This window comes from Pelecanus crispus, chromosome 19 (genome assembly GCF_030463565.1).
Source record: "Pelecanus crispus isolate bPelCri1 chromosome 19, bPelCri1.pri, whole genome shotgun sequence".
Classification (NCBI taxonomy): domain Eukaryota; kingdom Metazoa; phylum Chordata; class Aves; order Pelecaniformes; family Pelecanidae; genus Pelecanus; species Pelecanus crispus.
The window spans coordinates 2,496,563-2,567,337 of record NC_134661.1 but is presented as its reverse complement, the minus strand read 5'-3'; positions in this window follow the sequence as shown (position 1 = coordinate 2,567,337).

Sequence of the window (70,775 nt, the reverse complement as noted above, 5' to 3'; positions counted from 1 at the left end):
TCCCTGGTATCTGCTCATGCCTCTGCATTGCAAGACGGGGGGCAAGTAGGTTCCCTCTATTTACCCCAACCTTGTATCTAGTCATGGTTCTTCCCTTGGTAAGCATCGGTGAACTTCAGCGCCGTTGGTACCATCTGCTTTATACCCGCAGTGGCTAAAGAAGCAAAAGGGTGCTGCGGGGTTTCATTCAGGGTGTCTGCAAATGGCCGTGACTAATCAGTGAGCAGAGAGGATGCCCTCATTGGTGCGGGTACAAAAACGTATTGCAACAAACAGGCCACAGGGCAATGGCGAGCAAACTTTTCTGCAAAAAAATAAAGCAATGCCCGGGAAAAGGTTAGGCTTCTGAGAAAGTGATTGGAGAAGGGTGGGTCTAGGTCTTGGTGATGGTACAAGGGTGCTATCTAGCATAGTTCAGCAACCACAGCCCCTCTCAGGTTACCATTTATTGGCCCAGATGATATCTCTGAGGGAAGAGGTGTATTCTCTTGCAATATCTCTTCAGCTCTAACCACTGAGCCTTGCATTTGCGCTCTCTCATCCAGCTGTAAGGCTTCACGGGCTCTTGAAAATCCCTAAGGCTCTTTCCTCCTTCTGCTGTGTCTTATCAGAGTGCGAGGTAGTCTCCCTGTCCCACGGAGCCAAAGTCTGGATCCTGTATTTCTGTCTGCCGGCACTTCCGCGGCGCTGGTGGGATGGTTCTTCGCTGGTGAGATCAGATGCCCAGTGGGGCTAGTGTTACTGGAGAGAGGTTTAATGTTACGCTGTAGATTGTAAGTGGAGACAATCTTAAGATGAAAAAAAAAGGACTTTCCTGGTTCCAAGGCGATTTAGTTTTCTTGTAATAATAAGTGATAGGTGGTGGGGGAGGGATTAGCCATGACATGATCCCTTAGCAATGCTTTGTGAAGACAAGAGCTACAGACTTCTTTAATCTTCCTGCCAATTCTGAGCATGGGATATGGTACCAAATGCTGAAAACCCAGACAGTTCAAGAGTGGAGGAAGGAAGTTAATGGTTGCTGGAAGAAGTTGGGGATAAAAATGCCCCATGTTCCTTGTTGCATGTAGTGTGTGCTGATCTAGTCCCTAGATATTGACTGTCTGAGGTCGACTGCTCTAGCAAACATGCCTCGGGTTTTACTGGAGTGCAGTGCTATGGGGTTGTCATTTCAACTAGTGCGGGAAAGCAAGGTTTTGACTTTAACAAACCCTAATTTCTTTTTGTGGCCAGCTTTGCTTTTTCCGCTTATTTTTGTTAGCTTTTTCCAGTGAATAAATGCGGGGAGGAACCTCTAAACAAGTGTCTTAATTAAATTCCTAGCACGGTGATGTGGCTTTCCTTAAAATATAGGAAATGGGGATCTCTTGTCAAGCCCTGTTCTGTTAGCGTGCTGCTCGTTTTCAGTGGGAGCAATGGAAAGAACTGTCCTCTAGTATCTGAGCTGCGAGTGCTTCATCCCTTAACTGCCTCAGATACTTAAAATGGGACCTGCTGCCTTGTTAAGAATGAGTCGGTGGAGGAGCAGGTCCCAGGAACCGCAACTGCTGATGTACAATAACCAGCAGAAGCTGCCTCTCGCACGTCTCCTTCCAAGGGGTCAGCAGCAGACCTCTCCCAGCCCAACGTGGAGTTGGTGGGACCTCACGCCAAGCTGAAACGGGATAAAGAAATGATTTAAGGAGAGCGGTTGCTGCCAGCAGCCAGAACAGTGAGCAGCTCCCACCGCTTTCCGTAAGAGGGGACTTCCATGTCAGGGTTAGTTTTTTGGACATCTGGCTGCTGAGGGGTTTGGGGTAGGTGTTTATAGCTGAGCAAAGGGAGCAGTGCAGAGGAATAGGTGGCTGAAGAAGCAAAGTGATCAAGCACCCTGGCCAAAGTTTGGTAGGCCGTGCTTTAAGTGGACATTGAACAGTAGAGACAGACACCTACAAAAGCTTTCTCATCTCTCCGAGAATAATTAATAATTTGTCTCTGAGAAATAGGGCAATGGAAATAGCTTGGAGAAGGGAACAGGAGCTAAACTGTACTCCAAAGCTCCTACTGACATTTTTAATCTGTGCTGCTGTATCTCCCATTGACAGTTTTCTAAAAACTACTAATCGCTGTTCATGCTGGTCCTAAAATCAGCTCTGTTAGGAGTTCAAAATACCAGCGCTCTTCCAAAGAAGCTTATTTTTATTATATTCCCAGCCTAATACTGGAAACCTAAGAGCTTTAGAATAGAGCTGGCTGTAACTCCAGCATTTCCCCTGAAAGAAAGTAAGTTATGGGAAAAATCCCTTTTTTGACAGCCTTCCACAAAAAAAAAAAAAATTTCTAATTTTCCCACAGGAAACTTGCAAGTTCTGGGTAAGTGGGTTTTTCCTCGCTTTCTTGCTGTCTCTAACTTTTTCCAGCTCGAGCTTGACATTTCAAAGTGTTACTCTTGTTCTGAGCTGGCAGAAGTTGGACGAGGGCAGTTAGCGGGTGAGGTTTTTCCTCTCTGCTGGAGAGTGCCATTTGGAAGTAGGCAGCAGTCCACCATCTGAAAGTGCATTTTTGAACTGTAATAAACTTTCTGCAAGGTATTATTTTTCTGAGGTTTTCTAGATGGTAAGTGGCCCCTCAAAGGGTAAGGTGGCCCACGGTGGCTGTGTTGTGGTACCTGCAGGAACCTTTGAGGCTTGCTTGGTTAGATCTGCTCTGTGCCGCTCTTACCGCAGTGAATGCGTACCCTGAGGCTCAGGTTACTGGGGATGGGCTGATGTATGGTCCTCATCTACGATGGGAACTTGCAGGTGCTCTACCAGTGATGCAAAACTAATAGGACTGGTGGTCAGCTTGGCTTTTGATACGTAGCTGCGTCATCTTAGCTTTGAACAACCTTTTGCTCCATCTACATACTGGCATTATGGCAGAAACAACACTTCAAGGAAGAGCAAGTCCTGATTTAACCATCAGTGCTGATCCTGCGCTCATCCTGCTCTGCAGGCCGTCTTATTTAGGTGAGAAGATTTAAGCAAAGAAAGCTGTTTTCCCATATACAAGGCTCCAATATCGGACGTGCAACGAGGGGGATGATAAAGAACAAAGGTCCCAACAGCAAGACCATCTCATTGCTCATTCTGGCAAACAAACAGATTGAGGATCCCTTGCATATATGATGTTAACAATGTTTTAATTTATGTGGGGTTTTTACTATTATTATTTTAACTGCCAAGATTTCCTTGCCAGCTTTCTCTATTTTGGTTATTTTTAATCCTTGCTTATTTGTGCTCTCTGTCCCAGCCTTTTCAGACGTTTATGACTGTAACACTAACCCCTCATGCCCTGCAAACACATGCTCAATAACTTTACTCACGTGAGTCGTCTTTGATGTTGAAATCAAGTTAAGTATGTGCTTTAGTGTTTATAAGATTGGGTCCTTAGTTTCTTAACCCTTGCCCAATAAGTTTAGTTTACCGTAGTTTTTGCAATAAATCCCTGTCTGTTTCATTTCGGAGAACAGCTCGATGTTTTCCCCCACCTCTGTCGAGGGACACTACAGATGTGTGATACTTGGCACTGCTGGTTGTCTTTTCCTTTTTTTTTCCCCTTTGTTTTTGCTTATGACTTTGTCTCTGTGTCTCTAGTATCATGTTTTCCCTCCTATATGGCTCTGAATAATCAATTTAGAAAGCCAGGAAATAAATCAAAGCCTCAGATAGTAATGTAGAAAGAACGAAGGGGAAAAGCAGACATATGGATTTCATCACCAATGGAGGATAACATGTATAATAATAACAACAGAGTGTAAATGAGTATATGTACTCACAGGAGGCTCTTCCAAAATGATTGTTTTCGTACATGACTGGGGAAGTTATTTTGTGGTTTTGAGTTCTTTGGAACGATTGCATCCTGGCACCGCCTAAACTCTTTCCCAGCCCTATTCTTTGCAGCATGGCTTTTGTCAGGCGATGCTAAAGCTTTGGTACAACCGGCTGCGCCCTGGGGAGGGTTCAGCAGGCCAGGGACTTCTCTGAAGAAGGCTTCCTAGGAGCACTTGCATGCTCAGCAATGATGGTTTCCATCCACGAGTCACATCAGAGCACTGTGGCTTGGAATTCACTGCCGCTCCCCTAAACAAAATTAATCGAGAGTGCAAGTTCTTTGCTGGCCAAGATAAATGATGGAGAGAACAAGGTCCGATGGTACAAAGCAACACCAGCTTTGTGTGTTTGCTTTGAAACCATAGACCCCTGCGCTTGGTCTGCGCTCACGTGTTGGCTAACGCGGTGGGTGTGGGAGAAGGGACTGCGGAGACCCTGCAATGGGATGCTTCCCTGACTTGCAGAATTTGTGTTGAAAGCCCAGCAGAACGCTTTTGGTTTCTTTCCCATAGAACAGGATTTCCTTACATGCTCTTTTCCCTCTGTAATGGAAGAGCAAGTTAAAATGCATGCGTATACCATGATTTGTTGGGGCTGTCAGCTGAAGCTGCTGTTGCAGGCGCTCAGGTTGAAGTCAGTGATGCTTTAGCTAAAGGGGAGTTGGGTTCAGAGGTTGCCTTTACCCCACCTCCCTCTCGGCCATCACCCTCACCACCGCTATCGGTGCAGAAGTTGGCTTCCTTCTTCCCGTTTCCCCAGAATGATTTATTAGCTGATGCCCCTTTTACTTGTAGGGTGGTGGGTGTTTAAAACCCAGATGGCTTGTTTAACAGTTTATGGGATAAGACCACAAGCTGCTACCCCATCAGAGGTGGGAAGACGACAGAAGCCAAGGGTGAGGTCTTCATCAACAGTATTCCTCTGCAGATGTAAAATTAGGATCCAACCCCAACTGAGGCTTGCTTACCATGCTGCTTACTAGCTGCTTCTTGAGGCATTTTGGTTAAGTGTTTCTCAGGCCCTGAAAATTCCTGTAGGAAATGTGTTTTTTCTACTGAAAAATCTCAGGGGAGAAATATGAACACTTTTATTTTTACAATTCTTAGGTTGGATGATTTGGTTTACAGTCAGAGGCTGATAACTTTGTTATCAAAGCTAATGTAAAATCCCTAAAAAAAAAAAAAAAAAAGGGTAATTCTGAGTTCTTGCTCCTGTGATGTGGATGTGAAGAAATGCAGGATACTGCAAAACTTCATCAGATAGGGAAATCAGTTCGCCCCAGCTCATTTCACAATCCTGTGCTTCTTCTGTGAGTGCAAATCCAGCACCTTTCACCAGCAATAAAAATCACACATTTTTCTGGTTTAGTTTTGTTTTGAAAAAACCCAAAACAAACTCTTCCTGGCAGAATCCACCAGTTGTCCTGTAATTGCATTTCATTGTGAAACAGCTTTTCCTAATCAGAGCTTGTGCCCTGCATGCCATTTTTGGCTGAAATAGACTGTACGTAGATGCCAAAGCATGATCTTGGATGGGCTCTGGATACCATCAAAGCTCAGAGGTTGTGTGACCACCCTCCATGGCAACCGGAGGGGGGTACAAAACTAGGAAGGGTCAAAATGAGAAACACATGATGAAGTGCAGGTCTGAAGAACCTCCGAGTTTCAGCTCTAGTCCTTTTCAGCCTGAAAATCTGCCTCGTCCGGGCTCTAACCTGCCCTGCGGTGATGCTGTGTCTGATTGCAACTGGGAGGCAGGAACCGCGCTGGAGCCCTCGCACCACGTTTGAGGGGGAGCCGGGGGTGTTTTGCTCTTCTGACAGATAACGAGTAGCTGACCTGATGTGTTAAGCTGTGACAAAATGCTGCAGTGCTCTAGGAAGTGACTTCAAGGCTTGTTTTCAGCAGAGCGTTTGAGGATGTGCTTACTGCTGAACGGGGCTTGTTTTGTCAGGCTTTGCAGGTCCCGAGTAGTCTGCAGAAACAAAACTTATTTCTCAAAGCTTTTTCCAGGATGTTGTAGTTCCCAGTACCATAAGACAAAGTCATCTTAGGAGCGAAGCAGACACTTTGGATGCATTTTAGTGCTGGATAATCTCCCATTACTCAGTTAAACTCGAGCAGTGGGTATCTTATCTGCTTGACTTTAACCCTGCAGCGTGAATGCGATCAGCAAGCAACTGCTGAGGCATCGTTGCGAGGTGGGCCCAATCTGTAATAAAAAACATTGCTGCAGGTCTGGGTCCAGCCCTCGGTTTTGTATTGCGCAGAGGTTTAGAAACAGCCTGCATGAACCTAACCAGAATTTGAGTGTCCGTTTCCCTTGCAGATCTCCCAGCTTCACCAAAGGCAATGCATGCTGCCAAGTCTGCTGTCCTTGGTCTCTCCGTGGTGTAGATTAGCCGAGTCTGCTCAACTTGGTCCCTTCATGGTGTCGATTAAGGTTGGAGAAGGTATTTTTTTTTTACCAAAACTCTGGGTCATGCTGCTACGTTTTATCCAGAGTCCTTTAGAAGTTGCTGGGGTGCAGATGAGGAGCTCAGTCTGCTTTCTGATACCATTAATCATTCATTCCCCAATTTGGGAAAGTGTCAGAGCTTGTTCAATTGCATGGCGGTGCAGGAAAGCATGGGTTTGTCAGGCAGTTTGAATTAGAGACTCCTTGCATTTCTATTTCACCTAAATTGAAAAGGTCGCGTCTTCTGCTCAAGCAGAAGGACCTTTGTATAGGTTTCATTCTGTATTTTAACATTACTCAGTATTTCTATATTTTGAGCTCTGAACTTGTCTTAAATCGGTGGGCCTCTGCTCATTGTGGCTTTGTGCCTCAGTTTCCCCGCTCAAGAGATGGCAAATAATAATAGCTGCTCCCCAGGGTCATCAGCAGGCCTCTTTGCATATTGTTCGTGCTAATGCAATAACACACTATTAAGCCTAGAGCATTGATACCTTGAGGCTGTGAATTTATGAAGGGCATGGTCACGTCAAGAGGACCTGGAGTTTTGCAACCCCTGTTGCTGCAGACGCGGGTGTTTGAATGCTACGAAAAGCTCTTTCATCGGTCTGTTCTTGATCTTAAGAAAAATCCTTTTGGACCCCTGTGCCTTTGTTTCCCTACCTGTAAAAGAAATAACGGCGTTTGTTAGAGCAAAGGGTGTTGTGCGGGGAAGGAGGCTGTTGTTTTGTTACCATGCGGACTGCGGAGCCGGCCGTTTTGTGATGACAACGCGAGGCAGCGGAGACCCTCACGGGCTTTTCCCGCGTTGCACTGGCACCGTGTTGGTCAGAGGAGTAAAAACATGTGTTTGTGTTTCTGCTCTGCAAATGGAGCGAATATGACTCACCAGAAACACGCGGGGCAGATGTTTGTGGTAATGAGGTGTCATTTTTATACAGTTACTTTTCTGATTACAGCCACATTTTAGGGCTACTTTGCATGCCTGAGGAGCAGTTGTGCTGAAATTGGGGAAAAACTCTGAGGCTGGAGAGGTCTAAAGCAAAGCTTTCAAAAGCGCCCGGTGAGTTGGGAGCCCATGCTTTCATTTCAGCACGCCTTTAGGGACTCGGGAGCTTACGCTGTGCTGGCAGTCGGTGGGGACAGATGACATACTCTGGTATTTTGAAAATGATACCTCTGCTCCAGTGTGATCTATTTATATAGGCAAAGTACTTACAGATAGAAGCTCTTTAATCTCCCAGAGCTTATGTGTGTTTCTCACAATAATGCAGAGGTATTGGATAAGTTAAAAAAAAAGAAAAAGAAAACCAAAAACCCCAAACCCCACCAAAAAATAAAAATCAAATCAAGTAAAACCTCTTTAAGGAGCTCAGAGCACAAGTCCCAGGCGTGCTTTTGACTATCTTGCCAATGCAATATATGTTTTATGGCCCTCTTAAAACGTGGGTAGCGTAATTGAGGTCTGTACATGTTTGTATTAGGAGCCAGGCTAGTGAATTAACCCTTGCAGCAAGCTCCGGGCCACCTTTCCTCTTGGCTGTAACGTGTCTAAATGTCAGATTTCCTGTGGCCTTTCAAGGTTTCCAAGAGCAGTCTGTAAATAAACACCCCTTCTCCGGGGCCTCTATTGGACCTTTTTAAAGCCCCTGTGCCGTGATATGGCCGTGGTTCTCGGAGATGGCTTGGGAGAGTGGCCGTGACCCCTTCCTCTCCTGTTGGCAGCTCCTGGTTTCTCTGTTGTCTTGACTAAGCCTTGTTTGCAAGGGAAGAGGAAGGAGATGATCTTCTAGAGCGTTGTAAGTGGGTTGATTCCAAATTTTTTTGCATCCGTTGTGGCTTGGTATCTTCCACTTCAGTAGTTAACTTCTGGGGGAAGAGCAATGATATCTATTAACCTAAACATTAATAAAGCTGGGGTGAACTGTGCTCCACAGTGCATCTGGCTGTTCCCTAAAGCCTGAAGTCTGAAGAACCATGTTATTTTTCTCCCAGCTAGCGCAGTAATAATGCATTTATACTCAAGCTTTGGTAATTGCAACTCTTGGACTCTAGTCCCGATTTTAAAGTTTCTTATATGTTCTCATTTGCAAAAGTGGCTGCTGCTCTTTGGTGCATGAGCCCCTTAGTTGCCTTTCTCAAAACGTTTCAGAGCTGGTTCGCGAGGATACCGATTGTCACAGCCCAAGCTGTCACCTCTGTGAAATGCAGGCACTGAATCCAGTGGGGAAGTCAGGCCCCTTGTGATTTCACTTTTAGCATCCAAACACGGAGGCCTCCAAGCATGCAGGCTGCCTTCTGAAAATATGGGCTGGAAAAACACCTCTCTGTGCCTTGGCCTCTCCTGTAGAGAAAGGAGGAATCATACCTACCTCGTAGAAGAGTTGTGGTTGATAATGTTTGCAAAGTGCTTTTTAATCCCCTGCTGAAAGGTTCTGTGCAAGTGTGAGTTATAATTATTACGTAAATGTGTCTCATATTTTCCTGCACAAGCCTTCAGCTTGCCGCAGAGATGTTTTCCCAGCCTTTATGTGGATGCCATTGGGTTTGTAGCTTCCTGGCCCGTTGTAGGCAGCCGTAGTAAGGCACGGATTTCCAAAAGAGAGAATTAGAGTCTTTTCATCAGTTCTGAAAGCCAAACCAAACCCAAAACCACTTTCAATAAATCTTTCCAAGAGGAAAATTGATTATACGTCAACAGGGAAGAGATGCAACTTCATTAAGGATGGGTGAACGGCTCCAGTTGCAACATGCAGGGGTCCACCTCTGGACCAGAGGTTTAGCCCACGGGTCAGTCCGGTCTCCTGGAGGGGCCACGGACAGCTGAGAAAACATGTGCTCTTCATCGCATCAGATCATCTGGCTAAAGTAAACCATGAGGTCATGCCGACATCACTGTGTCACCCTGCAATAATTAAGACCGCTGCTTGGTTACTTTGCAGCCCCCAGACCCAGCTTGCATACAGGTGTGTTGTTATTAAGCAGCTGGTATAACAAGTCCGTGCCAGTGCAAAGTATGAAACAGCTCAGGACCTGTCCAAAACTAACACAGCCGGGCCTTGAAATGGAGTCCAGGGGGTGCAGTTCTCCCTCCTGGAGATGAAAACAAATCGTAAAGGTTAAAAGGCAGGAATCGTGGCTGTTGCTTTCTGCAAACTTAGAGGAATCTCTGCACCTCGTCCCAGGAGAAAAGGAGTTAATAGGTAGCCAAGGCGAAGGTTTAAAAATAGAGCTCTTTGCATAGCTATTTGGTGATGTCTCTGTCACATTGGCTGGTGTTTGCTGCTACAAATCCCAGTGTGTTCCCAGCAGGTTTTTAATGTTGGGTGTTCGCGGGTTTTTTTTTATGGCAGGGTGGTGAATGGGGAAAATGGGCTTTGGAAAAAGTGACTTTGGAGGCATTGGAGTCCAGGTTGTGGGCTGAGTTGGGTCCTCGGTCACATTGGCACGGTCCCACTGGAATTAACAAGGTGGATTTGAAACTGGGAAGACAGTTCATCGAGCCCAAGGTATGCTTTAAGTGGTGTGCGTCCCAAGAAGCCCTCCTTCCCTCCTTGTGTAGGTTATTCCTCGTATTCTGTCTTACTGAGAGACGTGGCGCTCACAGTGAAAGGTGCAGGTGACTTTTCCTATCAGTCGGCATGTGCTGACTGATGGCTTGCAAGATCTGGCCACAGAGAGTCACTGCTGGGAGCTGAGGTCTGAACAAGAGCCCGCTGCTCGGAATATTGGAGTTTTTACTGAAATGAGCCATTCCTGCAAGTACGTTACTGAGCCGACAGCAATTACTGCGTGTTGAGCAGAGGGTATGGTCACCAGTAAATGGGAAAGCCGATGCTGAAACTCATTTCTTAGCTTCATAGGTGCTGTGACTTTCATTAAAACACACATCCCTATTCCAGAAACAGATTTCACAGTGCCTGCTGTAGCAGAATTGCCTGCCTTTGCCAATTTGACAATGCACTGGGTAACTGCCTTACAACAGCATGTTTTCTGATACGTAAAAAGCTCCAGCAAAGCCCCAAATATCTCACTTTCAGGGAAGCTTTCCTTGATAATTTTTGAGACACGTGGGCTAAAGGATTGCTGTCAATTTTTTTCATGTTTTTCCATTTACTTAGAGCACATCTCCGAGAGCCTGTTAGAAGATGCACTGGGGAGATGCGGTATCAGATAGGAAACTGGATTAGCCCCTTAGGATTTCAACAATGTGGCTTTGGTTTAATATAGAAGATTTTATTGAATATGCTTGTAGAAAAATGCAGTGTTGCATAGCTGAGATCTGATTTTCCCATCCTGTTTTCTCCACAATCCCATTGCCTTGACTTTTTCCCACTAGAGCGAGCTATAAATACAGAGCAGGTGCAGCGAGCGCTCCAGCATCATGGTCTGATCCGCGGAGAAGAGCTGGGTTTTTCAGCTCCTCATTTTCAGTGTCTCTTTCCCTCCGTCCCAGTACAGACAGGGCAGGAGGAAAACACAGCCCCTAGTCTTCCTCTCCCTGCACAACTGAGGCCTCTGGAGCAGCACTGTCTTTCTGCTGTCTTCCCTGTTAGGTAGGTAGGTGTCCAATTTTAAATCGGGACTTCTTGGCTCTCTGGCGTTGCTGCAGCTTGGTCCTGCTCCCATCAGAGAGAAGAGCTGGCTGGGGAGGGAGGCTGACCTAGCACAAGGTCTAGAGCTCAATTAACGCCATCCTTGCACGTCCTGCTGTCTCCGACACTGTGCAAAGGAAGCAAAGATCTTGGCTTGCTTGTGCCAAAACTTTCAGAAAGGTTTTTCCGAGTTAACTGAAGGTGTTAATCCAAGTGAGAGAGTTAGAGCACGCAGGAGGACTGCGTAGACCCCAGGCTTCCCAAAGCGGATGAAGATTTGAACATAACCCTACACAGGAGTTTGATACCATTAAGCTAATACAATCCAGGAGGATTCGGATGACTATTCCTTAGCGTCCTGTGTCAACAAGCCCTTATTAGATGTTGGGCAGGATCCTAGGAGCAGTTGAGACAAACATCTTCCACGTGGAGCAAGAAAGAGGCATCCAACAAGACAAGTCACTGGCCCCTCCAACATTAACAAGACGCTGCTTTGCTGCAGCTTCCTTGAGTCCACACCGCAGCTGACAGCAAAGATGAGAAACAAGAATGAGTTTTCTACGATACTGTACCAGGTGGCACACTCGGAGGCTGGATGTATGCATCAGTTGAGTGAGGATGCTCTGCTGTAGCTGGTGGGATTTATAGTGGTACCAGCAGTGCCATGTGGTGTAGCTGTCACTTATTTCTATCCACGTAATTTGTGTTTCTTTGCTGTCACACCCCGCCTGGCCAGCTGGGAAGAGTATTTTGTAATCCCCGACTAGGATGTCACCTGGCTGCAGTGACATTACAAGGCACAGAGCAGCAGGAGTGAAACCAGTGAGCGTCCCGAAACAGCAGGAAGGGACCAGGCTGCGCTAGGAGTTTTGTCAGCCCATTTCTCCTGCCGCAGTGAAGGTTTGGCTGCCAAAAAAGTGTCACAACAGATGAGGAGAGGGAGATGTATGTGTACCCCCCAGAGACCAGGAACGGGAGTTCTGTGGAGAAGCATGGGGAATGGGAAACATCCTGCAGAATGGCTTTTGTTACACCCATGGATTGGATGCGGTTTCGTACTTGGCAGGCTTTGGAGTGTGTACCTAGGATTAGAAGCCCTAAATTCCTTTAAAACCCAGATTTGGGTTTGGAAGGGTCAGGACAGACACTAAATATCTCCCAAGTTTTAGGCAGTTCAAATTATAGAATTTGGGTCAGGATTCCCAACTAAAAGTTAATTTCTTCATTACAGAAGGAATACTGGGCACATGGATAGGAGTCAGGACATACTGAAGCCACATATTTGAGAATCACCTTGTTATAAATTAATAGGGTGGGACAAAGTAGCCATGCAGGCCAGAACTGCAGTATCATTTAAGGCAAGTAGTGGTGAAAACCTTCCTCTGGTGAAAGTTAGCGGTGAAGATTTAGGCAGCCAGAGCATGAAAGAAAGGGCAAGAAGGTTAATTGACATTATCCAGGGTTTCTGAATAACTGAGTGAACAAGGATGGGGATTGTACATCAAGAGCATGATGTAGGCAAGCCTGGAGATGGTGGGATAAAGGTTTCCTGATGTCTCCAAGATCCAAGGTGGACAATAATTTGAATCAATCCAAAAGCTTAAGTAAGAGAGCAAAGGAAGATGTAGCTTTTCAGGGGAAATGTGAGGGTCTCTAAGCAGTGATGCGCTTTCTCAAAATGCTGGTTCAGCCTCCATCGCTTGGTAAATGAGGAGCAGGCAGAGCAGGAGTTGTGCAAGAGCAGGGTAACCAGGAGGCTCACTTCTTATGGGCGCAGAGAAGCGCTGGGCTGCTTGGGAGCCCCTCCAGCTTTAAACCACTTGGACCTGACTCCCTGACAGTTTCCCAAACAGGAGTGCCCCTGAAACCACTACTGGAAGGTCTAGCACCGTTTCCCGTCTGTGGGGCCCTTGCCTCACCTTGGAGGAATGCATTCGTTTCATAACTGAGATAAACGGCCTGCTGTTTAAATGGAGTTTGTGTTGCAAACACCAAACTCTTGCTCCGGGACAAGAGTTTGGCATGCCTCCTGCTTTCCTCCTGCCTGCCGGGTGGGACGGTGCCTCGCTCCGCCGATTCAGGGTCTGCTCTGCCGAGGTTGGATTTATTATTGGTGACTGGCCTCTGCTGTTGACTCGATGATTTCTGCTCTGATCTCAGAGGATAACTCTCTCCTAGGCTGGTCTCGGAGGGAACTTGCATTCCTTTCTTATCTCCCACCAGCATGAGTTATGCTCTCAAAAATTAGTCCTTATTTATTAGCACAGCTCAGCCAAAAGCCATCTCCAGGATTTTCAGTTGCATGTGCAAAAAATCTGCCTCCCTTTTCTTGTTACCCTGGAGAGAGTCATTAGGAATAACCTCACCTTTCAGGGAATCGGATGCTCCTTCAAGGATGTTGACTTCCAAGAGGTTTGGAGACAGTGTCCCCGAGAGGTTAGTGTATTCGGCTCATCTGTTTTCGCTTAATGTAGCACTGGAAGAGCCCCTGGAGAGCTGTGAAATAAACCCATGGGCCCTTATTTCACCTTTAAACCATAAACTGAGGCAGCAAAGCTAGGATCCCAGGTACTCTGCACTTTTTCCCCCACCAGATTCAAAACAATCTGGAGAAATTTCTAACCTGGTCCAGCTTACGGTGCTTCCTAAGCTAAGGAGAGGAACGGGGAGCCTGGCTGCAGCCTCATCCCCATCCACTGGAGCGAGACGGACGTGAAACTAAAATAAAACTAATGGCAGACCCAGCTGGACAAGGACAATTTTGGCTTTGGTTGAAAGTCAGAGGAAGCCTCTGTGCTGCTGATTGCACAGAGGTAAAAAATTACAAAGGCGATGGGAGGGACCGCAATCAGCAGGAAAAGCACAGAAAGGCGCTGAGGAGAATCAGATATATCATGATATCAAATAGCCTCAGAGGAGAGACCCGATATCAGCAGCTCCCAGAGACCAAGAAATCACTAGAAAGAGAAATGTCAATGCGGAGGTAGTTACAGTGCAATTAATAAAACCTGACAAAGCCCCATTTGTTGCTGCGAGCCAGCAAAGCTCTGCTGTTGCAGAGCTGCCAGCTAGGATCTGAAGGTATCACAAAGCTGAAGCGGTCAGAAAAATAATCCCGGAGCAGGGATGCAGCAGGGCATCTCTTCCCCTTCTCATTTGGTCCTACACTAGTGTAACCCCATCAGTTTGGGGGAAATTACTCTTGATTTGTGTATCCAAGAGGAAGGAAGTGGTCTCTTGAGGCAGGGTCAGACCCTGGATTCAGCCTGACGCAAGGTGTTTGCAATCCACTTGGAACCTGCGAAGTCCCTGGTTATATTCCTTGCCGACAGTCCCCCAAAATAACCTGCAAGCGCTTAGGGCTGGGTGGGTTTCCATGCCCATGGCTCCTGCTGCAATCAACGGAGACTTGTCCCGCATGCGTGGTGCGTAATATCAGGGGTTTCGCTGGGGGGATTCGCTTTACTGGGAAGAAGAGATAACCAAGGGCAGAGATGTTGCCTGGTTTAAGAAAGCAAGCACTTGTTTAAAAAAAAAAATAAACAAACCAAACCCCAAAAAAACTCTGTGCCGCCAACAACTGTAAAACCCAGATTATTTGACCCGCGCCTCACAGACAAGACATTTTGATTCCAGTGCAAAGAAATATGGGCAAGACATCAAGTTACAAGCCAGAAATATCATGTAACCGGTAATGGCCCTTTATTGACATAGGAAGTGGGATGGTTTTGATAAAATAAGAGCCCACACAAATGATTTTCTGTGCGTATAATTCACAAGGCAACTCTTTGAGGAGTTTTTTGAAGGAATGTGGTTATTATTTTTCCCTGTGTTCTTTTTTTCTTGTTCCATTATTAAACAGAAAAGGAGTCGATGGCAGGAGGAGCTTCGGCATCCCCTTTGCTCAGGGAGGCTGTGCATTGCCTGCACCCCATAGGCTGCCAATAAAAACCATCTGGTAGGAGCTTGGGTGAGGTGTAAATGGGTGGAAATCGCTTCTCACTGGTGAGAAGCACTTGAAATAGGTCTGCACGTATCCTACATTTTGGGCCAGTTGTCAGATTTTGTCCTCTGCGGTGTTTGTCAGGACAAAAAAAAAAAAAAAAGTTCCCTATTTCGCTGCTGACAGGTAAAATTATAACTGGATACAATTCCTGGGATGCTTTTGGTAATGTCTGCATTTCAGAGGAGGCTGGGCTGACAAATTTGGAGACACTGATGTGCACCTCCAGACTGTCTTTTCCAAGTTTGCATTTCCTGGTGCAAAGTTAGACGGACGTACTTTGCCTTCTCTCATCTCTATTTGGTGATTGCTTGGGATTTCTTCTGTCTCCAGACCACATCCCGTCAGGCTGCCGGCGTGTTTTGCACCATGTGAGGAAACAGGGATCTAATGCTCGACGACCGTGGGCTCACGCTGAACCCAGCAGTCCCATTTGTGGTGTATCTTGCTGCCAGTTTTCTTCACCCATTTTGAAATCCAATGGTTTGTGAAGACCTAAATTAATTCGAGGGGGGAAAAGTAAAGTATCATTAAACGTGATTAATCTCTTACTGCTGCCAATCCCACAATCATTTCTGGAGTCGTACGGCTGGATTTGTGGATTGAATCCTTGAACTTTTTGCAGACTGGCATCATGCTAACAAGATTGTGTTCAATTTCCTTCGTTTGCTTTGTCGGTGGTGGTTTTGGGCAGGAGGATATTGAAGTAAGAAATATGGGGAAAAGGTAAACAGGTCCGTATGGGATTTGTGCTGCCTGGTTATTTGGAAGCGTGATGTTAAAAAGAAGTAAAGGCTCCGAGTACCTTTGTCTCAAAGCTTACAAATACAAATAAAGTCCAACACAGAAACTTAGTACACGATGAAAGATTCACATATATGCAAGGAGAGTGTTTATTTGAACATGCTCTCTGTTCGTATTCGGCAGTGGCTGTTTCATTGTAGGAGGTCCAAAAAGTTAATTCACCAAAAGAAGTGCAGTTTTGGAAACAGCAGGGAAGGGACTGAGGCTATTCGTGGATCTGGTTTTCAGTTTCTTTATTCATTTTTAGAAAAAGTTTGTTTTGGCTTGAGCCAAACCAACCTTTTCCTGAGATCTTCATTTACCCAGCTCTGATGCACAACCATGTACCAAGCCAAGCTCAGTAAATTTCTCAGACTTTATTTTTTCCAGGGCTGTTTTCCTCCTCACAGACCTCCCGAAATGCCACAGACAGGTTTCCCTGGGATTCTGCTGGGTTTGGAAATGGCGTGTTGAACTCTCCCAAATCTGCTGGAAACACATTCTCTTTGCTTAAACCTCTGCTGCGTGTAAATGCACAGGCCTTACAGATTATGCTGAGCTTTCACAGATGGACTAGGAAGAGCCAGTGCTGGAAGTTAAAGCCAGCGCTTTAACTGGAGTTAGGGAATAGCTGTCTCGGCAAGGAGGGGGTTATAAACTGCAGGAAAGCAGGCGGCGTGAGGTGGGGTGGTGCATCAAATCAGGTCTGCGTGCTGAAAGATAATGAAAATGATCTTTTATAAAAGGTGTGCTGGTAAGCATCTGGGTCTAAACGCCTTCATACAAGGGAGCGTGTGGCATGCCCAGAGTCCTAATGTCATTGCCATGAGCGTCGAGCTGTGCTTCCAGGCCAAATCCCATGGCAGCCATCGGGTGCCCAATGCACCCCACTCTAGGCTACCCCTGGGGGCATTTGTGCCCCGCGCATCTCGGCTCCAGCACTGCCACCGTGCCCGTCCCCTTTCCCTCCCCTGCCCGCAGCCCTCCCTGTCTGCACGGATCGCCTACGAGCGATGAGTGTGTAATATTTCCCATTTCATTTGCTCCTGGCTGCCTCCAGCAAGCTGCCCGCGGCCAGGAAATTGCTAGGGCTGGCATTACGCTCCCAGCTACCTTCCTGACAAGCGTGAGGCTTTTACTACTTTCCTTAGCTTGGTTCTTCCCCCCGCCATCCCCCAAAGCTTTTCATGTCCCAAAAAGTGTCAGGATTTAAGACCAGCTCCTGCAGCTTCAAGAGGCACCTCTGTTTTTCTTCCTTCAGCCCCACAGACTATTTTGACCTGCAGCAGTGGGGAGAGAAGGGGACCAAGGAGCGTGTGCGCGTACGCGACGTTACGAGAGACCTCCAGAGCAAAGCGCCGGGGGCTATAGATCTATAGATTAAAGAGAGCGCGAGGGCCAAGTGCCAAAATGCTTGTGTCACTTGTAAGAGCCGGGGCCAGGAGGTGGACTTAGCGGCACAAGTCTTTCCATTGCTGGTGACTCACTTGCTGACATTTTTTGGCTGCCCTCCTGGGCTGGAAGGGGTTGAGGGAAAAGCGAAGGAGCCGCTCACCGCGTAAAGCTCGCTGCCCTGGGCAGAGGGGCTGCAGGAGGGGGGCATCGCAGAGGGATGCCGGTTGCCTCCTCCTGCCTGGCAGAAAGGGTCTCGGTCCAGCACTAGGACTTTGAAACGCTGCGTTACTGATGGTGGGTTGCGTCTAGGAAAAAAGATGAAAGCTTAGTTTCTCATTCCCCATGAGAAACTGGGAATTGTTAGAAGCAACGTCTGCTAGGAAAAAGTAAAAAGATGTTTTAAAACACTTTACGCGGCTCGTGAAATCTGGAAATTTTCCAATAATTTCCTTTTTAAGTGTTACAGATGTGTCTTTCCTATCTGGTTCTCAAGATGCCATGTAGGACAATTCTGTCTTTTCTCGTCATTTCTCTGTTGCAGTTGCTGTTTTGTCTTTCAGAGGGAGAATATTGAACATGGCATATAGGAATTGGCTCTTAACTCTCAGCGCAGATTACCTTTGCGTAGGCGGAAAGAGAAGCCGTTTTGGCTAGCCGTGTTCCAGCAGAATGGATATAATACCATCTGAAAAGGTGAAGTGCAGCTTGTCTGTGCAGAGAGGTTTTTAATGCTGCGACGCCCGGGATTGTACCTTCCCATCGGCAGACGCTCTGTGCATCTTCTGCCTTTCGCACCTGCAGAGCGTGGTTGTTAGAGGGTAACGAGATCGGAATTATTTTCTGTCATGCTTCTAAAATTAGCTTAAAATCTGTGCTTTGGTTTAGGCTTTTCAGATTTGGGAGTAAGGAGTTGAAAGGATCGGAACTACACCTCCGTTTTGGTACCAAATACCAGGTTTCTTTCTTTTCAACAGCAGATGTGCTTTCAGGTTTGGTTTTGCCGAAGGGAAGGAATTTTCCCTTTTTAAAGTCTCTTTCCGATTTCTTTTCCACATAGAGGAAATCGGGAGAAAAGCAGGAGGAAAAAACAATTTGGCAAAAACTCGCGGCAGTACTATTTTTGTAGGGGAGAAAAAACCGCAGACTTCTGACCAAAGTGAAAATTCCCCTTTGGCAACCTCCCGCGCGGCAGCGGTGCCCGCGCTCTCCAGGTGGCAGCTCCCTGTATCATCTCTCTGATCGCTTCTTCGCCAACATCTGGTTCGCAGCCTCTGAAGTCAACAGAAGTCTTGCCATTAATTTCCCGAGGCTTTCAGATAATGTTCTGTATGCATGCAAACTAACGTGAGCATTAAGTATCCTGTTAAGTCTGCTTGGCTTTTTCCATCAAACATGTCATTTAAATAACCTAATTAAATGAAGTTCTTTCATTTTACATGATGTTTAGATGATGCATATAATTGCCCTGAGAGTGCAGCCGTCCAGCTGGCAGAGAGGTTATAAAAGAAGTAAAACATTTTAATAAAAACAAGACCCTCCTCAGGTTTGGACTCCATCGCTGGGATGGAAGGCCAGTGCGTTGCACGTGGTTTAAAAACAGCCGCAGGCATCGTGGAGGTGTCGGGGATGATCTGATGGCAGAAATCTCTTCCTGACCTCTTCTGTCTTGAATTTTGGCTCGTTGTACCATGTAAAGCTTGGACTTGGACTAAAAGGGGGTTTTATCTCTCTTGTCCTGCGCTGAGGTGCCAACCAACCTGGGAAGGGATGAATCCAACTGCTTTTGTACCTCATGCCTGAAGTGATGGGTGAGCCCTGGGGTCCTGCTTGCCCAACCATCTTGGAAAGAGCCTTTCTGGGATGCAGGAGACGGCCGGTTGTTGTCCTGCCCCTACCTTACAGACACAAGGCACCGTGGAGGCCAGACAAGTGCTCTTCGCCATGTCCTGCTGCCTGTCGAATGGCTCTTGGCTCCTTCTTCCCTCTGTCCCCTCCAATGCATCCATCTGCAGAGCACCGTGAGGAGTGGCTCCCTCTGCAAGGCAGGAGTGTCTTTGGGAAGGGGCCAGCTCCATGTGTATAATATTTCCATTAACTCAGGGAGCAAAACTCTTGGGCTCGGGGCCCAGGCCATGCTGGAGAGGCAGCATAGCTGGAGGAACGGTGCTCGTCTACCGCCCCAACGTCAGCGAGCGCTGGGAGGACAGCGGGACCCCGGCTCACACCTGCTTTGATAGCAGCAATGCCTTTGCACAATGTGATGGCTCCTGGGATGACATCGCCCGGCCTGGAGCTTTTCCTGAGCTCCGCGGGGTGCAGGGGGACGTGGGCTGTGCTAAGGATGCTCTGAGTAATGCTTGGAGCTCTCGGCTTTGGGGCACCTGCTGCCATCCCCTGTGCTTCATCCCGCCTGGGGTTAGCGAGGCAGGGAGGTGACAGCAGCTCCCTGGCTCGGTCAAATTAGCTGGAGTTTCTTCTCCCGGATTTGTGGAGAATGCACATCTGGTCAGCAGGGACACATGTTTCCAGGACCCTCTTTTCTGCACTGTGAGTCTGTCCCAGCTGGAGCCAGAAATCCTTTGCCCTGGAGACTTGCTGTGCTGACACATCCGCTCTGGCCACAACAGAGTAAATTCTGCTTTCCACCCCCCGCAATCCAGCTCCAAACCAGAGAGTGCTTAGTGTTTCCCTTTTTCCAAAAGGTTTGGGCCACGTCAGGTCCTGCGGGGATGGTGGCTGTGGTCTTCTCCTCCCCACACGCACCAAGAGCCTCGGAGAGGGATGCAAGCGGGACGGGCCCCCTCTGCAGCTAAACCAAGTGAGGTTCCACCCGATTAACACCAATGAAACATTCCTGCTTCCAGGGACAAGCAATATCTTCCCAGCCTGCCCAGGACTCCCATTTCCAGCTCCATCTCAGGAGCAGTAGTGCCCACCAAGGACTGCGCCTTTTGTAGACCTTGACCTTGTCCGTGCTCAGGCATTATTTGAACCCCCCAGAGCAAGAGGCTGCAGGAAAACGATCCCAGCAGAAACCTCCCGTGCTGTCACTTCCACTTGGAGATGGTGGCGGTGACGCCACGGTGGTGAGCAACAGGTTTTTGGCTGCACTGCAGTCCTGGGGACCTGGGTCTGGATGAGGGACCTTTTTCTTTCCAGAAAAACCCTCTGGAGCCCTCCGGGAAAGGATGGCCAAGGCGATATTGATGGTCCCCTCTGCCTTTTTGCAGCCAGAGTTGTTTTATTTTTCCTCTTGTCCCCTCTCTCCTGCAGCACAAAAGGACATTCTTGTACCAAATTATTTTTTTTTTCTGCATACTTGCAGTGTGAGCAAAGCAGGAGGGGTGAGGGCAAGGAGGGGGGAATTGAAAGGTTTGGGAAAAAGAAAAAATCTCACACAGGGCTTAGTTTACAAGGGACAGCTGAGCGTATAAACCCTGTCTCCAAAGAGGGTTGTTAGGAGCTTTTCTGGCAGCGTTTCCCCTCCTACCCCCAACCTCTGGCTAAGCTGCTTCAAGGGAAAACAGAACGGGGGGGGGGGGGGGGGCTGTTTTTGAATGCTCCGAAAGTCAGAATTTGGAGGGGGGGAAAAAAAAAAAAGAAAAACCACTGACAGACACAGCAAGGCTCATTGAGCTGAGCAAATAAACCTGGGCAAGTGGGCTGGGTGGCTCGGGGGAGGTGGGCGAAGTGGTGCAGATGGGGGTTGATGTTTTGTGCATCCGAGACATCATTATTTGGTAGGGTAAATAGTCCCGAAGAGGGACAAATGTCACAAAATAAACTGGTGGCTAGCCTGGTTGGTGGACCGCGAGGCGTTCAGCAGGGTGTTGGGCACAGAGCACCCATAAAATTCACAATAAATCCCCATCCCAAACAGTTCTCCTGCTTGGGACCCACCCCCTTTGGTGCCTCAGGACAGGGGTTTTGCATGGTATTTCGGGCACAGGGAGCGGAGGGGTGGGTGCCAAGGTAAGATGCCATTCCTGGCAGATTGCTTCTCACCCTACCTCCCTCTTCGTCATCGTGTACTTTTCTTATCTGTGGTGTGGCTAAGGATCTTGGTATTTGAATAATTGGGATTATGGTACCAAAATCGGCGTTTTCTGTGGCTTTTATAGACATGGAAATGAAAATTCAATTTCTGGGATGCAGAAGGCTTTTGCTTTCTGTAAGTCCCGTTCATAAAATTCAGTGATGCTAGCTTGCCTCGCGTTAATGTCAGATTATTTCTTATCCTCGGTCTATGCGCAGCAAAGGGCCTGGCGTTTGCACAGGACTTTTTCCCTGATATTGTTACTATCTTTGGATCTCGGCGAGTCCGTCAAGCTCTTAGGATAAAGTTCATTTTCAGGCCTGTAGCCCTAGTGTTTAATAAGGGGGCAATGCTGGGAAGCAGGGGGGTTTGGATCCTCCCTGGATACTGCCCCGACCATCACCCATACCAAAATCGTTGAAACTGTTATTAATATCGGGCAAAACCTGACTTTTTCGAGGTGTCATGCTGTAATGTGTTTTCATCCTGTCCCAAAGCAACCGCTAACGCTGTCAAAACACGGTTTTGAAGCCTGCGTTTCATTTACATCTTGCGTTGGTGCACATACAGGTATGCGTGCGCGCTACCTCAGCTGAGACGCGAGTGCTTATTAGAAACATACTCGCTGTGAATTAATGGCCCCATACACATGTATCTCTCATTAAACGCTACGGGGTGGAGGTAGGGATTGTTGCCTCGGGCTCTCTCTGTGAGATCTCTCAGCACCGTATGCAATAAATATGTTTTTAATAAGCAGTCATTAATGACTGGACAATAACAGCTTTATTAAGCTTAATTTAAAGGCATGCTTGGGAACCTTAATCTGAGACTATATGGTGTAATGGAATATACTGGAATTCAGCTTTTTTTTTTTTTTTTTTAAGACTTCTTGCAAGCAAGTATTTGCAAGCCATTGTGGGGAAAAAGATGCATTCCCTGAAGGCCTGATCCTGCCCTGGGATCTTCCTGAGTTTAAGCGCAGTTGTTTCAGGGGCACTTGAGCATCCTTTGGAGGAGGGATGCGGGGGAAACAGCCCCTCTTTCATGGAGAGGATAGTTGGCGCAGGGTAAGAAGGAAAACTGGCCGAGGTTGCTGTAGTATTGTCTAAGTCTTGCTTGCAATAGTAATTTGGGAGGAGGGAGAGGCTGCTTTAGCCCTGCTATGCTGCCCACCGAGTGAAAGAGCCTCTTCCCCTCCATTTCCCCTGCAGCATCCGAAGGAAGGAGGCTCCTTCCCTCCCGCCTCTAGCAATTGCAGCATGTCGCAACACGATGTTAGGTCCCGACCTCGCAGTCGGATCTCCATGGGTGGGCATTGCGCGCAGCAGGCCTTTTCCGTGCTGCTCTAATTCCTTGGGGGGGGCTGCAGCTCCTTGAATAGGCAGATAAAGGCTTTTTTGCTGCTGCTTAACCCCTGCCTACCAAAATCACGGGGGTGGCTCGCGTGCCCGGAGCTGCGTGCGTCTTTGCGGGACGGGGTTGCGAGCCTGGGGTCGGGTACCCCTCGGTTGTCCTTGCGTTCAGCAAGCAGCGAGTACGGAAAGCAAGCCAGGGACCGTGCGTCGCTTTGGGACTCAGGCGAGCAGGCAGGAGCGAAGGATGCCAAAAAGGAATCCCACTCTTTATTAGATGATGATAAAACCATAGTAAAATAACAATAACACCTGGGCACAAATATCCGAAGTACATTAAGCGCAAGGGTTTGGCTGGAAAAATCTCAGGACAACCTAGAACAAAATCCCAAGCCATTGGAAAGCTATTACCGTAGCCTATCCCACCGCTGTTTTACCACCCCTACATCCTCCTGGCCGTCCGGTGACTGCTGAGATCTGCAATTCACTTTCTTAGATGGGTTAGTTTCCATTTCGCGCTGTCTTCCTGGCACAGCTTGCTCTTGCAGACTGGCTTTCGAGCCTGTAACGATCAGCTCCAGTCCTTTCTGGGAATATCCAGGCCATAAGCGCAGCGCGTTGCACCTCCCTGGCCGTGCAGGTTCGGTTGCGGCTTCAAGGCTCTGTTTGCGTTGATGGAGCTGACTTTGGAGACGGTCCAACGCGGGCGTGCGTTGTATCTGTATCCTGTATCCGGGTTGTACCTGGGGTCCCTGCGCTGAAAAGCACGGCAGGATTGCTGGTCAGCCTGCTTTGAAAGACCTTAGGCTGACCTGGAAAAATGACTCGGCATTGGTATGAATCAGACCTTCCTCCAAGCCCAAAGTATGGGACTTGCATCAGCTGTTCCCTTAAATCCACTTAACGTGTCCCTCTGACCTGGACCCCTTGAACTCCCTCTGTTCCTCTCCCACTGTCTCGTAATCCTCCCAGTCCCAGCTGTGTCCCCGGCCAGCCCTCGCTGCCCTCTTCCAGCTTCTCTTACCAGCTGGGCTGACCTGCCTGTGTCTTGTTGCTTCATTGACTCTCTAGCTATCTTTTTTTTTTTTCCCCAGTTTACTTTTGAGAATTAACATCGTGCCCAGTTCTCTCTCCTTCCACTCCAAGTGGATGACTGCGTTTCCAGTGTTTTAAATACAGATTGCACTTAAGAATAATAATTCTTCAGAAACGTGTCGGGCTAAGTCAGCCCAACATGTGTTGTGCACCAACGTGTGCGAGCGCAGGTCTGACTCCGATTTCTCTGCTAGCTCAGAAATCGGTGAAACGATGCTGTCAGATGAGAACCGGGCCGTGAAGTTGCTGTGTCTGTGCCTTCTGATGTCTCTGTCTTGTACTGGACAAAATGAACCAGATTCGTCGGCTCCTTGCCAGGGATGAACAGAATCCAGCAATAAGGGCTTTGCTGCAGAGTTGGCTCCCTGAATCTTCTACTTTATGGTGAAATGGGTTGTGTACGTTTTAACACCAAGCGTTGCTCTGAATCGGCTGGAAAATGTGAGATCTTTCTGCAGAATATTTCAGTGTTCAATGGAAAAAAATAAATCAGCTGCGATTTTCTTTTTGGGGAGGGCTTGAAAACAACAAAAAAGGAAAATGTGATTTTTGGCTGAAGCTGTTTGTATTGTTCTTTTGGGCTGGACTTCATAGTGTTATAGTCAGGGATATTTGTAGTGTTTTAGTGAGGTGGAGTTTATTTGCATGAGTTCCCTTGCTTGAAGCTGGGCGAAGTGTTGCTGTTGTAGTCAAAGATGTTCTGGGTGCGGATGTTTGCCTCCTCAGTGCCAGCTAAAATGCGGATGTTTTTAGATCCCGCTGTAACCACCAACGCTGCTTACCTCTGGTGGACTTTCAGACTTCTGCTTTCAAAGCAGGCCAAAGGCACTTTGCTTCAAAGCCTATTCAGCAAGCAAAACAAACCTCCCACCTCTGTATTTTACAAGCTAGTTACTCCAGACACGATAAATATTTGGCTCCGGCAGAAAAGCCCGAGTGTGGAATGGCATCCCTAAATAGCAAGCAGAACTGTTTTGTGAAGTGGACGCGGCATTAGACTCTGATCTCACTCCTGCTCTTCTGAGCCATCCAGAAAAGCAAGGGGATAACAAAATAAATAATATGTTAAAAAAAAAAAAAACCATGATGGGTGGTGGGTTTGGGTTCTTTTTCCCCCTGCTTCTGATTTTATTTTTGATCAATGAGAGTTTAGTGAGGCTCTAAAGTATCAGCTGGAGGCTTCAAAGAGGTCAAAGCCCCCCGTGCGGGCTGATGTACAAATACAATAAAAAACCTTCTCTCCGCGCTGAAGAGGGAGAAAGTAAGGAAAGGGGCTTTTACAGCCGCTTTCTCATTCCATTTCGCCGAGCCTGGAAATCCCATTTTGCTGTTGGGAGGTGACTAGGTTGCTGCTGTGCCCCGCTGACGGCTCATCCAAAGGATGCCAGGGCAGGGGCTGGCTTGTGTGTCACCAGCCTGGGGCAAAAGATGCTGCGTGATGAAGTCCTGGAGCGTGAAAACGCTCCCGGAGTCCGTCTCGAGGTATCTCGGTAAGCCCAGGCACCAAAATAACGTAAGGGGAGGGTAACTGGTTTGCGAGCCCGTCTTCTTGCGCACCCACGCGCACGCTTGTGTCTTTAGGGGCGTGCTTGAAGCAGGAAGAGCTGCTCCAGCTTTTTGCGTGGGTTTTGCTAGCACAGCTGCAAACCGGACTCAATGCCCAGCCTGGAAAGAGCAGGTTGTGTTCAAGGGTTTACTGGTAGAGAGGGGTTAACTGGAATAAGGCTGAGCTTTCTCAGTACTAGTTAAGCCTTTCTCTTTCACACAATCACTTTCTTATGGCAGCTTGCAAAAGTGTTTTGCTTAGCATTAATCACTCCATTTCCTCCAGATCAACAAGTATTGCGCAAGGCATTGGGTCGGCGCGCCGGGGCATGGGATATCGGGATCGGGGCCTGTTTAAATGTGGCTTTAGCAGCCTCTTCCCATGTAACCGTGCCAAAGCGCTTTGCAGAACCTGGACCTGGCGTGTAAGCATGCCTGTTGAGCAGAGGATGGAGATCACAGACCTCAAAACAGTACAGAAAAGGAGACAATCTGGGGCCGGGCTGCAGTTACCTACCTGTCTGTTCCCTCTTAGGAAACATCTCCCCAGTGCAGAGCTGGAGTTTAAAGCTCTCATCAGAAGGGAACCTCCTAAAGCAAAACAACATTGTGAATCCTGGTGGGACTCAAACCTTTGGCTCCAGCGTGTCTAGGGACTGAAAAGCTGATGATTAGATAACTGTAAACCATCCTTATTTTACAGCTCATGCTGGCTTTGATCAGAATGGGGATGAAGCACACCAGGCTTCTGGGGTGGAGGGAAGAAATGGTTTTGTGATTAAATGAAGCCTTGGATTATTGCAGCTGAAGCACCCGGCCCTGCCGCGGGGTTTGCTTCTGGTCTTAGGCAAGGCTCTGACTCCCTCGGTGCCTCAGTTTCCCCAGCACCATCTCTTTGCTGTGGTGTATCGGTGCAAAGAGTAATTTGAGGAGCATTTCGGGTGCACCTTGCTCTGAATGGAGTCAGTGGGCAGTGGGAGCTCCAGGGCTCCCGCGGTTTGGTTTAGAATTGGCATCTGTGTCTGTGAGGGATCCAGAGAGCTCATAACCTGCCATCCCTTGGCTGATATGGTCCAGAGCTGCAGCGGTTCACACTGCGCACTGTCGGACCCCCTCGGATGGAGGGCTGGGGTGGGTTAATGCCCCAAAGGAGGTGGGGTGGTCCTTTTGGACCCCAGAGCCTTGGAAGAGGCAACCCAAGCCTGCTGCAGGCGTTTGGGTGGTCTGAGCCCCGCTGTGGGTGCCAGGGCCTCCTAAATCCCAATCCTGGCTCTGGCACTGACTCGCTCCATGACCGTGTGTCTCAGTTTCCTCATCTGCAAAACACTTCCCCACCTCTCAGGGGTGCCAGGTGGATTAAGGAGCTGATGGGTTCCTTGCTGCTGAAATAGGATGGTCCTGCACCTGCAGGTCCCTGCCCCAGCACGACTGCCCCTTTGCTCCTGCAAAGATGTCAGGCGCTGCCGCCCCACTCCTCCCCCATTTGCCTTGTGCTGTTTTTTCTTTCGGTCAGGAGTTCAGTGAGAAGAAAAGACCAGAGTAGGTTAGATATTTCTATCCTGTCTATATTGGGAATAAAGTGCAGGGTTTGCTGCGTCCGTGCATGAGCACCCGGGTTGTTTGCCGGGTGCGTGTGCTGGTTGCTTGCAGCCAGACCTGAAACTCCCCTAACACCCTGTTGAGCACTGAAACACCAGCCCGTCGGGGAGCCTGTGCATCCCAGCAAGGACAAGGTGTTAAATAAAAAAAAAAAATTAAAAAAAAAAAAAAAAAAAGCTGCAGCCACCTTGCCTGAAGGAGTTGGCAGTGTAGCCTGCAGTGAAAACGTGGGAAATTGAGACTAGGACTAGTGGAGGGAAAGGGAGAAGAAAGGTGTTTAGGTGTTTAATTGGGTTTTCTTTTCTCAATTCCCAGACCAGTGATCAGAATTTTTTTGCTGCTTGACTCTAAGTGAAAAAATTTCCCCGCATCGAGACCATTCTGCCCATGATGCCCTTGAAAAAACGCTGACGAAAAGTGTTAGTCTTGTCCCGCAGATGCTTCTACTGCAGCAGACAGTCCAGAAATGGGAAAGATGGGATAAGCAGGAGGAAGGAGAAGGCAAAAAAGAAAAAGAATAGAAGAGAAAAATGGGATTTAACCAAGTCTGATGAAGCTTGTCAGGGTGGGAGTGAAATCCCCAAGTGCTATACACGCAGCCCCAGCCACATTCGAGCCCCTTTCATCTCTCCTGGTGCTGATGCCCTTATCGCCAGGAAAGATGTTTTTGTTTCCTGCCTTGCTAAATACTCAGAAAGTCCATCTTTGTCTGAAGTGGTCTCCAGCTTGGGCTGCTGTGTTTTGCCTGGTTGCTAAGCTTGTCTCATGCATGGTTAATGCCTGATGAGATCATGGTGCCATTTAGCATTTCATGGATAATTCAGGATTATTCATTAACAAAATCAAGAACAAGCAGGTGTATTCATAGGCTGCCTTCATGGAAAGAAGAAAAACAACAACCTTGGGAAATGGCATGAATTATTCAGGGGAGACCAAAGTGCTGGTTGAGTTGAGGGAGCTTCGGGGGGTGAGGGAGATGGAAATTTGTTTTCAGAACGGCTGAATTGAAAGCTTTTTATGCCATTAACCCTGCAAATAGGGGGGGTTTAATCAATCTTAGTGAAGATAGCCTCCTGTCCTGTAAGAACAGAGGAGGAGGATTTGGAGAAAGGCTGTGTGTTTATATTATAGTGGGCTAGCCGATGCGAAAGCAAGGGGGTTGGCGAGTAGCGCGGGGTCTGTTTGTGCCCGCAGCATCTCTGTACGCACAGAGGTCCCGTCCTTCCTCCTCTGCAAGGAACTGCGCTGTTCTCTGTCTCATCTGCAGGCAGATGATGTGGGGAAAAAACCCAAGAAAGCTTTAAAGAGCTGCCTGTTTCAGGAGTAGATGTTGGCGTCAGCCTACGTGGTCACGGTGGTCCCTTCTCGTTCCTGCCTGCGCATAGCACAACTGCTGGAATGTTCTTCTGGGGCAGATTGCATCTCTGTGGAGACAAACTGTCCTTGTAACGTGCTCCAGTGGCCTTGTAAACATGGCCATGCTCAAGCATTGCTTTCAGATCCTTGTCCAGGCAGTCCAAAACCATAGTCCTGTGTGTCTCTGGTCTTCTGTAGATGCCTGAATGCAAAGTTAAGGTCCGTGTGCTGCCTGACCAGGAAAAATGATCAATTGCGATGTATCTGGGGAAAAAAAGGAAAATGTTGACTTTAGTTGGAAAAGAATCATAGAATCGTTTAGGTTGGAAAAGACCTTTAAGATCATCCAGTCCAACCATCAACTTAACGTAATAAGTTATTGGTGACCAGATCATCCAGTCCAACCATCAACCTAACATAACAAGTTATTGGTGACCAAAACCTGATCGTTCTCTGCTCAAAATGGAATTTCTCCATTTTCAGGTTTTGGTCTTTTTATTTTCAAATAGAACAGGTCAAACACTTTCAAGGAAATCAGGTGCGTTCTCTGAGCTTTTTCCATTTAAATGAAAGCACAATCTTCCCTTGGACAAATGATTTAATAGATATTTTTCAAGCTTTCAGCAGGGGTTTTTGTTGTTCAGCCTGATGGGAGGAAGCTCCGTAGAAGAAGCATGGAGCAAAGCAGAGCTTGGGGACTCCAGGACAGTGGGGCGTTATCAGGGGCTGTAATTACAGCTCTTGCATTTAATATCTTCGCTAGATGTCCAATTGTCCCAATGTTGGGGTTTTTTTCTGGACTGTTCAGACTGGTGCATGTAAATCCCAGGGGAAAATCCTAGCTTGGGGGAGCTGGAGGCTTTGTCACGTACATCCCACACGGCTTTGGGCTGGTCTGAAGAGCTGGGCTATCCCTGGGCCGGGAATGCTAGCAGAGTCCTTCCAGAAATGCTTTTCGGTTGGGTGAGTGTACAGGGAGTGGGAATGGACCAGAAAGGTCCATTTTACCCACCGGAGCGTGGGTCTGCAGCTCTCCGTGCAAGGGAGCATGGGTTGATCTCATCCTCCGCAGCTGCGCAGAGTTATTTGGAGATGACAAGCGTGCAAACTTGCAGTTTATTAAGTCTGGAAGCTGGAGATGCTTAGATTTTTAATGCTGTTAGGTGGACCCCTGTTGTTGTTCACCATTATTTTTTTCCTTCATCAGAAGTAAAGACTTTGGAGTGAAAATGTTTCTGGGGTTTTCTTTTTTTTGTTTGTTTTTTTTTTTGTTTTGGTGGGGTTTTTTTAGTGACAAGGGACTAAGGAATGGCACTTGACAGCTCACATGTAAGGACTCGGTATTTCTTCTTCTAATTTAGGCAATCGGAAGGTTTTATTTAAATCAGTGTCTTGAAAATTGTCTGAGGGAGGAGAAAGTCTCCCTAAAGTAGAACCACCTTTTGGGGCAATGTGCGGAGAGGGAAGGAAAAACAAAAAAAAAATGTATTACGATCCTGCTAATGGCCAGACTGTCTCTCCTTTGGAAGAGAGATGCCAGCACCACCAGTGTTTTTCTTCCTGAACAATCCCATTCACCGTCTCCCGCTTTGAAGTTTAAATAAACCTTAAAAGCATATCTGCTGAAATATGTTACCCGCATCGCTTTGTTCCGCGGGGCTGGCCTGTGGTTCCCCAGGTCTTGCTGAAGAAAGATGTATAGCATGGGAGGCGGGGGGTGTCTGCGTCTGTATTTTATCTGTGCGCCTCTATTTTGACACCCAATTTGTGCAGGGACGGATGCTGAAATGAATGCAAAGTAAGTGGAAGATCTTTCCAATACCTTTTCTTCTTGGCGAAGTGTGTTTATGTGAACCCAATGACTATCTGCTCTCATTAGAGTAAGGTTAACCTTTTTTTTTTTTTTTTTTTGACAAATAGTAAATTCACTAAAAAATGTGGAGAAATTACTCACAAATACCAGTCTAATTTGGCAAGTACGTTTTGGCCAGAAAGGGGTCACTTTTTCTTGATGTAGAAATGTTTTGCTTTGACATTTTTCAAAATAAACCCTTTTGACCCTTCTTTCTGTACGAGGGATTTTCGAAAATGAAACCAAACTGAGAGAATAAAATCTTCTACTGAACTAAAAGAATAAACTACCAAATTAAAAGAATGAATCAAAGCGAAACAGAATACTGTTTGAATTCAGAGAAAGTATTAAGTTGACCCAAAGCAGTTGTTTATATTTGGCTTTTCTTCTGAAAACTCTCCGAAGAGTCAGTTACTTTTGACCCAAACTGCAAGTTTCTCCTGCTCTTTTTTTTTTTTCCTTCCCGTATTTTAACCACCGGGGCCACAAACCTATTATGTTCAGCAAAAAAACTCCCCTCAAATTATAGACACGAGCTCTGTGTTTCCTTTCTTCTGTTTCCAGGGGAAGCCAGCTTGCTCACATCTATATGTTTTAGCTGCTTTTCTGGTCGGGCAAACCCACTTTGAGGGCAGTAATGGTTAAAAAAAAAAAAAAAAAAAGACTCCTGGTTATGGGTGCCACCTTAAGTTATTGGAGTGCCAGACATTTCCTAAATATTGTGGGGAATGTTATGGGTGGCTGCAGCAAGTAGCCCTTTGCTTTATTTACCTCCCTGGCTCGCTGCTTGCTCCGGGGCTGTTTTGGAGGCTGCTGCGGTATTTCAGCTCCGAACCCCCGGGGCATAATTTCGGGCGGGCTTCCTCTAGGCAGCAGCCCACCGAATTAGCACCCAGGCCCACCCAGCCCCACGCCTGCTTTAAATCATCCGCAACCCACGTAAGTGGGGGTGATGTCAGCCCTGCCGTGGCTGCCCATCCACCTTTTCAGCGCGGGGTCCGCCCAAATTTCCCCTCTCCACCTCCGCCGCTGCCAATTCCCACACCCCGGGGCTTGGATGCGAAGGGCGAGCGATCGCCTCGCGTCCAAATCACGCGTAGCAAGGATGACCAAACCTCCGTGCCCAGCCCATCTGCTCTTCCCACACTTGCAAACTTGATGTGAAAACAGCTTAAAAACTGCCTTATAAACTCGAGCTAATACTGTCATCTCATTAAACGTCAAGCGCTCGGACGAGTGAATCCCAGCCCAAACCCCCTCGTGGCATCTGCAGCTTTTTAGGCTGAGCTTAAGCTTTTTCCCAAGTGCCCGGTGAGCGCGAGAATCCATCTGAAAAGCTTGGCTTGACTTAATTTTCAGGAAGTCTTAAATTCTGCCTTCTGCGAGGTTTCCCAGGGCAGGTATACAAAGCCTGACCTGTGTGAATCATGGTTTCTGTGGTTTACAGGCAGTTCCTAAAAGCTTAATAATTAAGAAAGTGCTTGTGGCTCAGTCCAAATAATTCTGTTGATTTTTCTCAGCTAGTAAAAAAATCTGAAGGGTTTCTTATCAAATCAAGACTTGCTTTGGTCTGTAGGGAATTTTTTTTTTTATCCATTTCCATTCTGATTCTTTCAACTAAATTTAAAAGGTGAAAATTTAGAAGCGGCAATCTACTTTGGATCAGAAAATCATAGGCATGAGAGAAACCAAACCTGTGCCGAGGTCATCTGAGAAAGTCAAAGGGACTATTTTTACTCGCTCAAAATTGTTTCCTTTTGGAACAATTTGCAAAACCAGCATGAACTCGTGGTGTGTTGCGCTATTTGTGGATCTCTGAAAATGTTTTGGGAAAAAATGGCATACAGGTGTACCCAAGATGACAAGTCCAGCCTTTCCCCTGCCTTTATCTCTCATTTTCAGAGTATCAGCGATTTGCCCGCAGGATAGCCGGCGGGTGCAGCAAACCCCGCGTGTGCCGGTGGAGGGTGGCTGTGAGCGGCGCGACGCCTATTTTTTGGGTGATTTTTTTTTCTGGCCTTTCCTGTTTTTCTGGCTAAGCTGGCAGGAGAAGAGCGTTCTGCTGTGGCTGGGAAGATGAAAACAAGGGAAACTTTTACTGGTGATTCGCAGCATCCAAAAAAAATCATTTGTGTAGTGATTCGGAGCCGGAGATGTGTTTAGTAACGGGCTTCTCAATGGTGCCATTCATCTGGGAGCCCAAAGCCCTTTGCAGGGGAGGGCTCCTCGTTTCCCAGTGGGGAAGCAGAGGTGACACGGCCGAGGAGCTGCCCATAATAATGGTTATAAAAGCTATTGTACACCAATATATTGATATATAGCAGTAACAGCAAAGATTATTAATTGTAGTTACTAAAATAAGGCAGAGCTGTGACTTTTAGGTAGGAGAAGGGCATGGGGGAAAGAGGCAGTGAGTGCAAGCAAGAAAAAAAAATGCAGGAGACTCACGGCTTCGTGTTGCAGGGGAGAAAAGCGGAGAGAGAACCGGAGAGACCCTTAGGAAAGAGCTCCCTGCCCTGTACCTGTTTGCCTTTGGGTGCTGACAGCTCCCGCAGGGATTTAGTGCCAAGGTGGCTGCAGAAACCTCAGCAAATCCCCCTGCGGGTGCAGGATTTGGAGCCTGGGGTGGCTGCACGCCTGCGAGGTGTCCGGGGAGAGGGCAGAGGAGTCCCTGGGCCAGAAGTAAAGCAACGCAAGCTTAAACCTGGACCAACTCTGAGCCACAGAAAGTGTTACACCTCTCCAGACCTGCCTTTTGTGGATGAAGCCCTTGAAGGCAGTGTGATAGTAAAGCTGGGACTTGAATGTGGGCTCCAAATTCTAGTTTTACCTTCATTAAAAAATAATCCAAAAAATTACTCCAAAAAATTAATCCAAAAAAATTACTCTCCCCTTAATTGGTTTAGTGGTGGACTTGGTAGTGTGAGGTTAATGGTTGGACTGGATGATCTTCAAGGTCTTTTCCAACCTAAACGATTCGATGATTCCATAGGACAATAGAGACCCAAGAATACTTTTATTTGCACAAAGTGGGAAAGCTCAAACAGCCAGCTGGAGGGAGAGATCCTGCACAGAGCAGTCTCCAGGTCAGGTTATCTGCCTCGAATGTGCAAGGCAAAATCACCTGAATATTCAGCTCCTTGGCTGGAGTCAGGCAGCGGGGAGAGCTGGACCAGGTATTTCCCACCCAACCTCCTGACTTGAGCTCAACTGCTTCATTTTAGCTGAATTTAGACTGCTGTGAATTAACACCTCCCTTGCCAGATGACCTAAAATAAGCATCCCAGCCAGCCCCGCGTTAACCCTTGCTCAGAAGCACGTTGCGACGTCGAAGCAGAGCTCCTGACCCTACCCTAGGATGTGCCATCAGCAATTTCTAACCATCTCTTTACCAGACTAGAAAAGAGGGAGGTGACCTGGTAAAGCAACAGGTACCTTTGGCGCCGATAAACGCTCGGCGCTGAATTAGGGCGGTGAAACGTCTTCAGCGAACTGTGGGATCTTCCTCTAGATCCACTGGCTTCTGTAGCGAAACTAAAGCTGCACCTGGCAGGAATGAAGGAATTAATCGGGTCTGAGTACGTGTTAATGGGGAGATGGAAACAATTTGCTGTTTGAGCAGAGGGAGGGGGAAGACAAGATGAGGGATCCGGGGGGGAGCAGGGAATACTATTTTCAAATAGAAGTTTTCTGTTAGAAATGTCCAAACTGGATACTTCTCCTCTTGCAAGGTTCTGGCATGTTCTTTTCAAAGGCAGCCTGAAACCTTTTAAAGAGAAATATCAAAGGAAATGTTTTTTTCTTTCACTGACATTTTTCACAAAAGCAAAATATATTTCTTGACAGACTATGAAGTGACCCAGATCCTCACTCCAAATGCAAACGGGCGTTTAGGAGAGCTTACCAACATATCAAAAAGCTCGAAGCCAGGCCTTTCCTTCCACTGCAGCTGCTGCCATTCCTGTCAAGAAATGTGAAAACAGGGTAGGGAAAATGCCTCCTTGTGCGTGGTTTTGGTGTGAATGCCTCGGAAGAGCTGTTCTGCACCCCTTGTCCTGGGCGTATTTGCTAGCTGAAATGGCAGGGCTCGTGATGGTAAAGATTGTGAAAAATTCTCTTTGAGGGTGTTGTAGAAGATGGGGTAACTGTGAGCAGCAGTAAAACCCAAGAAAAGGTGAAGGTGGGGAAAAAAGGGGATTTTGTGGACTGGATGTGGCTTTTGCAAAGAGCTCTGCCCCAGCGTCTTCTGGAGTGTGAGTCCCTTCCATCCCCCAGGCTCGAGGCTTTTTTTTCCCCAGGTTATCAGCAATAATCCTCCATCTAATAAGCTGAAGCACTGCTGCGCATGAAAGCCTTGCTGATCCCCACACCAAAGGTGCTGCAGAAGTGGGAAAGCGTGTTTGCTTTGTCCCAGGCAAACAGGGGCAAGACCAGTGCGGGATGGGGAGGCAGGAGCGGAGTGATACCGATATGTCATCGGCGACCGGTGCTGCCAAATTGCTGGGGAGGTGACTGCAGCCCAGCTCGGGGTTTGCAGCAACGCCACGTAGGAGGGGGAGATGGAGGAGACCCATCCAAGCTTCTGCATGCCATTCTCGTGTGTTGCTGCAGATTGGAAACACGTGCAGGGCAGGCAAGAAAGAAATGAGCAGCAACACGAATGTTTGTTCATCTTTCATGAAAATTCATGAAAATACTCTGCTCTCGGGCAATTTTTTTCCTCTTAGCCCTTGGTGCCCCCCCTGCCATTTGTCAGAGGGATGCTGGAGCAGAGGCTTAAAGCACGGAATGCGGCTTTATTTTTCTGAGTCACTCCAAATGCACCTGAAGCTGTAACTGGGAGGGTTTATAGCCAACGTAGAGTGCAACAAAAATACTAAACTTGGCATTTAGAGCCAGGGGTTCTTCCAGGGAGTGCTGCAAGCATCTCCCTCGCGTTTTAGCTCCCCATCTGTAAATGAGGAAGGCTGAGGTTTATGTTTGTGCTCCTTGGTACAGGAATGGTCGCTTAATCATAGAATCGTTGAGGTTGGAAAAGACCTTTAAGATCACCCAGTCCAACCATTAACCTAACATTACCAAGTGCACACTAAACCAATTAAGGGTAGACTAGACCGAACCATGTCCCCAGGTGCCACGTAGCACCTAGCAGCCTGCAACCCCCTCTGTGCATGCCTGTAGAGAAACCATCAGCATTAAAACATCCCTGTCACCTTACCAGGGGCTGTCTTCTGCAGTGCCTTGAACTCAGCCGCCTTTGTCCCGTTCCAGTTAAGCTGAGCCCCACGCTGATGCTGAAGTTCCTTTGCCGCTGGCCACTTGCAGGTTCAGCTGTGTCTGGCAGCGCAGGCAAGGAATAGGCAGAGGTTCCCTCCGCAAATCACGGAGACTGACATTTCAGAGTACCCATTTTTTTTTATCTGCTGCTTATTTTTTTGCCTCTTCACAACAACGAGGTTAGAAAGACCAGAAAATGGGTCTCCTTTTTAGGGTGGGGGGAAGCCACTGTCAGGAATTTGTGAAGTCTTATTTGCTATAACTTGTCTAACCTTGTGCCTGATGTTTTTACCAAGAGCTTAAAAGGGAGCTGGGCTTACTGAGCACTTTTTCCAGAAGTATGGAATCTCCTTTGTTTTATGTGTGTGTACATATACGTGTATGCACAGTATGGAGAGATATATTTAGTTTTTATAGCATTGAGTGTGGCGCAGGATGTTAAACCCCATGTCATTTGTTTCCCTTCCTAATGACATATCTTCGGAGTCCCGATTGCTTGAGCTATTCCAAAAATGTAATTGATGTCTGCGCGCTGGATGGATGGAAAGCTTCTCCTGTCAATGGCCTTTCCAGCTCCTCGGTAGCGGCTGTAACGTTACAGTAGCCATTAGCAGCTCGTATCAAAGAGGGGGGCCCTGTAGCACTGGGACCATCTAAGCAAAGACCAGATCCCTGTTACCTGCAAGCATCCATGTGAAATAATTCTTGCAAGAGAGGAGGAGATGGTCAGTGGTGTTCCCTAAATCCACACCAGTCCATGCGCAAAGCCTTGCAGTGATGTGAGAGAATCATTCCTGGGGTGCATTTCCAAATTGCTTAAGAAACTAAGCCCTAAATCCTGTTAGGATTAAAGGCTCTTTGGCACCTGGGAGAACGTTACCCTTTGGGAGCCAAAGAGAGCCACGATTTTCAGCTGCGTCCTCGAACCTTAGCAAAGGATCCGCTTGGTAATCATCCCGGCCAGACCCCGTCTGCTCTGTGCCGCAAAGGGTGTTGCAGCGCTCAGCCTGCGTGTTCGATTTGCCTGTATCTAAAGCTGTGTCTCCCCAGCAATGAGATCCATTACGTGGGAATTAGCGTCCCAAGAGGAATTCTGGTGCCAGAAAAGAAATGTTTTTGGCTTTTCTGTGTTCATTTTTTCAACAAAGGTCTGAAAAACATGAAGGAAGGGGGGGGGAATGTTAATCAAACTTTGCCATGGGAAGAAAACATAATTTCCTGAGCAGGCTGGAGATGTTGGATGCATCCAGGACTGCAGTTAGTCTTCCCCAGTTTTCAAAGGTGTCCAGAACCAGGATATAGTCAGGTCACTGATACACGGGACGCTGTTTCGGTGCAAAATTACCACAGCTCCCTCGAGGCAGTACTCAGGCTTTGGTTTGGGGCGGTGGGTGCAGCTTATGCTCCCAGGGGATCTCCCCCTGGACATCATCCCCTGCCCCGATGTCTCCTCGGTGGAAGGACCAGGAGATGCGCTTACCCCAAAAACCCACCCAGGATACACTGAGACGTGACCAGCAGTCCAGGGAGCCTCTTTTCCCAGCCCCGCCAAGCTCTGATGCTAACAAGGAGGCTGCTTTTATCTCTGTGGGTATTAGCACCGCTATAAATGTGATAACGCTGGAGTTCCCATAAAAATTCAAGAGGTGGGACTCCCATGAAACGGACGCTTCCCAGTGTCGGTGCCGCATATGGAAATAGTGCAGAGGCCGAGGGGTTTTTTTTTTTTTTGTAGCTGCCACAACTGCAATTTGAAGAGAGAAAGAGAGGTATTCCAACTATTTTGCCTTTAAAAGGAAATACTGAATAACTTATGGATAAGACATTAACCCAGGCCTAGACCACTCGTGGTCATTAAAGAGCCCTCGGCACTGTTTGCGAGAGGGGAGGCGGGAGGGGGGGGTGTTAGTCTTGGACTCCTGCCTAAATTCCAGTTTAAGGAAATGCATCCCAACTACCTAAAATTCCACCTGCGTTTTAGCTTGGTACTGGGTCGGTATTCCCAACCATCGATCCGATAGGTCTGAGTAGTATCTCTGCCCTTCGTCAGTGCTACCGGTGAGAAAATAGCTACCGCTTTAGCGATGCGGCTAATTCAGCTGGGAGTCTGGCGTTCCTCCCCTTGGGGGGAAGCAAAAGCCTCGCTTGTGGGGTAGGGTGTATGGTTTGGATCTCAAGCCTTTCTCTTTAAAGGGAAAAGGCTTGTTCAGAGGTGGAATAGGTCTTGTGGTGGAACCCCAGGATGCTTAGTTATCAAAAATCCAGCGTGTGTCTGGTCCAGCATCCCTACTGCAGTCATGCCATGGGCTGCTTTCTAATGTAGAAGATGCTCTGCCCCTGGAATCTTTAAAGGGAAAAGGCTTGTTCAGAGGTGGAATAGGTCTTGTGGTGGGACCCCAGGATGCTTAGTTATCAAAAATCCAGCGTGTGTCTGGTCCAGCATCCCTACTGCAGTCATGCCCCGGGCTGCTTTCTAATGTAGAAGATGCTCTGCCCCTGGAATCTTTAAAGGGAAAAGGCTTGTTCAGAGGTGGAATAGGTCTTGTGGTGGGACCCCAGGATGCTTAGTTATCAAAAATCCAGCGTGTGTCTGGTCCAGCATCCCTACTGCAGTCATGCCATGGGCTGCTTTCTAATGTAGAAGATGCTCTGCCCCTGGAATCTTTAAAGGGAAAAGGCTTGTTCAGAGGTGGAATAGGTCTTGTGGTGGGACCCCAGGATGCTTAGTTATCAAAAATCCAGCGTGTGTCTGGTCCAGCATCCCTACTGCAGTCATGCCCCGGGCTGCTTTCTAATGTAGAAGATGCTCTGCCCCTGGAGCCGTCCTCACCCTCATCTCTGCTGGCTAGAGATTGGCCTCCCAGCCAGCTTTCGATGCCGTGTTTAATTACCCTTCCAGAGAAGTTGTTAACCACCACTGCAACGCTAGCTCGTCATTCTGACAGGGTAAATATCCGATCCCCTCCTGCAGCACGGTCCTGCGGGGTGAAGCCGCTGCTGCATTCCAGCCCGAAGGTGGCCACGCTGCAGCCGGAGAAAAAGCAATCCCTGTAAAACAAGTTAAAAACAATCCTTCTGGATGAAAGGTGGTGATATTTGAAGACAGTTATTTTATCTTTCTTTGGCTTTAAAGATAACACGCTACCAGCATGTGAAAGGGCATCATTTTTCTTCTCTGGGAGTTATTTATGAGCTTAATCCTGCTCCACCCTACGCATTACAGTTTGTGAGGCTTTTCAGTGAAACCGTTACTGCTTTAAAAAGCAGATCAGATCACATCTTCCCACCCTTTTTTTTTTTTTTTTTTTTTTCTCCTTTCCACTTTGTCTTCTCTGCACCCCAGCATTGGCACACTTGAACGGAAGAAATCAGCTTACCTTCGCAGCCATTTCCACAAATGTGGCTCAGGTTCCTGAGCGTGCAGGGAATTGCAAATTTGCGAGACGCTTTGTATTTGGATACAAATATTTTTCACACTTTGGCAAAGCATAGTTCGCCTTGTCTTTATGAGTAATGATATGCCGTCTTCCGCTATCCCAGTTTTACATTTCAAAGTCACACCACCCCCCCCCCCCCCCCCCCCCCCCCCAAAGAACCTTCCCGGATGTCTCGGCAGCGGGTGGTAACGCTGCCGTCCCGGATTTGCAAATGGCAATCTGGGCGTGAGATGAGGTTATTTAATATCAGGTGGTGCAGTGATGGAGCAGCTGGGGAGAGGATCTGGTTATGCCCCTGCACGGGGCAGGCGGTGGGTTTTGAGAGATACATCCTTTGTTTGATGGGGCAAACGTCAGAAGAGGAGCTTTATTGAAAAAGATGGTGGTGGGAGTGGAAGCAAGGGGTGATTTCTTGGCTCTGCGGAGACCTGTGGCAAAGCTGGTGCTGCTTTTGACAAAACCAGAATTTCACTTTAAGCTTTTCACAGCATCCCGGGCATAGGATTTAGTGGCTGAGCCAAAGGAAAGGCTACCCAGGAGCCTCCAGCTCGACTCATGCTCAGCTGTAGTAGGATAGCGAAGGCGATTTTATCTTTATTGCTCCATCGTGACAGCAGCCCCTGAATCCATGTCCCTGGCCAGTCCATCCTGCTTCTCGCTTGCAGTGGGAAAAAGGCGTTTCCCATCCTCTTCATGCCCCCTGCAGAAGGATGTCTCCTGGGTTCAAATGAACTATTTTACAGCTGAGGCATCACCAGGTAGCAGGCAGTGCCTGCCCAGGCTTTCCCAAAACACCAGTATCGCTGAATTAAACCAAAGTGCTGCATGGCTGGCTGGAAAAGAAGTCAGCACAAGAAGGACATGGACCTGTTGGAGTGGGTGCAGAGGAGGCCACAAAAATGCCCCGAGGGCTGGAGCCCCTCTGCTATGGGGCCAGGCTGGGGGAGCTGGGGGTGTTCAGCCTGGAGAGGAGAAGGCTGCGGGGAGACCCTATGTGGTCTTGCAGTGGTGAAAGGGGCCAATGGGAAAGATGGGGACAATGTTTTGAGCGAGGCCTGTGTGACAGGACAAGGAGTAATGGATTTAAACTAAAGAAGAATAGATTTAGACTAGACATAAGAAAGAAATGTTTTACACTGAGGGTGGTGAAGCACTGGAACAGGTTGCCCAGAGAGGTGGTCGATGCCCCATCCCTGGAACCACCCCAGGCCAGGCTGGACGGGGCTCTGAGCACCCTGCTCTGGTTAAAGCTGTCCCTGTCACTGCAGGGGCTGGGCTGGATGACCTCTAAAGGTCCCTTCCAACCCAAAGCATTCTGTGATTCTGTGAAATAGCTCTTCATGGACCCAGCCCTGGTTGGGTAGACTCATGGAAGGATGCTGTAAATGTCTGGAGGGAAGGCGGTTGTATCCATGACGTGCACAAGTGGCCCTCTTCACCCAGCTATTTCCCTTGTTTTGGAGCCCTCCTGTTATTTGTAAGTTGTTCATGCTTTAATCAATCAGGCACATGCCGCAGGAATCCTGCCGGTTGAGGGGACCGATGAAGCGATTGACTCCAGATGGGAAATGTCTGAGTAAGGAGCGTTCCGACAGCCACAGTTCACAACAAAGCTCGTAGGGAAGCGGAGACCGGTGCCGAGGTGGAGTAGGGGGAATTGGTCTTTTCTTTGTGTCCTTTTGCAGCCAAGACATTGTGGGGAGTTTGTGAGACCCAGTGTTTTAATTGTTTGCAGGTTGGGCAGGTCCCTTAGGGTATGGGATTGGAGAGGGAAATATTGCTGATAATGCAGGTGAAAATTCCAGTATCAGGATCCATTCAGCACAAGGCCAAGGGGGAATAACCAGTGAGAGAGTGGGTGCTGCACCAAAGAGGGGTCACACAGGCCGCTGGGGCTGGTGGTGATGGCTGCAGCAGCCTACAGATCTATATGCACGTCCCTGTGCTCCCACGTTATTTCGGGACGGCCTCGTCCTGGCTACCCATGCTGCCCTTCCAAGGGGACCGGCGGCTGCGAAAGGTGAAGCTGTGCAGAGCAGTAGGGACTCGGAGCAGGATTTAAAGATGATACGAGAAAGGGATGGCTAGGGATACGGCATAGATGCTCTGCTTTAAACTCCTGGTGTACTTCATGCTTATTTTTCCTGCAAGCCCTGAGATGCAGGAACTTTTCAAAGACTAAGTGTAGTGTAGATGGGGCACTGATGGATGGTGTCCGCGATAGCTTAGCTGAGTGGAGTCCATCTGGTCCAGGCTAGACTGAAAGCATGTTTATAGAATCATCGAATCGTTTCGGTTGGAAAAGCCCTTCAAGATCATCCAGTCCAACCAGTAACCTCACACTACCACGTCCACCACTAAACCAGTTAAGGGGAGAGTCATAATTTCATGTTTCCTACCTTGGTGGCTGGATTATTTTTTAATGAAAGTAAAAACTAGGAATCATTAAGGTTGGAAAGGATCTCTAAGACCATCAGTCCAACCATCAACCCAACACCCCCATGCCCACTAAACCATGTCCCAAAGTGCCACCTCTGCCCATTTTTTTGAACATCTCCAGGAATGGGGACTCCACCACCTCTCCGGGCAGCCTGTTCAATGCTTGACCAGTCTTTCTGAGAAGAAATTTTTCCTAATATCCAATTTAAACCTCCCCTGATGCAGCTTGAGGCCATTTACTTCCAAACTAGGGTTCACAAATGAACCCAGGCTCCTGGAAGACAAAGGAATAAGCCAGCTTGTGTGTGCAAGAGAGAAAACCCCTTTGGGCAACGTGTGTGTTCTGGTGAGTCTGCCTGTCCTGAGCATCCTCCCTTGGGATGAGAGAGCAGGTACATCTGGGGATGGTTATTTATGTTCACGTGGGAGCTGGAGGTGGCACATTTAGGAGCAGGTTGGGGTGTGAGTGTGTCTGGTACGAGCTGACGCTGCTTTAAGACTAGAATAGGTTTACATTTTCCACCTTCCAGGCAATCACCGAGGAAAGAGATTGTCTCATTTTTTCATGTACATATATCTCGTCTCCGTGTTGCCGAGGCAACGCTGTATATGTTTGCAGGCTGGAAGGATCTGGGGATGGAAAAAGAAGCCAGGGAGTGGACTGAGGAGGGAAGTCCAGCAGGAATTTTCCTCTGGTCTTTTGCGGCCGATTGGTTAGCACTAATTTAAGCTGGTCTCCCGGGATTAGTCATCAAATCTGAGATTTCCATTTTTATTATTTTAAATCAACCGCACTTGCTCTTGGGAGGCCGTTTTTCATGTTAGAAATTAACCTCGCAGAGATTTAGCCGGTGGGGGCTGTCGGATGGGAGCCAGCAGGCAGGGTAATACCATAGAAACATAAACAAGGTACAACATCCCGCTCTACCGGCTGGTGGAAAGCTGGGCCCCCGGGGAGCCACGGCTCCACGGCAGTGCAGCCCGCTGCTTCAAGCTTGACGGGAGGCACCGGGATACCTGGATTTTTTTTTTTTTTTTTCCCATGGCCACTCAGTGCATGATTGTGGCTCGTACATCGCTAGATGATTTTAGGATGCTTCTGGTGCAGGGAGAAGCCACTGCAAGGGTGTGCCTGGACAAACGCTGTGCCTGTAGCCAAGGAAGCTCCTGGTTGCGATTGCCCAGAGATTCCTGTGGCGCTGGTGGAGGTTTTTATAAATTTCTTTCCTCACCAGGTCTGGGGTTATCATTCTCTGCAAGCATGAGCTTCTGCGGGATCTTGCTGTGTCTGTGCTGTGGCCTTGAGCTTGCTCTCAGCGGCGTGCGAGCACGTGGTAGACGGACACTGCCCCAAAGTTGCAGCATCCCTGGGGCATGGGAAAGGAGGAGTGAGCGCTGGGCGAGGTGGAAGTGACTTTTGTGGATGCCTTAAAGAACTGAAAGAGCACATTAATGAGAATAATAAGTATCTATAAGCTGAGGCTCATCCCATCACTTGAAAGTCCAGTCCATGGGAGGTTTCCATCTGCACTGGAGAGGTTTTTGGGGATAGCATCTTTTAGGTTCTTACTGATTCTAAGGTTTATTTATGATTAAGGTATCTTGCAGCCTGTATTGCCCTGGCACTAACAGAGCTGGAGCCTGTGCGTGCCATAACCGTGCAGGCACTTTCCTTCCCATCGCCGCTTCCCCCAAACCCATCTGGCACCTTTCCCTCCCAACCAGCCGCCTGCACGATGAAAAGGCCCCTTCAGCTCGCCGAGGCATTTCTGGGGGGTTCCTCAAGAACAAATGACCTTCTCTCCACTTCTTCACCCCTGCGTGTAAAAGGCAATCTGTGCCGCAACTTCAAAACGCTTGGCAAAAGGCTGGTATTTCTGCTGGGCGGCTTCCCCCGGTTTTTCTGATCTCAAGCAAATAAATAAGGTAAGAACTTCACAAGGACGGGGAAAGCGGCGGAGGTGAAGGTGCCGATCCTGTTGGAAAGCTGGCATTCCTCACCTCTGCTAAATGAGGTTCAGAGAGGCCACCTGGTTCATGTATTTCTAATCTCATCATTTTATTTCACCGGATTGGCGTTTCTCTTTTTGTTCTTCCTTCTTTTTGTCGGTCACTTGGGAACAGACTTATAAATAGATGAACTGTCCGACGTGCCAGGGATTGGTGTTCAAAAATCCTCCCCGCAAGACATCTAAGATTTGATAAGAAGCGTGTGGAAGGAGTTGCTGATGCTGAAGTCACCCCGGGGTATTTCTCCAACCTCCCCCCGGTCCCTGAGCCCTTCCATGCAGGTGGCACGTTGCTTTGGGGCGGTTGCGTCAGGACGCGGAGGGGTGACATCCATCCGTACCTGGGGAGAGCGGGTTTAGCTGGGTGTGCGTGTGTCTTGGAGCGGCATATGGAGGGTGGTTACAGCCGGAGCGTGTTCAGCTGTTGGGAAAAAGGCTGTAAAATATGATTCCCACCATAAGCAGCCCTCTGGGTTCCGAGTACATCAAATTGGGTATTTTGCCTCTGGCAGAAACCAAAACCTGATGCGCCAGAGGATGGTAAAGCCCTTGACTAATCCCTTTAATTGTTTAATACCACAGCCACCAAGGAAATGTGTTCTGATCGCATTAATCTTTGCTGTGAAAGAAAAGCTTTTGTAACTGTATCCGTAGCTAGCAGGCTCCCCTGTTATTCCCATGGTCTAAATATCAGCCTTTCTCTAGCCATCGTGCCGCGCCTGCAATGGCACCTTTGGCAGGTTAGTAGGAGAGAAGGAAATATGCTGGCTGCAGCCTTTAAACCCCCAAAAAATAAAATAACAAAAAAAATGAGACAAAGCATGAGGCCAGCCGAGGTCCAGCTCGGCGAGAGATGGGAGCGGGATGACAGTGGATGCGTGGCGGGGCAGGGCGAAGGGGCTGCACCCCGATTCAGGAGATGCTACAGGGAGCTGCCACCAGTGTTTTTAGCCCCTGCGATATCCTAAGCACCACATTTCATACAAAAGGGAAGAGAGGAAAAGCTCAGAGGGAGGGAGGGTGTTTCTGGTATTGAGCAGCGGTGCAGCGCTCTTTCTCTCGGCAGCTGACAGTGTAAATGCATTTGCTGGCAGGCAGCTCGCTCTGTATTAAAATTCTCGATGAAGATTATTAAAGTGTGTTTATGAAAAGCCTGCGAGCGCTTCTTGGACTCCAACCTGCCTTTTCCAAATGAGATGTTTGGGTGCGGGCTGAGCACTCGTGGGTTATTAAAACCAGCCTGTCCAAACCCACCCGCTCCGTTGGCAAAATGTGATATCTGTAGCGACCCAGCCGGCCTGAGCCCCCTCCAGCTGGGGACCGGTGTGGGGTGACCGCGGCCGGTGCAACCCCTAGCCATTCCCCAAACCCTTGCTGCAAAGATATTGGAGCGTGTTGCGTGATTTTAGGAAATGCTCATGTGTCCCCCTGACCCGGGCTGGAGCGAGGTGCAGAGGGATGATTAGGAGCCGCGGTGCTGTGTTGAAACCCCGATAAGGGGCTGTGGGGGGGACGTGGGGACATCCGCAGCGACCAGCCCTCCATTTGTGCCGGCAAAGCTTTCGGGAGACGTTTCGGCGCTGAACGCAGAGCCCTCGCCTGCCATGCACGCACGCGGGCGATGCCACCTCCTCTGCGGACGCCGGGAGGTCCCTGTCACCCCAGAGCCAGGTAACCCCCAGCACGTGCTCGTGGCCCAGCTACCGCGCCCTCGCGCACACGCGTGTGCACAAATGTGCGCGCCTCGCGCACGCGTGCGCAGCCCTGCAGCGTGCGCGCCTCGGGCGGCAGCCTTGGCCTGGGGCCCGGTTGCCTTTTTCTGTATGCTCTTCCTTTTCCAGCCTGAGGTTGGATTTTTTTAACGTGGGAGACCAGGTTGTATATCTAAATATATGTCCTTAAAAAAAAAAAAAAAAAAAAAAAAAAAAAAAATTTCCAAGAACAATGGTGGAAGCTGCCCAAAAATGTGCTAAGAAGGACGAATGCATTAGGATTGGAGTCCAAGCAAAATATCAGAAGGGTGAATCAGAAAGGAGGAAAGGAAGGGGGGGGAAAAAAAAAATAGAAACGTATGGAGATTTTAGAAAGCTATTTTTTTTTTTTTTTTCCTTTTAATGTTAATGGCAGCTTTTCAGTTTGAGCTTTGAGTGCTGGAGAAATGTGTCGACTGCTCCTGCCCCGAGCTGTGCTTTGGGGGGGGATGCAGAAGCGTTGTCGTGATGATACACTCAAGCTGGTTTCAATCTAGCCCCATTTAGCCGTTGCAAAGATGTCTTTGCTATTATCGTTATTAATTGGGCTCATTAATTTCTGTTCCGGGCTTTCTTACTGCTTCTCCATCACGATTGTTTGATTAGTGGGGCTAATTAGCCACCGCACCCCTGGTTTCGACTCTGCGCCTCTGGTCTCAGCCCTAGCTCGCCAGTCCCTCTCCATTGCGCGGTGGCAAGCCAGTTAGAAATAAACTGTTGGGGGTGTTTCACGGGAGTTTCTTGAAGGGGGGAAAAAGCTGAGCTGCTTTGCAAATCTTCCCTCCGCAGGAAAACGGGAGATGCGCTAATGGGTGCCGCATAGGACAGGCGTTGGTTGAGCAGGTCAGTAGCCCAGCAGGAAGAAAAAAGATACCTGGGTGATGCTGAAGGTGTAAGTGGCATTTTCTGGAGCAGGGACAGCCCTGTGTCCTCTGGAAATGGCATCCGTGCATCCCACTGGTTCTAGGCTGGGTTGCGATAACCCGTTACAGCGTCCGGTGCTTGCCGCACTCGAGCATCGCCATATGCGTCCTGGCAGATCGCTCTCCCGTAATTCGGTAGTGTGCTTTGGGGCAGGCTAAACCCCAGTTGTCTTCTGCCTTACTTCTCTGGCTCCCTCCTTGATTTGCTGTTTGATCTGTCCCTTCGCTCTCTCTGAGCTAACTGCAGGTCAGACCCCGCTCCCGTGTCATCAGAGGCTCCAGCTAAACGCGGGCTGATTGCGGAGGGTAGATGGACAGGCCATAAAAAAGGAAAAGGATAAAAATCTTGGGTTTGCTTGCATGAAAAGGGAAGAAAATCTGTTCCCCAGGCCAATCAGGATGGGCGTGGTGGCGGCAGCAGTTAGAGGTGGGAGGAGAAAAGGGGAGATCAAGCCCAAATTCGTACTTACCCCCGGTGACTGCAACATCCATCAGGGCTGAAGACAATCTGTGTCTCATTAATCATCTGATATAAACAGAGGGAGACGCACTGGAACAGAGCGGTGTCACTGGATGAATGGCCTGGAGTTGGAAAATAAACATTTCAAACTCTGCCTCGGCGTTTATTTTTGCTAAATGCTTGCCTTGCGCCTGGGCGTTTTGCTAGCAGCGGGGTACCGCCGCCCCAAATCCATCCCCAGGAGCGCGAGCTTGCAATGCCGGGCGGGAAACGCACCAAATAGAAGTGCAAGAAGAATTTTGGAGCCGTAGTCTGTCCTGGGTGCTTTTGTGCTTGGAGCTAAAGGGTTTCTCCTGCCCTGGGGACTGCGGAGGGGTTTTCTCTCTTGGCAGCGCTTGGTTTTTTAGCAGGTGGGCGATGCGGCAGCGGGGTTGAGCTCGCAGGCAGGATGCCTCTCCTCGCCTGGCTCCCGCAAACCCGTGGCCAGCGGTGATGCGGGGAGGCGGCACTTGCAGATGGAATCGGTGTGGCTCCATCGAATGCTCTCCACGTTCACGCACCACTGGATTTCCACAAACAGCAGTTGTTTTTTCTACAAACCTCTTACTCCTGTTGGTTGTTTCCCCCCTTCCCCTCTACAAAAACCCACCAGGTGCAGTCTGGAATCCACGCTCGCCCGAATATGCCTCTAATTCTGATTTATTAAGATGGTTATTGTACAAATGATTAGAAACATATTCTGGGAGCTTTAATGGCCTCGGAACAGACATGTAGCCATTACAGAGCTGTTAATCCTTTATAAATATGTTTTTAATCATGCCAGTATTTAACATACGATAACTGTCCTATTAAATGTAATGCATAGCTGGCAGCCTTGTTATAAAGAATTGCAAGCTGCTTTTTTTTTTCCCCCCCCTAAAGGCTCATTAACTTCTGCTGCTTGGGAGATATAGGCAAAACCACAAGTGAATGGCTCAGTTCAGATATCCAACGCTTCCACGTCCCACGAGGATCCCGGTTGGTGCTTGCACTTGCTGTACAAGGACCTTCACCAGGAGAGGGGTTTGCTGAGATCCTAGCAGGTGAGCTGTTTTCGCTCTGGCCATGGATTTGTTACCTGTTTATTTTTAGCGTTGCTCAGTGCATCTCGTTCCACCTTTGCCATGCTCTGTTCAGGTTGTAAGAGCAGCAAAACAAGACATATAAAGCTATGTCAGCGCTTACAACCTCAGTAGCTGGGCGAGCTCTGCTCAAATCAACCTATTATATCTTATTCTGGTGCAGCGTGGCAGCGAAACCAGCAATTCCCTCTGCAGACGGGCAGCTTTGCAGAAGCGCACAAGCGCACGCACGCATACTGCTGCGTACGCGGCAGGGCTCGTAGCATGGTGCGTACCCCCTCCCGTGTATCAGCTCTGACATTAGGAATAGTAAATTCCACTAGCAATGACATTTTGGGCCTTACGTTTCTGGTGGTGAGAAGAAAGCAAGCACCCCCCCCCCGGCTACGCTCAGTTGGAAAATAAATGACATAATAACCTGGGTTGGCTTTTTATGCGCCTTCTGACTTGACGTGCCATCCAGCTTGGTCCCCATCCAGCTGACCAGCTATTCCCAAGGATGGGCTGGTTACAGGAGAAAGCAGGTTGAGAAGGGGGAAAAGTTTCCACTAAATTAATTTTTTTTTTTTTTTTTTTTTTTTAAGATGGAAAAATAAACCCTCGCCGCAGCTTGAAGCAAATGCCTGCCTGGTGCCTCCCCTGCTTAGCACGAGGTGCTGCCGTGCAGTGGGAGGACTCGCTCCTATCCAAACTGCTCTGAGCCGAGGCAAGGCAGAGGTGTACGAGACCCCCCTCGCTCCCCCGACGTCCCCTCGGCGCTGTCCCCCAGCGTGCCGTGTCCCTCGGTGCTGAACAACCAAAGCTTCACGGGGAAGGGGCGATGGCCCTTTGCCTTGTGGCGTGCCAGCACCCTGGCGCGAAGCCATCGCTCTGGTACTGCTGGGTACGGGCCAAGGACTGGGGCAGCCCCGTCTGACCCCCTTTTGCAGCTCTTTTTGTCTCTGGGTCTCCAAACTAATGCTTTTTTGTCCCCACCATGGTGCTGTCCCGCTACCCCCAGCCCGCTCGGCCAAGGGGGAGCCGTCGGGGCGGGACAAGGGGCTATTCTTTGCGGAGAACAGTGGGCGATCTCATAACGGGGCGGCTGGCCCTCGGCCATCGCCCACCACCGCCTTCCACACCTAGGTCACGTCTGGGCGCTGGCATTTATCGGGACCGGGCTGCGTCGGACAGCAGGAGCGAATTGCGCACGGAGGGAGGATGTGGAGACAGGGTCAGCGCCCGGGGATGGCGGGAATTAGCCCCCGTGTCTGCAGAGGGGTCCTGGGCTCGGCGCTCGAGCACGGTGGGTGTTGAATTTTTAACGCGTTTTTCTAGAACCGGTTCATTTGCGTGTTGCTGTGGGGGGAAGGGGCGGCGTGGGTGCTCTGGGCTGGTGGCTCGTTGCCGCGAGTGCAAGTGAAACATCCCGCCGGACCCTTCGCCAGCAGCGCTGCAAACCTAGAAGCAGCCAGGGCGGCGAGGGTTAAGGGACGGAGTTATTTCCAGCTCCCTTTGCCGTGTCCCCCTCGCACCCCATGGCGGCTGGGAGCCCTGCAGCCCCATGTGCTGGTGCTTGGAGCGGGCGCTGTTTGTTTTGGAAGGAGGCAGGCTTTGTCTGCGGAGCCGCCGGCCAGTTTTCCGCAGCCCACCTTATAAACTTTCCCAGCCTCGGCGCTCGTCGCACCCAGCAGCTACCTGGGCTGCCGGCACGGCCAAATATTTTCATCGCCAGGTCCGATTTCCGTGCCTGACCTCCCCACGGCGGCAGATGTCAGTGTGTGGGTGGGATGCTTGCAGGGCTGGAGAGACCTGGACCCCCTTCCCATCTCCCTGTGATCCCGTCTCCCTGTGATCCCGTCCAACACGGCTGTTTCCACCCCAGCCCTGGCTCTCTCCCTTTCTGCACGGTGTTTCCCCGCATTGCTTTGCGCATCTTCTGCAAGATGATGGGCTCCATCTAAAATCGTAGAACAGTTTGGGTTGGATGCTCCACATGGTCACGGCACGGAGCGTGATGGGTACCAGGAGCTTGAGGAGGATGCAGGCGGTTGCAGGAGCAAGTGAGGATGCCCAAGAGTCGCTATGGGCAACGCAGGAAGAAAAGGGGGGAGAAAAAATCAGGGCTTTGACTAGGCCTGGTCAAGGTTGGTGGCTCTGTCTCTCAATGCAGACCTTTCCCTCCATGAAAGGCTATCTTTATTTGTAGAAGAACGAAACCTGCATTTTGCGTGGCTAAAATCCCAGAAGGGACAAGGTCTGGGTGAAGCAGGGAGCTGATTTAAGCAGGGCTGTGCTGGTAGCTGCGGGCTGGCGCAGTTAATGATAACAATGAGTCTTTGATAATAATAATGATAATAACGAGCCTTTGATAAAGACTGTGTTGGGCTAGTGCTGGGCTCCACTGCGGGGGAGAGGGTGAGACCCTGTCTGTGGGAGGCAATGTGCAGGAAGGGGCAAGAGCAGCTGATGGGCAGCCTTAGGAAATACCTATTTTTTTCTTTTTTTTTTTTTTTTTTTTTTTTCTTTTTTCCTGTCAGAAAAACCTCAGCTGCAGAGGTTTTCCTCCTAGCCTTGCCTCTGCGCTGCAGGCAGGCCAAGCAGAAACTTCCCCGAGGGTGTCTGAATTTCCATAGCTGCTTTCTGGGAGACTTTTCCCCCATCTCTTTGAAACTCTTCTCCCTGTCCAAGCCAAGCCGGGACGGTGCAGGTCCAGGTCGCCCCACGGACCTCTCTCAGCCCGCAGCGGCAATAAAGCTGTCGGCAGAGGCAGCGGCGCGGTCCGGGCGGCCGCGTGCTGGAGATGCACTTAGGGGAGGCTGAGCTGCCGGCTCCGACCCGGCTTCCCTTCCATCGCCGCGCGTCTCGCCCTCCATCACCGCCGCCGGCATGTGCCAGGAGACAAAGCTGGCGCTTCTCCCGCCAGCGAAGCGGCGAGCCGTCGGCCGAGACGTCTGCCGAGAAGGAAGAGCCTGTCTGCGAGCGCCAAGGGGAAGCCCTCCGCCGACCCTCTCTGCTCGCTCGAGCTTCTCGCCGGCGTTCGCGCAGCCAGGAGCGAGCAGCCCGAGGCTCCGTCTGGATCTCCGCGGCCATCTGGAAGAGAACCGTAGGGAATCGGCAGCCCCGATGCAACGCGTGTGCCGGAGGCGAGTTCGTGCCTTCCCCGTGCGTAGCCTCATCCTTGCTTTGCCCGTGGGGAAACTGAGGCGGGAGAGTCCCGGAGTTGGTGCGCCGTGATCCTTTGGTCTGCCCTGCGGACTGCCCACCAGCAGAAAGCAGAGGGGTTTAAAGAAATAAGGAATTTCCATCCTGTCAGAAATTCAAAAATTTCTGACTGTCCGGTTCGTCTTTAAATCTAGTTTAGAATTTCAGCTGAGAAGAAATATTCGCAAGAAGAAATATTTCCTTTTGTCTTTACAAATACAGACCAAATAGGAGCGGGGAATAAGGGCACAGCACAAGGCAGTAACCCTCCTGAAACGCAATGCTTTCATAATCCTGAGTTAGGTGTTTTCATCAAATTGAAACATGCCTGCAAAACGCTGTCTGGCAAAACTCTATTCAGCTGGAAAAACACTGTCTAGCGCTCTCCCTTCAAGTTATCTCCCTAGACCTCATACAGAGTCTTATTTATTCACTCCCTTTTCAGATGGTCTCGCTTCTCCATCTCTAGGCGTCCACAAATCATGATTTCCCTCTCCAGCATCAAGGACTGGCTAAAAAACTATGAAGGACTTTAATTTCTTTGTTGTTGCTCCCGTTCCTTCTGCATTTTGATTCACTCATGCATGTGTCTGAGCTTCTCAGTGAGCCTCGGAGCTAGAAATGTGGGGTTTTTCCATTGGTACTTAAGTTGCTAATGAAATTTTTCAGTCCCAGCAGGTGAAATCAAGCAACTGTTAGATATCTTAGAATTTATCAGCACTGCAATAGGGCTGTCCATGTGTAGGGTTATGGGACGACAGAGAGAAGTTGGTGTTACCCCAAAACCGTGTAGTTTGTGGGCTTGGGGTGGTTATGGCTGTCTCGTCTTTCAGGCTCTGGAGGCACTCGGAGTGCGTGCAGGCTGATTTTCTGAGCGATCCTATCTGTCTATGCCTTTGCTTTGGGAAGGGTACGGGGGGGTGCAGCCCCGAGACGGTGCACACGTGCGGTCTGTCACGCTTTCAGCACAAGGCGCTCCTGGGAAGCGCGTGAAGGGATGATGGAGGTAGTCGTGTGCAGGAAAACAGCTCCCTGCCTCCTCTCCCAGGACACGGGGGCGGCCGTTCGGGACCTCTCTGCTTCGGTCCCTGTCTCCCGTGCTATTTCTGTTCACCCTGGTACCCAGGGAAAGCAAGGGTCAGGAGAAGCCGTGTCCCTTTCCAGGGTTACCAGAGGGCTTGCTGAGGGATAAAGAGGTATTTCGGAACTTCGCTGGGCTCGTTGGAAGCTCCAGTCTGACTTTCTCACGGGAAGAACAGACTCATCTCCTCCGAATAGGTCCAGGCCTCCAAATTACCCCCTGCCTGTGTGTATTTGTGCATGTGCAATCTCCCTGACATCTCTCCCCCCATGGCAAATGCCAGCCCCGGCTGAGCCCCTGCTGTCCATCCCCGGGGCCTCGGGTACCGCGGTGATGGGGTGACCGCGCTCTAAGGTGGGTTATTGGGATGGGGCTCCAGCAGCGAGCTGGAGGCTGTGTGATTTCACATTTCCCTCTCAAGGTTGAGGGTGCTGGTTCAATCAGCAGCCCGGTGAACCCAGCAGCCCCCGAGGCCGGCTGACAGCTCAACTGGAAATAGATACGGTCCCCATCCCGCCCCCATGTTGTTGTTGGCAGGCGGGCTCGGGGGCCTCCAGGTTGGGTCTGTCGAGAGCACAAGCGAAGGAAAATTGTTCTCATCTGAACAAACATAATCAGCTGTTGCCAGCGGCTCCAGTGCCCCAGCAGAGGATTCACGTGGCCAGCCATTATCCCAGTCTGGGGAACTGGTTTGACTGGCAGCCCAGAAGGACCTGTCTGTCTTTAGTGGATATTTTCAGGGGATGTTGCGTTGCTCGTCCTCCCTCCAGCTCCCATCCAGGGCATGGAGCTGGGCTGGTGCAGGCACCCATGAGCGTTGCCCTTCTCCAGGGACCACCGCTCACCTCTGACATGGGGAAGGTTTCTGCAAGCGTGGTTGAAACCTTGCCCAAATGATGGGAGAACAGGAACTCAAAGCGGGAGGAGGTGACATGTCAGGGCTCACGGTGCTGGAGCGGAAACGCTGCAACCAGCACAAGCTTTGCCTTTTAGACCCATTTGCGGCAGTTTGTGGGGTTGGCTTCGTATCGGATTAATCGGTGTCTTTCTCTGTGCAGGCTCACGTGTTGGCTGCCGACTCTCCCGGAGGCGAGCTGCTGACGGACAGCGTCTTGCAGAGACAGCTACGCCCTGCTGAGCTCGCGCCAGGTGATAACCTCCGACGTACCCCTCTCTCCAAACACCCTCTCTTTTGGCCTTTCCCTACACGCCCCTGAAAACCAGTCCACGTCCCGCCCATGGGACCCGTTCTGTAAAGCCTCGGGTGGGGGGTGCGATACCTTTCTGTCACCTTTTGAGGAGTTGCGCTGCAAAACCGTTCGCTAGAAGAACTCGTGCCGCTCGCAGCAGATAAGCCTGCGACTTCTCCCACCGCCGTGCTCTGCAGGGAGGACGTGGCTTTTCCCAGGGCTGCAGAGCGTGACCGTGCTGCTAGCTGGGCCATCCTGGCAGATGTGCTAACTCCGCGTCACCCAGCCAACCTAAACAGGACCGAGTGACCCGCTAACATATATTATATTATATTATATTATATCTCCTGTTCACAACGCAGGCCCTGGGGCTGCTGCCTGCTGGGTGTCTGCTGCAGAGGAATTTCCCTGCCCTGAGCAGGGGGTGGCTCCGGGCCCTGGGAGATCCTGGTTGTTTGGGGAGGAAAATATCTTCTCTCTGTCTTGGCCAGATTACAGAGCACAGACTTTTGCTTCTTCGTGCGTGATGCGAACGTGACCGGTGTGAGATGGGATCGTCTCCATCAGCACCGGCTGTGCTCAGCCGCGCTCGGGTTTGTTGCGTGGTGGCTGGTTTCATGAGAAACCTTCCCTAGAAAAGCCCGCCTGGCTGCGACTCAAACCAGCCCTTACACCCTTCTTGAGAGAGTCTCGTGTAGCTTCGATCTCTTCCTAATTGCCATAAACCGAGCCAAACCCCACCTGCTTCCTACCACCCACGGGCACTCCGTCAGGCCCACTTCTCCTGGTGAACTGCGCGGGTTTAAACTCGCCTCTTATTGCTACCGACTCCTGTAAGACGTTTGCAAAGCGTCTAAGAAAAAACCAGTCAAAAACCTCCCTGAAGTGGGAGCCTTGAGCGCTCAGGGCATGAAGGACGTCTGTCACTTCCTAGCATCATCTCCATCTTTTTTAGGTACCTTCTGGCACCGAGAGATGGAGCGGGGGGGGCAAGAAAGGCCACAAAGCTACTTAAATTGTAATTTTTCCTCCTTTAAACCCCAGTGCCCCGCACAGCGCGCACGCTCCATCGGTGCGAGGAAATGGCACCCGCCTTCCTCTTTTACTGCTCGCTCGCTATTTGGTGATTAAGAAAACAGGGGAGCTGGGGGCACTCATTCCTGACCTTGGGAAAGCAGGAGGCTTATAAAAACTCCAAGTGCTGCAGGAATTACGAGGCAATTAAAAAATCAGGCCAGAGCTGGGACCGCGTCAATAAAACCGCGAGGAACTGATGTCAGCTCCGTGCGCGACGCGGGGACCGATGCCTCTGCCCTCTCCTCCCAGCACTGAGTCCCTGCGGTCGGCGGTGCTGAGGCCTCGCGTTTCCCACTGGCATGTATTTGGAAACGCAGGAGAATGAAGAGATTTTGGGGCTGGGGTGGGCTGCGTTTTTGGTTTGTTTTTTTTTTTTTCCCCCCTCGGTGGATTCGGCTGACCCTCCACCCAAATGCAAATTCTGCATGAGCCCAGGCGGTGGGTGTTTCAAGAAAATGAGATGAATAGCCAGCAAAAAAAGCAAAAATGACTACTGAAGGGGTGAGGAGGGATCCCAGATCACCATTTTGGGATGTAAGAGGCCCTGCTCTAAGGAGGGAGGGTGTTTTGCTTGCCACTGGGTCATAAAGTTTAAACCCAGGGAAGCTGGTTTTTATTTATCTGGAATTTTATCAAGACTCAGCTTGGGTTTCCTGACCCGATAAGAACAAGAAGAGAAAAATCAGCCGGGGAATCAATATACGATGATTTTCCATTTCTCATCGCAATGCTGATTCCTTTCAGATCTGGGTCTTGCCAACGCTGGGGACTAAGGTCCTCGGGTGGGGTTGCGGCTTGGGACCGTCGGGCTGGTGTTTGAATGTTTCTCTTAGGTGCAAGTGATTTCTCGTGCAAACCACTTGAGTTAAAGTGCGTGGTGACAGGGAGCAAAGCCTGTTCTCTGCTTCCTCTTAGGAAAGTCCCAGCGAAACGTCATCCGGCTCTTAGGCCACGGTGAGAGGGTTTGCCGATGTCCTCTGACCAGTTTTAAAACAGGAGGCGGCAAAAAAAAAAAAAAAAGGACTTTCTTTCGGTCTGCACTTGCTAAACTCCTGTTCAGCAGGTTTACTCAGCTTTGGTCATTTATTTACTTGTCTACGCTGGAGTGCTGGCTGGATCGCGGTGATGCAAGCGTATTTCTTTAGGGTAGCCGAGGACTCGGAATAAAACCTAAATGTCCAAGGAGGGTCCTTGGGGTGCAGCGCGAGCTCCCTTGGGTTTGGGCTCGGTTTGGCCGTGTGCCCCTCAGCAGCTGCCTCCTTACGGTTTATCTCTTCCTCCGGGGAGAAGGAAGTGGATCCACTTCACATGAAGTGAAATTACATAAACCGTGGGGGCCGATGGGGATAACTTGGAAATGAAACGCTCGGGCTGGCAGCCGGCCGGGGCTCGACTCGCACCGTTGCTCTTAGGGACCGGATTGTCTCAGGAGCGAAATGCCGTCGGCGCCTACTAATGTGCTAAAAACATTGGTGCTCAGCTGCTAGGAAGGGCAAAGCTTTGGTGTTTGAAAGCAGGGTACCCAAAACCAGAGGCAGAGCAAGTTGTGAAGCTGAGAACGAGCACAGCTCACTGCACCCGGTGCTCCCGGTTTCCAAAGCCCTGGAAAGGTTTCCATGGTGGAATTGCGTGGCACCACTCGCGTTTGGAGGGAGAGGCTCCGGGGTGCGCAGCGTGCGTCAGTGCGGTGCCAGCCTGCTTTCCATGCAGCTGGCTTGAAATGTTTATAAAACTGCACGTTTCGCGTGGGTTTGGTGTTTTAGCTAAAAGTGTTTGGCTTGGGGGATACGTGTTTGGGGCTGGGGGTGAAAATTCAGGTGCCAGCTGGATTGGGGAAGATGCTGAGGATGCAGAGGGGGAAAGTGCCTCGACCTCCCAGCTCAATCCTTGCTGCTTTTGGGGGCAGGTCCTGGGGGACACCATCCCGAAGCTCGGGGCTCAAAAGTCGCAACCCCCAGCCAGCGCTGCGTAAACGCTGCGTGGAAATAACTGGAGTTACCCCGGCAGAAGGCGAGCGAGCAGGATGCTTTGACCCCTCTGCCAGCCTGGCTACAGCTTCAAGGGAGCGAAGTATCTTGTCGAGGTTTGATGTTCATGGTGCTGCATGACTCTGCTGATTCCTGGCCGTAGAAATTAAAAGCCTGGAGGAAACCGTCTCCTCCAACGTCCTGCACAGGCTGATTCAGAGAGGGGAGGGACAGGAAATGCAGGTTGCTGTCAGGCTGCTCCCTCCGCAGCTGCTGCAAGCGCGCAAAACTCCCAAGCCCCAACTCTCGCTTGGTTTGCGTGTGTCTGCTGCCTGAGACGATGGCTGGGATGGAGGGTGGCCGCAGCACAGCGCCCGAGCCGGCAAGCTCCCAACCAGCCCCAAAGGACCACGCAGACACTTTTTTTGGGGTGTAGAAATGCTCTGCGCGCAGGGTCTGGAGTCTCACAAGCTCAGCGTGGTAGCGCTGGTTCGCAGACCCTCGTGCTGCGGGGGCTGTGCAGGCACGGATCCCTCGCCCCAGGCCAGCCCTGCCTTTCGCAGCTCTATTTTTACAGACGGCGAGGCTGAGAGCAGCTTGTTAGCTTCCCTGCTTGCTCGGTTTATATTTGCTGGCATTTCCCTCCCTATAAAACAAGAATGCACAAACGCAGGCTCGTGCTAAGGGAGCGGGCTAGGGGACCGGAGGGGAATGACCTTTGCAGGGAGGCTTTGCCGTCTCTGCTGCAGAGAGCAAACCTTTCCCTGCCCTCGCCCACTCAGCGCAGGGTCCCCGTCGTAGGAAAGGGGCATTTGTGGGGTCCCAGCAAGCAGAGGGCTCCTCCCCTGGGTTTTTGCCACCCCTGCACGCCAAGGGCACCCTGTCCGTGTCCCGACAGGTGGTTGTTCTTGAGAGAAACCTCAGAAGCCCTTTAGCAAGAAGGTTTTGCTCCATCCCTGCTTCAGGGATGGAGAAATTGAGGCACGAAGCAGAGATGGGATGCCCTCACTGTCCCCTAAGGCGCAGGGAGGAGGAGAGAGGAGTTTATCCTATGGCCTTAATGTCCCTGAGCCTTTCCCGCTCATCCATGACGCTCTGCCTTCCTGGCCGGAGATGACGGCTCCGGAGCGCAGCACTCAACTCTTATCTGCCTGTCCCGTCTGGTTCCCCCGCTGCCAGCTCCAGATCAAACATGCGGAAGCCAAGGGTCCAGGCTATCGCCACTCTCCTGGGAAGCAGAGATAGCGAACCGTGTCTCTGCCAATGTTCACAGCTCGAAAGGCAGCAGATGTGGTGGGGAGGAAGGATTTTGCTTCCTGGGGGTCAGCCCCCCATTTTCTCCCCCTCTTCCAGATGGGCAGGTGCTCCCCATCCCTGCTGACTCCAGGTTTGGGGTATCCTGCAGGTAGGATGTCTCCAATAAGCTGAGCAATATCTGCTTTCACAGCTTGGGGAGGAAGCACTGGTAAAGCTAACTCACAGGTAACACCCACACCCCCCCCCCTAGCCCCAGACTGGCACTTGGCTGCCAAGAAAATGGTGAAACAAGTCCTAGGAGCCCTGGCAAAGAGCAGCTGCCTCCTGCAAGAGCAATGCGCAGGAGGTTTCTGGATGGGACCCGCTGCCACCCGCGCCTGCCTCCACCCCACGGCGGTGGTCCTCGTGTGCCAGAGCAGTAAGGACGCAGATGTTGGCTATTAAATGCCAGCAGCCGTGCTCAGCTGTTCTCTCAGGCTCTGGCCCTGCTAGGAATTTAAAGCCCTGCCTTTAACAGCCCTACCAAGCGCGTTCCCATTCCCACGTAACCGCTCGCGTATCTCTATAACCCACTTTACAGCAAAGGTTTTCCCACTTTTGGGCACTCAGCAGGGACGGTTTCCCCTGATCCATGCTCCCATAATGATTTCTGCCTTGAGGAATACATTTTACCTGTCCCCTTCTCACCCGGACCCATCTGAAAGCCAAGCTGTGATTTTTGCCTTTGAGGGAACCTCAGGTTTTCTCCCGTTTCCAGGGTCTGCCTTAAAACATAAGGCCTTAATGAGAATGATACGGCTGAAGCGAAGAAATCCAGCTTTGCTGCTTTGTTTCCTGAATGATTTTCATCCCAGCTGATGGTATCAGATTGGCGGGTGGGGTGGTGGTGGGTTTTTTTTTTTTTTTTCTGTTTTATGAATGAATGTGATCCTTTTGCAGAAAGGGAGGTGTTGGCTTGGATGCTTTGGTCCTCAGATTTTAGTGATCATTAATAACGCCTGCAGCGCTTTCTGTTAAGTGCGAGCCAAAGGTTTGGGATGTAACAGCTTCCTAGTGGAAAAAGCGAGTTTCCTCCAAATCAAGAGACTTTGCAAAAATGACACCTTGTTTCTGATATTTTCTTTTCGCTTTATTTCCAATGCTTTGTTTTGCTCTTGTAAAGAAAGCTGCCGGTGTAAAGTATCGTTGCAGGTCATTTGCCTGGTTTTAGGTGAGATTTTTATATTCAGATATGTATTCATAATGGAGATGCCTACTTTTAACAAATGAATAGATACCAAAAGGAAGTATTTCTGCCTAGTTAACAGGGAACAACTGGACGCTGCCCAAACAGGGAACTGCAGCTACTTGTAGCTGAAACAGAGGATGCTGTGAAGTCCTGTTAGAGCCAAGCCGTGCCCAAATCCGGCAAGCACCCCCAGAGATTTGCTATATCCCCCTCAGCACCCCAAGCCTGGGAAGTGCAGGAGATGGGGGGTACCCAGGGAGGGTGCAGAAGTGGCTCAAAAAGAGGAGCCAGATTCTGTAGCATGACCACGGGAGCGACGCTCCTGTCCGTGAACTCGCTGCAGCTGCTTGTCTCTACCTTGTGATGAATCCCAGATGATTTCTCAGCCTGAGCTGTACAGTCACTCATGTTAGATTATAAACTGGAACTTTTACAGGCTGTATGTGGGGTTTGTGGCTTCCTTTCCCTCTCTCCATCTCTAAAGTCCTTGATTCTTAATAAATCATCCTCTAGCCTGAGCTGAGGCTTGCTGTTTTAAGTTTAACTAGCTTATTTTTTTGCTGATAAACCAGACTTTGAATTCTTCCCAAGATCACATGTTGGGGCCAGTAATATCATGAAGGAGAGACTGTTAATCATGATATATCACGTGCCAATGGGAACAGCATCGAGCGCTCCCTGTGAGCAGCGCGTTTCCCTTATATCAGCACTTACAGGCAGAGCACTTGTATCTCGCAGAGCCGGTGGGAGGGAAGAGTCAGGGCTCCCACCAGATATAAATTAGGTTTATTATCGGAGCCAACTCAACAGAATCGCAGGGCAGAGCTTTAAGTTGTGTGCAAAGGGTAAGGGGAGAATGGACACCAACAGCAGGAAAATGTAGTATGCACCTATTTCTTACACTGGATGGGTGCAAACGACTTCTCGAGGCTTTGATCCTGACTTCACTCCAAATTTCTACTCTTGCGCCATCTTCCATCTGAAGAGACCCAAATCCACCCAAGGGTGGGACTAAAGGGTGGACCAAAGCCTGGAGAGAACCTGGTTTACACCCTCTCGTTGTTTCTCTTCTTTGCCACCACCCTGTCAGCACATAAATTTCTTTTCCTTAACAGCTCCAGGCAAGCATGGTACATTTTCAGATCCATCATGGTCTGATCCTTGTTCTCCCAGCCTGGGGCCTGAGCCCCTGTCCCAGTATCACTGTTGACTTTGGCCAAGTGCTCCCGTGGCTGTGCTGCTCTGTGGACGTGTCTGCTGAACCCACCCTCTCCTCAGAGCCCACCAAAAAACGGGCAGAGGTGGCACTCTGGGACATGGTTTAGTCCAGTCTACCCTTGATTGGTTTAGTGTGGACTTGGTAGTGTAGGTTAATGGTTGGACTGGATGATCTTAAAGGTCTTTTCCAACCTAAATGATTCTATGATTCTATAGAGACAGAGGTCTCAAAGTTGCGTTCCTGTAGGATTAACCCTGCAAAGACCACGGGTCACCCTTATCAGAAAAGGAACCAACCCAGCTCTAGGTAGAGTATCTCTCTGGGGGGTTTGCACCCGGATGGCTTGACTGGTATGAGGTGGGAGGTGGAGGAGTCCTCCTTGAGGCATATCATGTGCTAACAGCCTGTGGAAAAATGGATTTATCAAGATGAAAAGTAGTCCTGATGAGAGGAGCTGGAAGGGCCGGTCAGGAGCCGTGAGAGACGTGCGTGGGGCTGCGGTTACCAGCCCCGCTCTCCCGCTGCTGATGCCTGGTACGGGGCAGCCCAGCCCCTTCCGCCCTGATCTGCTTTTGGGCTGGCTGTGAACCCCTGACTCATCCTCCCAGCTTAGCCAAAAACCCCTCATCCCTTCAGTCCCGGCATCCCCCAGAGAAGCCCCTCGGTGCCGGATGGTGATGGCATATCTTTTATCTCTCTTGGCCCAGCAGGCCACAAATTGCTGCTCCTTTGCGATGGGGGTGGGCGAAGGAGGGACCATCTTGGTGCCCCTCTGCTCAGGAGGCAGCTCCCCGTGTCACACGGATCAGCCGGTTTGTTGCATTGGAAATTTTTTTGTCGCTTGCCCAGCTGGAGTCTGGAGATCAGCCAGGGTCCATCTGTGCCTCCGTGGGAAGGCAAGATGGGAAGACACGGTGAAGGCATGCTGAGGGCTTTGCTGTCTTCATGGGAATTTGTCTTGCTTTCCTTTTCCTTTTTTGCCTTTTGGGGGATATTTTAAACCATGAGGACGCTATTTTTGTTTTTCTGCAGTTCAGAAAGGTTAATGGCTATGGGCTGATGGCATCTGTCCTGTCCTTGCTGCCTTCTTGCCAAGCTACCAGCACATGCAGCACCAACACCTTCCTCTTGGCGACTTTTGCGGGAGAAGATCAGTTTGGCTGGCAAAGGCTGGGACCACCTCAGAGGTGGGCTGTGCTCCTCCCCAATGAATCATGTTGGTGGGGACGCTGGCAGCATCTTCTGTGGCTCCATGGGATTTGCAGGGCTGATCCGACTTGGTGAGCGCTGGCTTCCCTCCCACCTCGTCTCGCTGCAGCCGTCGCTTCGCGATTGAACTCCCAGGTTGAATCCCTCAAAGAGGGGGAGAGCTTCATCATGCATCTGCCGATGGATGGATGCGTGTTTACCTTGGCCTTCCCCGCTTTGTGGGTGCGGATAGTTATCCGAGTGATGAATTCATCTGCCCAGGGACCCCCGAATCGTGGGGGCAGAGGGGAAGCATCTGTTATAGCGGCTTGGCACAAGGGAGAAGGAATAACAGAGGGGAGATGGGCGGTGGTTGCACATCAAAGCTGGGCCTCCGCTTTCCTAGCCTATCTCCTAGATTTCATCTGGCCGTGGCGAAACTGCAGACGCAAGCGAGCAGTCTTGCGCATTAGAGGCTCGCGTCTCTGTCTGCAGGGAGAGAAGGGAATTTCTTCATTCTGGCTGTGCTGGGCCTGTTACTTCCTTGCCTATGCTGCCAGGGTTGATTTTTTTCATGGGCTGAAGAGCCCTGCTGCAATTGCTGGACATGGTTTGGGTCCGGGCCATCGCGCTGCCGCAGGGAAATGTGACAGGGTGCTTTGGCGTTGCAGCTGGGATCACATGCAGTGCCCAGGCGTGAGCATCCCCGGCTCCGTCCAGCCGTGGTGCCGGGCTGGGGTTGCTCCACATTTCATGTGGAGCCAGCAGCTCCCAGCTTGCGCGCTGTGCAGCTGCTGCTGCTGCTGCTGCTGAGTTTGCAGATTCCAGCAGCAGAGAGAGGGGAAGAGCTGAGACCTGAGGCCTCATCCATGGCACCTCTTCATGCCTGCGCGTGTGTCAGCGTGGGGTGGTCTCGGGGGCTTGCACAGATCCGACGGCAGGGCAGGATGGAGGGCTGCATGCGAGAAACTGTGAAACCCCCATGAGAAAGTCTCCCTCCTGCGAGGTTTCCTTGCAATGGACACCGGGAGGTTAGTCTGGGCTCCGGGTCCTTCTTCCTCTAAACCACCTAGGACACGCTGCGCTCTCGGGGCCGCGAACCCTTTCGCAGGGTCGAGTGACCCAGCGCAAACCAGGAGGTCCACAGAGGGGGACCACGGGCTTTGCATCCCGCTACGAGGGTCTGTAAGGCACCGGTAGCTCAGAGGACGCGTAGGCAGTAATCTCTCTGGCAGCTGAAACCCAAATCCCCTTTAGCAGCAGCACGAGGGGTTTGAGATGGCTTTGGTTCAGAAAATGGATATCGCGGTGTCTGATGGAAAGCGATGTGGCACAAGTCCAGGGCAGGGATGCAGGCCCAAGCACTCATGGGTGGTTAGGTCCCAAAGATGCCGGTAGGTATGTAGAGCCATTAGCAAAGAGATCTGGACCCCTGTTTCTGGTTGAGTGCTATATTGCTCTGCAAACAAGCCCCCTTCTTTTTTTGTATCTAAAGGCAAGGAACCCCAAACTATACCAGCATCCCAAGTGGTCTGACAGAGTGGGTGTGGGGAACGGCCTCTTGCCTTGGTTTGTCCTGAGCTGCGTGTCCCCAGGGCAGGTTGTGTGGTGGCCAGAGAAAGCAAACCCCTCCATCGCCTCGCCTCGTCCTTTCGCACAGACAGATTGCAGGGCTGCAGTCAGAGAGGTCAGCAGACCCGCCTGGACCTTCTGGAGGTCATCTGGGTGGTGCGGCGGTAGGAAAAAAGAGCTAAAAAAGGGGGTTGCCTTTCTTCTTCCCCACATCCTCAAAGCTTTCAAAGCGTTTGCCATGAAAGGGGACCTTTAGCCGGCATTGTGCAATGCTGGCTCACATTTTCCTTGAACTTTAGTTCTCCTTTAATCTGTGCTACGGTAACCTCCGGGGGAAAGAGCGTTGCTGATTCCCGATGTAAGCCGCTATCAAAACCTTTCGGCTCCGTCCCAGGCCATTGTTCTGTGTCCCGTCACTCACGCTGTCCCCGGGGCAAGAGCAGCCGGGTACGTGGATCGGCGAGTGGTCCCCCGCCGGAGCCAACGCTCCCATCTCCGTCCCCGCAGGCTGCCGGCAAAGCGATCTTGCAGATGGGTTGTAAAATTAGCATTGTCCCTGTCGCTTATAGTCCCACAAAAAGCCACGCTGAGCTTTCAGATGTTTGTTTGTTTGCTTGTTTTGGCAAGAGGAAAAAGGGCCAAATTTAAGTGTGGGTGAATGTATCCTGTATCCTTCATCTCGCATTGTGGCTCCGACTGGAAAAGCTGTTCCCCACTTCCTTCCCTTATCAGTTAATTAGGTGGTTAACGCGGGAAAGGCAGTTGGACAGCAAAAGGCATGGTCCACATGTTAAGCATTATTGCTGCATTTTATTAATAGCCTAACTCTTGGACAATGTTTCTGGGCAATGCCGGATCCAGGAATTGTGGTTTTGGGGAGCACATGTTTGCTCGCCCGGCTCTTTCGGGGCGGGAGGTGCGAGGTCTGCTTTCGGGGTGCTCTCTCTGCCAGCGCCCGGGTGCCTGTTTGTTCCAGCTGATGGTAGTTTGGGTGGTGACCCTGTTCTCATGGGGTGTTGAGTTGGAGGACAGCTCAAGCCTGCAGGCACCCGAGTAGGCAGAGGTGGAAACTTTCCACCTTTTTGGAAAACTGGGAGCGGCGGAGGGAGAAAGCAGAAGGGATTCACAGAGGCAAAGGGCGGATGCACACACGTCATCCAGATTACAGCCATCCAGACCCCTCCTTTTTCCGGGAAAGCCCGTCTGTCGCCCCAGTCTTCCCAAGCCCCTTTTTGTTGGAAGTTATGACGAGCTGCGTGTAACAACCTCAGCTAGCTCCTTCCTGGAAGGAACCTTTGCCATCCCACCCTCTTGCTGCCCTTCCCCACCCCAGAGCACATCTTCCAGGGATGCTTCCAGGCTCTTCCCAGACCTCTCAAGATCATCTGTTTCACATGAGGCCAGTCGCCTGCAGCCCAGTATCCATCTTGGCTGGAGCCAGGTGGTTTTTAGCAGCAGGGGATGTGATACCGAGCATTGGGACTGGGGGCTGGGTGGGGGGTGGTTTTCCCCCTTAGTTTTTCTTTTTTTTTTGTTCTGAGATCCAAGATTTATTAACACCACAGGGTTAAGCCATCTCTATGTGCTCATGGGTGGTGGTAAATCTGTGTTTGCATTTGAGTTGAAGGGCTTGGAAGGGGACGAGGAAGATAAGTGCTCTATTAAGGACCTTAATTTAATTGCCAGGACAGTTCTAGTGTGGATACAAGATCCCTGCTCTGAGAGCATCCTCAAGGGGGTAAAGCATTTCCTGCCCTGTCTCCAAAGCTTGGAGACAAAGCCATAATTCTTAAGCTGCTTTAAGGCATCTTGCAGATGAGGCAAAGGCATCTAAGTGAGGCAAACCCATCTAAATTACACAGAAACCCTTCCCAAACTTGCCCTCAGTTGGAGAAATCCTGATTCATATCACTGGTCTTGAACCCTGCAGGCGCCCTTGAAGAAACTTGGAAGAGAAATTTGAGCTAATGAATCTATAAGGATGTTGGTGGATTTACTTATTCATATTCTGTATTCGTGTGTTTACATGTTAAACTGGGCTGTCCATGTTCTGCAGACTTGACCAGAAAAGTGGGAGTTCAGCCCTGGAGGAAAGCATCGACACAAGTAAAAGCAGAAATACAAGATTCCTACAAACCCCGCTCTGTATGTCTGAATTAACGCATGCATCCCCTTCCTCCCTGACCCAGGAGCGACCACACTGTGTCTCTTGTCTGCACCAGGCCACCCACCCGTGTGGTAGGACCTTCTTGCCCAAGGCCGGGGATGGCCATTGTAGTCCAGACAATGGTCACGGAGCATGAATGGAAGATGATCTCCTGTGCTGGGCTGACAACCGGCTCTCTGTTCCCTCAGGCAAGTTCTTGGCTCCTGGGCAAAGGGAACGTTCCCACCCCAGGCAATCCCTGCTTTGATCTTCCTGCTGTCTGCATTGTGTTTTCTTACTGAATAATTCAGTACATTAAAAAAAAAAAAATTAGAGCAGAGGGAAAATATTCTTTTACAGCCTTATTTACTGGTTACTCTTCAGGAGTCCCCCATGAAGCCTGCTTAGAAGAGCACAGCAAGGACACAGAGAGAAGGAGAAGCTCTCTGGTGTACCCAGGCTGTCAGATGATGCTTGCACAAGACTCACGTTTACCTGAACCCATCTCAGCCACTTCTTACAGTGGCAAGAGCACAAATTCACCCTGAATGTGTAGAGGACTGTGGGTTTTAGCGTTTTCACATGCCACCTTTTGCGTGTTGTCAAGAAGCAGGGTATTAGTTGGGGAATACATGTGTATTGGGGACCATATATGATTGTGGGAGTCCAAGATGAGGTTTTTTTCCTAGCTGATGCTATCCCAGAATTGTTACAGGCTCTGTCCCCTCCTTACTCAGCCTGCAAAGCCCGTATCTGCCTGCCTCTGCACATTGCATCCCATGGTGGTGCAGAGCAGGGAACAACCGTGGGAGAGGAGCTGTAAAGAAAGTCATCTGGCCTGCTTCTCTGCAAAAGGGCCAGGAGGAAGGGGCCGGGACAAAGGAGATCCGAGTCCTCTTCCACCCGGTCCCTCCACATCCACGGGCCTCGTCGCTGGCCATATTATTCCATGTTATTTGCGCACTGGTGTGGTCTGGCTGAGCAGAGTGGGGGGCAGAGGGATTTGGGGAAAGTAGGGAGAGGACAGGGTTTTTGTATGACAAAACATGTGAATTGCCAGACCCCTTTTCTCAGTTGTTCTACTTTTTTTTTTTTTTTTAACGTACTTTTGAAGAATCTCCAAACGTAGAAAACTTTAGCCCAAAAGGAATTTTATCCAAAGAATTTATGAGCAACTTAAAAAGAGAAGGCAGTGAGAAGAAACTGAAAGCCAGATGTAACTACAGCTTTAGATGGCTTTCGGTTTAGTTTCAAATTTTGTAGGGGCTCTGACTGGGAACCATTGGATTTCTGCAATGTCTGTAATTGGATATTGAGGCAACAGTGAACTTTTGATCACTTATTTCCTGGTCTTCTGCCCATCTCCAAAAGGGAGTACCTGACCATTTCATTAAACTCTTGCTTTTAGAAGCTGGTATGAGGAAGAGAGCGGCAGGAATTGGCAGAAATGCTGTCAAATCCTGGATTAGGGAGCTGCGAAACACCTGAAGCAGCGCAGAGACCTGCTCCTCTTGAAGGCACATCCTGGGGGCTTGGCTTCAGAGAAAAAAAATGTTCAAAATAAACAGGTAAGCGATGCCTTACATGTTATACTCCGATACATACTCGTACTCTGGCATGAACTGATCTGGAAACACAAGCAAACCTTTGCTTTGCTAGGGAGGGGAGTATCAAGATAGCTTGGTGCAATGCTCACAGGAAGGGTGCAATGCTCACGGAGGGGGCAAGTGGCTTTTGAGGAGGAGGGCAAAGCAGAAAACCACCCACTAGTAACCAGAGTGAGCTCCTGCAACACAAGCAAGCTGTCAAGTGCTCCTTGGGGAGGATGTCCTTGGCTAAACCTCTGTCAACCAGGATGGGGGTAAGGGATGAGGCTGAGACATGCTCAAGGCACGGGTTTTCCCCTTTGCAAATAAGGGCTCAGATCTTCTTAAACTGGTACCATTTTTGGGGGCCGGTCCCTGTGGCTGCTGGAGAAATCAGTGCTACGGTGGGGTGCAAGGATGAAATAGAAAAATCTGGGCTAAACCAGGGCAGAGGAGACTTGCACAGCTTCCCTGTGAAATGATGAGGGGTGACTAGGACAGGGCAAGACGTTAGCACCTACTCGACTTAGCATCCTCTGCTTCCCCTTCTCCTTTGCTTTGAAGAAGAACGTGACACCTTGGCAGTATCCCTGGCTAACGTGGGGGTATTGGTGCACAAATTGGGGGAGCAGCCGCCTCCTCTCTCCCCTGCCCTGTACCCCAAAGCAGCATCAAGGCCTGGTGCTCTCCAGTGTGTTTAACTTTGCTCTGTGTTTTGCCAGAGACTGTTATTAAGAAATAAGGCTCTGCCTTTTTATCATTCCTCTGAGCGTCTGTCTGATGTCATTCTGTCTGGCAACCGAGCGATCAAAAGAAGCTCCCCTGGGAGAAATTTCTCAAACAAACAGCCAGCGAGAAAAAAATAATACCCCATTAAATATAATAAAATGCAAAAAACCACAGCGTCTCCCTGATAAATGGAAAGGCAGCGTAACCTAGACACCGAACGCAGAAACTTGCCTCCTGCCGCTCGCCCAGAGCAGGGACGTAGCGTGCCCTGCGCTTACCTGGATGATTATCCTGATGATTATCCTTAACTGAAGCTCTTTCACAGTCTGAGATCACGAGGCTCGAGGCCAGGATCTCGGAGCGCGCACGTTTTGGCCAGCAACGCCCGCTACCATCACTCCCACCTGCGCAGAGCCTTCGTGCGTCACACCGGGACCTGCGGATCGAGCAGGTTTAGCTCTTTGTGTTTTTAAGCAGGCTGGGCGGGGTTTTTTGCCCTTGTACAAGGTATATGCATGCCTGCAAGGCAAATTCTGGCTCTGCTCTTCCATATTCATTACTTCTTGCAGGTTGCAGGGGTGACAAACGCCCTGTTGCCAGCCCCTGCGAGCCCCTGGGGTGCGTGTAGGCATGTAGGTTTAGCGGCTCTGATTTCTCTTCGATTTGTGCAGCGCCGGCAGAGCCCTAAGAGACCCGCTCGCCGAAACGGGCAAGACCGAAGGAATTTAGTGCAACCTGATGCAAAGCTTCAGCCCCCCCCACCCCCGCCTCAGACTGGGGGAAGTGTCCCCTAAATGCCAAAACATTTCACAGCCACGTTTTCGAAAGGAAAACGACCAAACAGTGACTTGACTCTGGCTTTGGAAAACAAAGATAGGAGGAATGGTTTTTAATCTGTCAGAGCAGAGCGTTTGAAGAGGAGCTGTCATGGAAGGGAGCGCATGCGCTGACGGAAAGCCGCCCATTTGAGCTGGATCCCAGCTGAATTATCTTGGATCCATCACTCACACATCTGTAGCTGTGATCCTCCTTTCCAAGCTGCTTCTCCTTGGGGCACTTTGCAGAGGTCATTCCTCTTCGCAAGCCTCGTTCCCTCTTGCCTTGCAAATCTCTCTGCCATTTTCTTCCCTCCTGCTGGGAGGTTTCGTGGCCTTCAGCAGAGCCCCTCTCCTCTCCTTTTCCCCAGCGAGAGCGCCTGCTCTTTGCTCAGCTTTGCTGGGAGACTTCCCCCCAGCAGCTCTGCCCGTCGGCAGCCACAAAAGCCAGGTCCGTTTTCATTCTAGGGGCCCGAAGCGGCGAGCGGAGCTCGCTCTTGCTGACAGCCTGGGGCTGGAGAGAGCATCCCGCAGCCCCGAAATGAGGCGTCGGTGGTTTCTTTGCGGTTTCGCAGGGTCACCGCTGCAAGACTGAGACGAAATCCAGCATGGAAGCTTCCCAGGGAGCAGCTCCAGCCAAGCTGGGAGGGGGCAAGGAGAAGTACCCGCAGCTCCACGAGCGTTCGCAAAAGCCGGCAGGATTGTGCCAAAAGCATTCCTGCTGCCTGCAGCATCTCAGCCCTGGCCCAGGGCTGCCATGCCGGGGCCGGGGTCTCGTGGGTTGGGGTAATGCCGAGGATTGCAGCAGTCTTAGGGCACACGTACACCGTTTCCATTTTTTCCCAGGGTGGGAAAACCTTTGGAAATTCCTGGGAAATTTCTTTTTTTTCCTGCCGCTTGAGGCCGGTTTCCTTCCTTGCAGATTGCAGGGTCCCAGGCAATACAAACAGCAACTTGCCAGCTAGAAGTGAGCGTCCCTCCGGGTCTTTCAGCCATTTCACGGGGGGGTCACTGCCTCACACCTTCCCAAGGCAGCACCACGCATCCCCTGCCACCAGCTCTTCCCTTTGCAGTGAGAGGGGAAACCGAGGCACAGACCTGACCTTTTCTTTTGAAGAAAGAGACCTTCTCCAGACCTCCGCCCGATGCAAAGAGATGGGGCAGATACCCCCGTGTGCCAGGCAGGGATTTTGCAGTGCTTGCGTGGCCAGGGTTGGGCAGAAGTGAGACTGGCTGCAATCAGAGTGATGAAGAGAGAAATTTAGTTCAAGCTAAGAGAGAAATTTAGTTCAAGCTAAACCTGTCCATGTGTTTTATGTTCACCGTGGGAACAGCAGAATGTGGATAAATGACAATTTTGACATGCTTCCGCTTCGCTTCTCATTGCTTGTCGCTGCCTCAGTTTCCCCTTGAACAGAGATTTTTTCTGTCTACTTGTCTGCTGCGGGATCCTACACAAATCTCCATTTCCAGCCTTCTTAGGTGTCACACTCGCCCCTAAGCCCCCCAGTCAAACCGTTTTGCGTCTCTCTTAGAGGGGCTGGTATCTCTCACGCTTGGCTGGGGGAGCTGCAAGGTTTTTCAATCATCTGCTAATGATAGGAAAGCAACTTTTATTCTCTCTCTCTCCCCCGGTCTTGGCAGGAAAGGTGGAATGTGGATCGCGAGAGGAGCAGCCACCTTTCAGGCCAACAGCTGCTTTGGGGGATGGGTTAGATAAATGTGCAGGATTTCCAATCAGCCCTACACATCCCAGCCAGGAGACTTCACCGGAGCACGGGTGTGGGGGAATGGCTGACTCTGATAATGCCGCATTCATCTCCGGTGATCCCGGCTCATGAATCCCCCGCAAAGGTGCCACTCGGCAGCTTACGATGCGAAGGAGATGGCAGAGATAAAACCAGGTCAGCTCGCTTTGGAAAGAGCTGAAACACAGAGGGATCTCCTCCAAGACATCTTTTGCCGCTTTTGGATGCGAGGGCTGTCCCCGCAGGAGGAACCAACCCAGCTTCGAAGCACTTGCACGCAAGGCGAGACCGAGGTGTGGGGTTTTTTTTTTTCCCCTCCTTGCCTTGCGAAGGGGGAGCAGAGGTACGGCAGGGCTGCAGCCCCAGCTCGTGCGGAGAGGACACGGCAGGCTCGGGAATGAAACTTTCCAGGTGCTTTCCCATCAACCTGTTGCTGTTACCCACTTGGCCGGCCACCCGCTTTTCCATGGTGGCCACGGGATGCCTGGGCAGAGGAGGGGCCACCCCAAGGCATTCATCAAAAGGAGATGCAACCCAGGAAGGTGGATTCGCAGCCGTCAGCTCACTGTGGGCAGGCTGGAGAAGAGCCATGTCTCTGGACAGACAGACTCTTCAGACAGACAGACAGGCTTCCCGCCTGGAAGCGCAGGACCATCTCCAAATGACTTTCCAGCCCCAAGCCGTGTCACCGAAGAACTGCCACCGTCGTGGCGTGCGACGAGGTGTTACTGCTTAGTGGGTGGACAACCTCACACACCGAGAAGAGATAATGTGGGAAGTTTGGATTTCTTCTTCTTCTCCCTCTCTCCTCTCCCCTCCAGCCACCCCCTCCCCGCCTCCCACCCAGCCGCCCAACTTCACGTGCAGTGGGAAAGGAAACAGCCCCGGGGAAACACGCGGGTCTGAATTTCCATCTGGGCACAGTATAACACGGCCCCGGGAATGGCCAGGCACGCTATGATCTTCCACTCTTCAAAATCAAAGCAAGGCAAAAGCTGTCTCTCCTTTTTCCCCTCTTGCCAAGGGCTAGAAAACCCATCAAGATCCAAAGCGTATCATTCCAGTGGGAGATTTATACTGGGGGAAGGGGCAGAATTGGTTATTTGATGATTGGGTTGGTTTTTTTTTTTTTTTTAAAAAATTCCTTAATATCTCCCTTCCCTCCTTCACTGTACAGCACAAATCCCCTTTCCAACACATGCACGAGAGCAGAGCTGAACCGTTCGCACAGAAAACAGGTGATAAATCACAGGGCAATTGATTCAAACCATTCCAGGGAATGGGAAACACATGGACGGTCTTTCTAATTAACTGTTTGATATGGCTGCGGTGAGTTTGGGTGTAGTTTCCAATGTTTTGCATTTGGCTTGTCTCAGCCCTCTCCATGGTGACTGCAGTTTACCGGAAAGCAAGAAAATCCTACGTTCGAGAGAGCTAAAGTGACTTGGTACAGTTC